Here is a 72,089-nt window from a genome sequence, read left to right as displayed (position 1 = left end):
AAGCATGTAACAAAGAAAAATTTCAAAATGTGTAGGAAGAAAAAGAATTGATGACACACTTTTTTAAAGCAAGAATGTGTACATGGAGTTTTATAAATGTTTATTTAATGAGCAATTACATGTGCTTGCTCTGTGACACTCTTTCCACGGACACATGAACACTGCAGATAAGAAAATGCTAACAAAACAATTAAGATACCACCCAAATTCAACTTGGTAAACCAATAAGTTTTACTGGGGTAACTTGCAGGGACAGGAGAGGCATGTTTGACGGGTTACTTTCAGGAACAGAAGTAAGACCAAGACAGCTGCGTCATCAAAAGCCTAGCCCAGCATAGGTGACAGTTCATGAAACCTTTATTGCAGGATAGAGTGTTCCACCCACCTCAAGACGAGCTACTCTGAATCATTTGTATCTTAGGAGAATTTGCTGCCAGATAACTAGTGCCATTCTTTCATAGTAACCTGGAAGGAAGCTAGAGAAAATACCATAAAAGAAAAATGACAAAAAATAGTGAACATTAGATGTTTTCTGTAGCAAAATGGAACTACAAAAACAAAAAAAAACATGCCATTTCTGTCTAATTCTAGTTTAAATATTGTACAAATTCATTCTAACTGTCCTGAAACTTTGGTTTGGCTTTATAGGCTCTTTAATATTAAACTACAAAGATTATTAATAACTAAAGCCGCAGCGTGAGTCACTAGAAATGCAATTTCATCAAAAATTGCTATATCTATGAACATGTTCAAGCAAAATTGATTAGGTCTTATACTAAAGACAGGCTCTATATTTATATTTACAAACACTGATTATGGATGGCCTACTTGGGACCCATAGGCCACATTTATCCCAGAATAGTTATGAATGTGGCCTGTGATAGTTTAAAAGAAAATGGCCCACATATACCTGTATGTAGATGGAATATTAGGAGGTATGACCTTGTTAGAGGAAGTGTGTCACTGGGGGTGATCTTTGAGGTTTTTAAATGCTCAAGCCAGGCCCAGTATCACTCTCTCTTCCTGCTGCCAGCTGATCCAGCATCATGTCTGCCTGTGCACCCTTATGCTTCCTGCCATGCTTTTCACCATTATGACAATGATCTAAACCTTCTAACTGTAAGCCAGCCACAATTAAATGCTTTCTTTATAAGAGTTGCCATGGTAATAGTCTCTTCAGAGCAACAGACACCCTAACTAAGACTATGTTTCAACACATTTGAGGATGACCATGTCATGTGTTGGGGTCCAGCCTCTATGTAGTTGGCATGTTCCAAGGTAGGGGCGCATAGAGTCAGGAGAGCAATCTAGTGAATAAATTTACCCATGTTTATTTTCCATGTGATTATATACCCCAATCCAAAATGGGGGTGGGGGGGAGAAGGCAAGAGACTGCTTCAATATGATACAAAGAACAAATGGGGAAATTGCCTCTTCATTACCTGAAGTATCAAACAACTATACCCAGAGTTAATTGTTCTGTTTGTTTAGGCAGGACAAGCAACCAACCATTCCTTAGGCCAAATATCCTGTAGGCAGTCACTCCCTGAGACAAATCTCCTGTCATATCCTTGAAGAAGCAGGAACAGGCCTGAACTTTGAGATTTTTGGTCAAGGTAGAATGGATCCATCTCTGTGGGCCATCTTAATACACCAAACACCAAATAACCATACCCTAGGTCAAGATGTCTTATGAGTAGATGAGTAGCCACACCTTAAATCAAACCTCTTGTTAAACCGGGCAGTGGTAGTGCATGCCTTTAATCCCAGCACTAGGGAGGCAGGTGGATCTATGTGAGTTCGAGTCCAGCTTGATCTACAAGAGTTAGTTCCAGGACAGACTCCAAAGTCACAGAGAAACTCTGTCTCAAAAAACCAAAAAAAAAAAAAAAAAAAAAAAAAATCAACCAAACAAACACACACAAAAAAACTCTTGTTAATAACCTTGAAGGAGCAGCAACAAGCCTGAACTCCCTGACCTTTAGTCAAGGAGGAACAGATCTACGTTTGTGGTATCCCACAGTTATGTCACACTGAGAGTTTTTTTTTTTAAGTAGTCACAGAGGAGAAAGTCTCTTGGTGTTGCTGAGGGCTTTCTACAGACAGGTTTTGAAGCAGGTCAGTTCTGAACTGCAACTGGTATAGAACAGATTTGAAATAGGATATTAACTAGTACAGGTCTACTTCTTCTTACAGTAATATTTTTTTAAAAAGTAAGTCCTTAGCCCCAAAACAGGTTCCTTAATTTCAATTTTGAGTGTTTGAATAAACGTAATGAGAATGTCCTGAGACCATATAACTATTACAATAAAATGTATACATCGGTACAAAATGTACTTTTGGAAAAGAAAAAAAGTCATGCATTAGTACCATCTTGGCAGTATCATAATTTGAATTCTAAGAACCAGCAACTGTGCAATGACTATTCCTATGTGTCAACTTTTCTGGACTCCAACACCCCAATTCTAGGACAGCAGTATTCTGCTTCTGTCTGTGATGGTGATCTTGGATGTGATTAACATCTAAATAAGTAGACTTTAAGTACAAATAGTTTGCTTTCCACAGGGTAGCTAGCATCATCTACACAGCTGAAATACAACTGTGCTGAGAACACTAAGAAGCGGACCTCTCCCAGGCTACAAAAAGTTCTCAGTAGGCTGTCTTTGCACTTTGTCAGCAACACCGACTCTGCTGGCTCGACAGCACACTGCCACTGCCTCCATCTTTGGACTCAGCCTCAGCTCTGGCCTGTCTCTGGTCTCTACACCGTCTCCTTGTTTTCCTAATTTGGCTTATGAACACCATATAATCATTTTTGCCAGTTCCTTAAAGTACCCCCCGCCAACATTGCTGGCTTCTTTTTTCTAGAGACCATGGATTCTGACTAGTGTTAGAGCAACATCATTCTATTATTTGAGGAATACTTTGTCATTGCTCTGAATCTACACATAAAAAAATCTGACTGAATGTTAAACCTATGTACCCTTACCTTCATATATTTTATGATGGTTTTGATCAATAAAAACATAGTATATACCAATACACTTAAAGGTTCCACTATTATAGACCATTTACATGCTTCGTGTTATTCTAATTAATGCTGAGAAATAGTACAGAGTGATTAATATATATTGACTATATGTTAAAATAGTACTAAGTGCTGAGATAAAACTTTCTTTTCTGATGTCTTTCGTGATTTCAGAGACACATTTATTAAAATTCTTTCAATAATGTGAAGTCACTTGAAACGTAAACTGCTTAAAGGCTGCAATAGCATTTACAAACCAATGTTTATTACTATGAAAATATTTTAAAGCTTAGACAAGTTAAATTATTTTGTCTGCTCCATAACTCATTATGCTTTATTTTAATTCTTTTAATTATGTTACAACTGAAAAAATACAGAGAATTTTTAGGAGTCAAGGTGAATGCAACCGCTTAAACATTTCCAACCTGTCAGTTTTCCTTGTGTTTTCAATACCACTAGTTTCTATGTATCACAATATGAAAAATGTTAGAACTGTGATAAAACTGGACTTTTTCCTATAAGCAGTAACAATCTCCAAATAAAAATCAAAAGGACATAGAGGTTTTATATAATTCTCACTGCTTGATATTTGAGTGACTATGGTGTTTCATGCCTGAAGGTACTATGTATGTGTTTAAGACTTACAAAATTTCTAGGTACAACCACTTAAGTACAATGAACAAGAAAATGCTAGATTAAGTATGAAGACCACTTTGAAGGTTGTGCCAATATTTAGTCTGAATCACAGTAGAGTCAGTACAATGGAAAGATGTGGAAAGGGTTGGGATTTTTATGACTTTGATTAACAAGATTTTTAATTGATGGGCCAGACATGAGAATACACAAAGGAGGAAGGAATAGAATTTTCTGTTGAGCAAACTATGTTGTCAACAGTCTTAATGAAGAGCTCTGTGTTGCCTGAGGCTCTGGGGTATAATGGCTTTCACCCTCGTTCTTGCCTCCATTCCCACCAAATGTGTAGAATGCAAGTACAAGAAAACAATATATATGAAACTATTTCTCCTTTCACTAAAAAAATAATGAGAAAACCTTTGTCTCCTTCAAAGGCTTTCCCATCTTCCAAAAATTCTGGAATGAGCAAGGGGGCCTTTCTTTTTTTTTTAAATTTATTTATTTATTAAAGATTTCTGTCTCTTCCCCGCCACTGCCTCCCATTTCCCTCCCCCTCCCCCAGTCAAGTCCCCCTCCCTCCTCAGCCCGAAGAGCAATCAGGGTTCCCTGCCCTGTGGGAAGTCCAAGGACCACCCACCTCCATCCAGGTCTAGTAAGTTGAGCATCCAATCTGCCTAGGCTCCTACAAAGCCAGTACGTGCAAACTGAGATATCCATTGGATTCTTGGAAGATGGATTTCCTCTTCAGAAGTGACAGCTTTATCAGCCAGTGAAAATGGAGAAAGAGAATAATTGAGATTGAGAGACTCAGGAAAAACTGAATTCATCCCTTATTTTACAGGCAGAACAATCACAGCCTACAGCTAACATTTGGGTTTCGGTTCAGATACAGGGAAACTGAAGGAAAGTTACCTGAAGCATAAATGTAAGCAAATGATTAAGTCAGGTCAGTATTTATTCGAACAACTATACTATTTCATCAAAATTAAACACCATAAATTTTAAGGCATAAAATATTCACAACCAACTAGATTATGACAAAGCACTTAGATCCACTACTGTAATTCGGTACATCCCTATCTCAGTCTAAACTGAGAAAATGTTTAAACATTTAAAATGTAGAGACATATAAATATGAATAAACTCTGATAATAGTTAATAATTAAAATTATAGCATTTTTACATTTCTTTAAAATTTAATCGCATTTACTTATTTATTTAGGTGGGTATATATGTGTGCTTGTATGAACCACTCCAAGTGTGTGGAGGTCAAAGGATAACTTGAGAAAGTTGCCTTTCTTGCCTTTTACCAAGTAGGTAATGGGGATCAAACTACATGCTGAATCATCTTGCCAGTCTCTACCCTTATTTTTGAAAGTCAAGAAAATTTGAAGCACTAGGATAGATGCTCCATCAGAAATGGTATGTAACTCAAGCCTCTAAATCTCCCATTTTCCCTGTATTGTTAAAGAGCAACATGGATTGCTCACAATTCGGGGCTAACTTGGGGTTTTGGTTACAAGAAAAACTTGCAATGATGCACAGTTAGTTCTTTGCATCCACTGACTATAAACTTTTACATTCTTTGGAAAGGGTCACAAACCACAGAACGTCTGCCGTCTGCTTTATTTCAAAGCTTCCAGCATTGGTTTTGACAAGTGTAAGTAACGCTTAGAAACACTTAGATGGCACAAAATGCTCACTTTTATTCTCTAAGCAACCCTTATATGTGAGTCAGTAGATGAGTCTCTTGTTCTAAGTAAATTTAATACACTATTATTAACTAATAAAATGTAAAGCCAAAGATGAATAAGGAGGGCACATGCTCTAAATTAGAAGGAAGAAATAAGATGATTTGCTATGTGGAAAACTGCATGAACATGTGACTGTTATGTTAGCCTTTCCTCTTCCCTCCACTCTCTGTCTTGCATGGGCATAAGTAGAAATGCAGTGTTAGAGTCTACCTTTTTACAGTGAGGTGTGTTGTCCTTCCAAGGAACAGTGGCATAGCAGAGTGGGCATATTGCTTGCCTTGTCAAGTTGCCTGGCATCTTCTCTCAATGCGATTCATATGGCTGAGCAAAGCCTATTTCAGATTTGTCCTAGGATACTTTCAAATGATTTGCTTAGTGCATCATACCTAAGGTGGCCTTTGGCATACAAGAATGGAACGGTCACAACACCTTCTGTTGGGAGAGCTTTGGGAAGCAGCAATCTCATTGCAATCTTGTGAAAAACAAGTAACACATGAACCCAGAAATCTGTGCATCCAATAAAGAATATATATATATATGTACATATATATAATTTTTTTCATTATACATACCAATTCAAGTTCCCACTCCTCCCCCTTTTCCCATTCCCTCCACATACCCTCCCATCCCACTCCCATCCACTCTTCAGAGAGGGTAAGGCACATTGCTTTGGGGAATGTCCAAGGCCATCTCTACTATACCTAGGCTGAGCAAGGTATCCATCCAAAGAAAGTAGGTTCCCAAAAAGCCAGTATAAGCAGTAGGAATAAATCCTAGTGCCACTGCCAGTGGCCCCTAAGTCTTCCCCAGCCGTGCAACTGCCAAGCACATTCAGAGGGACTAGTTTGGTTCTATGCTTGTTCTTTCCCAGTATAGCTGGTGTTGGTGTGCTTCCATTAGCTCAAGAAGACTGTTTCAGTGGATGTTCCCATCATGGTCTTGACCTTTTTGTTCATATTCTCATTCCCCTCCCCCCCACTCTTCAACTGGACTTGGGAGCTCAGTACAGTGCTCCGATAAAGGTCTCTGCCTCTGTTTCCATCAGTTGCTGGATGGAGGTTCTATGGTGATATTTAAGATAATCATCAGTCTGACTACAGGACAAGGCAAGTTCAGGGACCCTCTCCTCTATTGCTTAGGGTTTTTCAGCTGGGGTCATCCTTGTGGATTCCTGGGAATTTCTCTAGAGCCAGATTTCTTGGTAAGAAATAATATAATTTTAATAAAAGTGATCTAAGATGTTTTTGGAAGATTCCATGTTCATGGAAATCATTTTATATATGTAAATGATTATATAATATATAAATAATATTACACACAAACACACACACACACACATATATATATATATATATATATATATAGTATATTTTGAACAAAACAAAGCAAAAAAACTAGGATCTTCTGGAGAAATTCTTTTAGTGCCTAGTCTCATAAATTCTCTTCTATTCATAATTTCAAGGACCTTTAATTTAATAAAGATTAAATATTTAATGTCTATTACCACATCTCATTTGGTATTCTTTACTATGTTTTTGTAATTACAGATGAGATACTATTCAAGTTGATTGATCACAAATTTTCAGTAGTTTATGGAAATCTAGAAAACATCAAATGGTATCAGGCACATCATTTTTTCCATGATTATGATAAAAAACCTTTTTCCTTTCAGTTTCATGGGAAAGATAAATACCTTTTTCTTGGAGAAAGACCTATTAGACCAAAAAGAAGGGATCGTAGTGCTACAGTTTGATGATTGTCTTCTTGAAAGCCTTTTGCGCAGGCAAAGTACAGTGGGTATAAAGACTATCAAAGTGATTGATCACTGAAACAATAACAAAAAAAATATGCCAAGGGTGGCTGCTGTATCACAACACACACACATACACACACACACACACACACACACACAGAGAGAGAGAGAGAGAGAGAGAGAGAGAACAGAGACAGAGAAAGACACAGATCTAGAGACAGAGAGACACACAGAAACAGAGACAGAGACAAGGAGAGGCAGAGACAGAGGTGACAGCGAGCTATCAGTATCTATCAATAGCCCTGGGATGATCCTTACTGTTGAAGTACTTGATTCCCTTAACTTTAGAATAATCTGAAAGTACAGAAGTATCTTCAAAACAGTATATGCTCCCATATCATTATTTTATCTTTTCTTCCCCCTTGGTTTCTTCTGAGCATATGTACTTATGAAAAATAATTTTTGTAAGCCGTATTTACTTTTTGAGACCAGTTTCTAAGCTTCAGTGCCTTAATTTCAAAACATATTTTAGTTAAGTTTTTAATGTTGACTAATGAATCATATGCCTTATGAGTGTATCCTTAAAGAGCATGTGTACACTTACATGTGTCTCTGTCTGCAAACATGCGCCTATATTTCTTTTTTTTTAATTTAATTATTTATTAAGGATTTCTGCTTCGTCCCCGCAACCGCTTCCCATTTCCCTCCCCCTCCCCCGATCAAGTCCCCCTCCCTCATCTGCTCGAAGAGCAATCAGGGTTCCCTGACCTGTGGGAAGCCCAAGGACTGCCCACCTCTATCCAGGTCTCGTAAGGTGAGCATCCAAACTGCCTAGGCTCCCACAAAGCCAGTACGTGCAGTAGGATCAAAAACCCACTGCAATTGTTCTTGAATTCTCAGTATTCCTCATTGTCCGCTATGTTTAGCTAGTCCGGATTTATCCCATGCTTTTTCAGACCTAGGCCAGCTGGCCTTGGTAAGATCCCAATAGAACATCCCCATTGTCTTAGTGTGTGGGTGCACCCCTCGTGGTCCTGAGTTCCTTGCTCGTGCTCCGTCTCCTTCTGCTCCTGATTTGGACCTTGAGATTTCTGTCCGGTGCTCCCATGTGGGTCTCTGTCTCTGTCTCCTTTCATCGCCTGATGAAGGTTAATATTCATGAGGATGCCTATGTGTTTGTCTTTGGATTCACCTTCTTATTTGGCTTCTCTAGGAACATGAATTATAAGCTCAATGTCCTTTATTTATGGCTAGAAACCAAATATGAGTGAGTACATCCCATGCTCCTCTTTTTGGGTCTGGCTTACCTCACTCAGGATAGTGTTTTCTATTTCCATCCATTTGTATGCAAAATTCAAGAAGTCCTTGTTTTTTACTGCTGAGTAATACTCTAATATGTATATATTCCATACTTTCTTCATCCATTCTTCCGTTGAAGGGCATCTAGGTTGTTTCCAGGTTCTGGCTATTACAAACAATGCTGCCATGAACATAGTTGAGCATATACTTTTGTTGTATGATAGGGCCTCTCTTGGGTATATTCCCAAGAGTGGTATTGCTGGATCCAGGGGTAGGTTGATCCCGAATTTCCTGAGAAACCGAAACACTGCTTTCCAGAGTGGTTGCACAAGTTTGCATTCCCACCAGCAATGGATGAGTGTACCCCTTTCTCCACAACCTCTCCAGCAAAGGCTATCATTGGTGTTTTTTATTTTAGCCATTCTGACAGGTGTAAGGTGGTATCTTAAAGTTGTCTTGATTTGCATTTCCTTGATCGCTAAGGAAGTTGAGCATGACCTTAAGTGTCTTTTGGCCATTTGAACTTCTTCTGTTGAGAATTCTCTGTTCAGATCAGTGCCCCATTTTATAATTGGGTTGATTAGCCTTTTGCGGTCTAGTTTCTTGAGTTCTTTATATATTTTGGAGATCAAACCTTTGTCAGTTGCGGGGTTGGTGAAGATCTTCTCCCAGTCAGTAGGTTGCCTTTGTGTCTTAGTGACAGTGTCCTTTGCTTTACAGAAGCTTCTCAGTTTAAGTAGGTCCCATTTATTCAATGTTGCCCTTAATGTCTGTGCTTCTGGGGTTATACATAGGAAGCGATCTCCTGTGCCCATCTGTTGTAGGGTATTTCCCACTTTCTCTTCTATCAGGTTCAGTGTGTTCGGGCTGATATTGAGGTCTTTAATCCATTTGGACTTGAGTTTTGTGCATGGTGATAGATATGGGTCTATTTTCATTCTTCTGCGCCTATATTTCTGTATTTTCAGTCTATAAAGAATTTCAACAGCACCCTGTACTAGTTCCTCTGCAGTCCAGTCTTAAAAGTCCTCATCTTTTTGCTGTAAGTCTTTAAAATACGGACATATTTCTGCCTCGCTGGCTAACTGAATTTTCAACCTGGCATGGTGTCCTGAAGAGAGTGAGAAAATGTCAGTTTACTAATGTAGCCTATTTACTAAACTCAAAGACTGGAGCAGGCCACAAGGAATGCAGTTATGAAACCCTGTGGATGGTGGGGTGGCTTCTCCTGCTAGGGCAAGAGGAGGGCTCTGACTCTTGCTGTTTGGTGTAGAATATGGTGTAGTTTACTTAAACAGAAGTCATGTTGGCAACTAGAGTCATTCGTGTGTGTGTGTGTGTGTGTGTACATATATACCAAAATCAAGCTTCAACTCTCAAACAGAGTGAGTTGAGTAAACAAAGATCAAGCTAAATAGGGTGTGGCCACTGGAGGGCCCATGGGAAGAAGAAAAGTGTGTTGTGGAGTGATAGGGGAGTGTCTCAAAGTTCTCACCAGCAAGCTGATACGGAGTTTCACTGAATTTTTAGGTTCCTGGGTATTGGCAGTCTTTGTGGGCTACAGCCTTAACCCAGGAGTAGACCAGGAGAAAGCCGATTACAGACCGAACTAGTTAGATGCCTTTTAAAGAGATGGGATTCAAGTACCATCTGGTACATTTAATGGCCCTTGCACACTCATAAGTCAAACTCCCTTGACTCATTCTATATCTTTCTTGAAGCCCAGAGACCTTTGCTAAATAGCAGTATTTGCATATGATTCACTCTTGACATTTGAAGACATTCTGGAAAACACCAAAGAAACAGACTTCAAACTAACATTCCAATCTAATACCATGTATCTCTGGAACTAGCTATAGTTGGTTTTACGAAGATGTGAGCCAACTTCATGTAAACACACATGTGCATATGTGGATTAAAACATGGGCATTGAACAATTTTAAAATGTGTCTTCAGTAGGTTATTGAGGTGTGTGTGCATTTGCATGCATGAGTGTTTATACATTGTTTATTTGGCTGTTTCAATTAACCACTGAGAAAGGGATGATATTTTAGAAGCATATTGAAAGGAAACTTGAGCTACTAAGGAAAAAGACTCCTTTTCCATTTTACGTCAGCGGCGGCACAACAGCGTTCTAGTTTACAGAAGTAGCTGGCTGCTGAGAGCAGGTTGTTGCCATGTTTGGACATGTGGCAGTTCTAGTGAGGAAAACTGAAGTTCACATTGGAAGGTTGAGCCACGCACACCGTCTCTATTTTAGCTCGTCTTAGCCATCAGCAGAGGGTTGTTCTCTCATACCATATTACTTCTCTTTCTTTTGTTCTCAAGTTACTTAAATGATGCTTTGAATGCAGGATAGTTATAACCACTTTCCTCTCAGCTACCCAGCACACAGTCCACTTCATACTCAGGCTTGCAGACAGTACCCCTGAGCTCTCTACTCCAGGAGCATATTAAGGAGTATAGACTAGGGAAGAAATCAAGACAGAGGCATAGGGCAGTACCGTACCTTTAGCGCCATGTGAAATGTAATAGATCTGAAACTATAAAAAGAAATAGTTGCTAATTTTCTTAAAATAATTCTGCCAATTTTGTATAATACTGACTATACACATAGGTAATAAATGAGGGAAATAAAAGTGAAATTTCAACAACAAACTTTTAGACACAGAAATGAGCATTACATTTTGACTTATTGTTTTTGTTTTGTATTTGAGATAGATTCTTACAGTGTAGCTCCATTAGACTAGATTAAACTCATTATATAGACAATAATGGCCTCGAACCAATATAAGAACACCTGCCTCTGCCTCTCAAATGCTGAAATTAAAAACATGTGGCATCGTGCCTAGCAGACAATATTCTTAAAAAAGCAATTTATAAACAACTTCCTTAAGCCGCTTAATACATATGTATGGGAAAATATAAATTTTTTTTTTCAAGGAGAAGGACAGAATAAGCAACAATTAGAAGCACTTGCAGGGGACCTGGGTTCTATTCCTCCCATCCACATGGTGGCTACAACCATTTGTAACTCTAGTTCAAGGAAATCCAAAGCCCTCTTCTAAGCTCTGTAGATACCAAGGATACACTGGTACATGTGTTCAGGAAAACACTCATATGCATAAAATTTAAAAATGTAAAACATTTTAAAAATCTTTTCAAAAATATATTAATATAATATATAAATATGTAACAAGTTGAGAGCTCAAATAAATTTTACCTGGAGATTTCTTTAAAGTTTTTTCAAGTGCTTGGAAGAATGATTTTTGACAAGTGAGTAAGGGAACATTTTTGAGATTAATCACCGATTTGCTAAACAATTGATACTGGTGGCCAGTGTGATGTATCTGTGAGTGATTGAAAAATTGCTTACTTAGCTTTTATATTTTAAGATTCTACTGGCATTAGTTTAGAATAATGCTTTCAAAAACCCGTTAGTGGGAGAATTAAAAGTCACACTTTCTGCGTTCGGCTCAGAGTCACGGTAATTTAGTGCTGGAGACACTTGGTCTTATGTCAGGTTGCCTCTAGATGCATCTGCACAGCAAAAGAGAATTCGAAGCATTTGTCTGGAGAAGACATCATTCTATGTGCAAAAACTGCGGATATATTCCTCACTTCTCCACTTCCTGTCTTATTTAAGTACATTATAAGGAATGTGGGCAGACATTTTACTTTGGTAATTTCTCAGTTACTACAATAGCTCAAGATAATGATTTACATCCCCCCACAAAGGTAATTCCTTCAACTAGTAAGTAGTATATTATAAATGCTTAACTTACACCAGTGATTCTCAACCTGTGGGTCATGACCCCTTTGGGGATCAAATGACCCATTCACAGGGGTCACCTAAGACCTAAAAGCACATATATTTATATTACAATTCATATCAGTAGTAAAATTATAGTTATGAAGTAGCAATGAAGTATGATTATGGGGTCACCACAGCATGAAGAACTGTATGGGGTTCAGCATAAGAAAGTTTAAGAACCACTATCTTATACTGTCTTAATTCTACATAAGCAAGTCCCTTTTTCAGTCAACTTCAGTATGCTCTAAATTAATTATTCATATCAAGTAGAAAAGTTGCAAAAAATTTCTTCCATATAGTCTTCAGTGTACTATGTTAAAGGCAAAAAAAAAAAGATTGCTGTGAGAGTTTTATCTATTTAATATTAAAACAAGCCCACCAGAAGAAACAGCTGTGGTGTGTGGAATAATAGACTGTCTTGAAGAAACATTTAAATTCTAAGCTGCCTCTTTTAGAATTTAAACAAAGTTAGCAATAAACGACTCAAATATTCAGCCATCTTTAGAAATTATAGATTTGCAGGAAGGTGTGAAAGTCGTGTAGAAAAGCAAGATGTATTTTTCACCCACTTTCAACCCAGTCACATCTTAGACAACCATAGTACAGAAGCAAAATCAGAAATAACGACATGGACATTGGTAGATGTGCGTGGGGTGTGTGTGTGTATGTGTGTGTGTATGAGACATTCATCACCTGAGTAGATTCAAAGAGTAACCACGTCACTCAAGATATTCAACTATACTATTACCACTGAGATTTCCTTTCAACTTTTTTAGCTGTACATTTTCATATGCAAATTGTATATACATATACATATATGAGATGTATAGTGATTGCTTAAGGGATTCAGGGGTGTGTATGAAAAGTATCATGATTAAATCAGAGTGCATAGCATATGCAATGACTCAGACATACTATTTATTTTCATTATCAGGTACTTTTCATTGTGGAATAGAAACTAATAGCTGTGATTTATAATAGCCTGGAATAGAGAGTGGGAGACACTTCCCCTTCTATCCCATTGCATCTCTGTACCTATTCATGACTTTTTCCCCATCCACCATTCCACCATTCCCAGGCTTTCACAATTACCATTCTATTCTCTATTTTTAAATGATAACTTTAGTTAATGTATGAAGGTGTTAGCAGTCAATATTTGCCTTTCTTTTTTATTATTCTCTTCTCCATCTCTTCTTTTTTTTTTTTTTGTGGAACTGGGAACTGAACCCATTGCCTCAAGCACATGAAGCAAGTGTTCTACCACTGAGCTACATCCCCAGTCCAGTGTTTGTTTTTCTGTGCTTGAGTTATTTTTCTTAGTCTAATGTCCTCTAATTCTCTGCCCTCTTGTTACCCTTTCATATCAGTGCCTCATGACAATGCCCACCCCCACCACCATCTGTAACCTCTTACAGCCACTAATTCCTTCCCCACCTCTGTAATTTTGTCAACTCAAGAACGTTAAATGGAATCATACAGCAAGTGACCTTTGGAAATTGTTTCCTTTCCCCACACAGCATGACACTCTTCCAGGTTATTGGAGGCATCACATCACTTAGCAATGTCCGTGCTGGTCCGTATGCTAAGGGTACGTTAGTTTTCAAGATGCACTGACCTGCTGTCCAGAGTAGCGGCATTCTGAGTATGCACCAACTTTGTATGAGAGCTTCAGCAGTTCCACATCCTTGCCCTGGGTGTTCTACCTTGTTCTCTACCTGGACATCACATGTGCCTTTAAATTCCACTTCTTTAATTTAAATACTGTTTGCTGTATCCACTGTCATCTGTCTCATTCATTTTCAAAAGGGCAATTCCTGTTTGCTTTAAATATATTCACAGACTTGCAAGTGAGAACACAGAATACCAAGTGACTTCTTCAGTAAAAGGTTCGCTCAATCACATGTGAATGTTCTTACATGTAGGCTTTTGTGACAAAATTTTGCTATATATGAAAAAATATAATGTACTTGCTATTCTGTAATTGATAGCCAGTAGCAGAGCTGAAGAGGTGACTGAGTGGTTAAGAGTATTTGCTACTGTTGACAGGGATCCAGGTTCAATTCTCAGCCTCCATACCTGGCAGTTTGCAACTTTACAGCCACCTCTATCCCCAGATCCAGGGGATCCAATGCCTTTTTCTGGCTTCCGTCAGCACCTGCATGTAGGTCATAGACACACACACACACACACACACAGAGGCTAATGATATGACTCAGAAGTTTAGAATACATGTTGCTCTTCAGAGGACCCAGGTTCAATTCCCCATACACAAATGGTGGTTCACTACCATCTATAACTCTGATGTCCCTCTGACAGCTGCAGGGATGAAGTACATATGGTTACACATATATACATGCATGTGAGAAAAACACTCAACACAAATAAAACAAAAAAATTTAATTTTCATTATCAAATACGTACTGTAAAACTCTTGGGAGTCTTTGCCATGTTAAAAAAATTAAATGTTTTTTTTTTTTTTTACGAGACTTAAAATACAGTAGAGAAAAGCACCAGTTGTGGGGAGGGGGCACAGGGAGAAAGAACGGTATCTTACGGTCCAGAATAATCAGGTCTAAATTTATAAAGTTATTTTGAATGTTTGCTTGAAAATATTTTAAAATCTTACATAGAAAAATAAAAACCAAAAAAAAAAAGAAAAAAAGAAAAAAAGAAAAAGAAAAATAAAAACCAAATGAAAAGAGACAGTAAATAGTTGGAATTAACATTTTGCACTCTGTAGTTACAAATTGTTTTTTGTTCATTTTGATGCATCAATTTCTCTAGAAGATTGAATATTTTTGGGGCCAATAAAAATACTCTGTGTTTCCACTATATCCTGTAAACATTCCCATATCTTTATTACCTAATAACAAAATGTATGTGCAGATACTAAGCTGTACGGGGCCTGACTGAATGGCATATTAGAATTCAAGAAGGCTCAGACTTGATGTATTTCTCAGACTAAAGGGACCGTGGAAAGACAAAAGTCTTATGTAAGAAAATAGCTTTCTCTCCCTCAAGACCTGGATAGAGTTTTCAGGAAGGGCCCGAAAGACCTGCTCGGTATTCAACTCAGGACGGCACAAGGACACAGAGAAAAGATGTGATTTGGATACAAGATTTCTTGAGTGGTTCCAATTTGAAAGGAGTAAATGAAGTATGCTAAAAGTATCCACCTCTCTGAAAATATCTAAAATAGAACTTTCCTTTTGAAAAGCCAGTGAGACGTAGTGGAGTTGTTCTAAGGTCACTTTAACCTCTAAAAAATCTATGAGACATCTTCTGTGAGAACAGGATCTCCACCCTCCCACACTTACCCTGATCAGGTGATGTCACAGGTTTCAGTATTTCTCTTTTTAAATGTAACAAACAGTGCCATCTACTGACCAACTCATACTACTACTGCAGTAGCTATTCTGGGATGGTAAGTTGACCTGTGATAGACCATTTGTCATAGTTTATAGAAGATGCATTCTACATGTGTTTATTGAAGCTACAAGCAGGACAGGTGCTGTTTTGAGTGTCAGGATATTTTTGTAACAGAGGGTGATATTGAGGTCCAAGAAGATGGACATTTGCCCAAAAATTTAACACGGTGTTTTTCAGTGAGTACCATTACGAACTGAATCCCCTGAATGGAAGGACGTGTAACACTTTGGAGATGTAAATCACTCTTCAGAGCTGCCCAGCCTTGGAGGGGAAGCCTGGCAGAGATGATGAATGTAAAGATCTGAGGTCCAGTGTAGCAGAGCACATTGACAAACTACCAGCAGACGTTTGGGGGGAAGGAAAATGGTCACACGGACTGTCAAGTCAAAGAATGAAAGGGGAAATAAGCTAAGGCTATTTTGTTTCTCCCCTTGAACAACTCAAGTTTTAAAATATTTCTGGTGGCTGCCTAAGCCCCATTTGTCCTCACATAGGCATTATCTGTAGCTCCATTTACTGTGTTGAAAGCTGTATGGTGCCAACATTCTGTCATCTATAAATTTGTGGCAGTTAGGCCAAGGTAAGGGCGATGCGGAGGAAATGATCCTAACACTTTGATTAACAAGAATTACATCACATTCGGTTTCGATTTGAGCCCCAAACAGGAGCTGTCTTTGTTTTGTGTTTGTTGTTGTTACAATAAGCCATGCATAAATATCACATTGAACTGTTTAATTGTTGCAGCATTCATGGCATTTTGTATAAGGTCTATAAGAGGACATATCAAATATCAGCAAGATGAAATAAAGGTAAAAGAATATCTTACTTTGTCATTTCAGAGAGAGAACAAGAGAGCAAGTGGATTTGGGTGGAGAGGAAGGTAGGGAGGATCTGGAAGGAGCTGGGGGAAGGGAGAACCACAATTATGAAAAAAATTATTTTCAACAAAAAGAATATATTATTTTCATTATTTAAGATAGAAATCAGAAAGTTGGTTATTATATGTACAGATGTTTGTTTCTGTTCTTGTATTGACTCTTGACACTATATGAAATGCATTCCAACATTACAAGGTCTATATACAGTTTAAATTAACATCATCTATTAGCTAGATGTATCCTATTAGGGAGTATTTCTGAGAATATTACTCAAGTTGTACAATCTTCATTATCTGCGAGGCACAAAAGAAGGCAGAGAAAGCAAGCTTGATGACAGTGTTGCCATGGGAACATACAGGCTCTTTCAACACACCCCTGATACCTTCTATTTCTTAAACCAAAGGCTTCCAAAGAGCTGGCATCTACAGACGTAATGATGTCACCTCAATGATCAAAACAAACAATGAGAACACCAGAGAGGTTTGCTTTCACAGGGATCCTCCAACTTATGGGTTCTAAGTAACATTGGAACGTATTCTGGGACTGGACAAGGACCTATGCTGAAGGCAGATGGCAAGTCTTCACAGAGATACTTCTTGGTGACAGACCTGAGAGATGCTGCCAACAGCAGCTGGAGCAAGTCATGGACCCACACAGCATGTGGCACCGCACACACAGCCTGGCTCTGGCCCTGTGTGTTGGAGTTTGTGTGGGGTCTTAAAATAATTCACACACAGCATCTGCCTAGGCTCTTATTTGATGATCCCTTTGCTTTTTAAAACTGGATCAGAAGACTTGGAAAGCAAGGCACTTTCTTCTTCATTTTTCAAACACAGAATGGGTTCTGTGATCAGTTTGGGATCCATCCTGGTTTGTTTTATGGTTTGTACTTGTTCGGTTGTTGTTGCTGTTTTTAAATCATTATTGTGAAAAGTCTTAGACTCATTTTGATCATGCTCAAATACAGATGGCAGAAAATTAAGATAATCCAGTATGAACGTATTTCCTCTTCTCCCTGCTTTCTCTCTCTTTCTGTTGCATGAATGACATCAATACTCCAAACTTGTATTCACTATAGGACTAACTGATATTTGTAACATTATAAATTACTTCACTTAAATTTGGAATTTATTAAACTGACTTTGGATTTTGATCAGTTCTAAACTTAAGAGGATGTGTGTTTATGTGTGTCTGTATGCATAAAGGAATAAAGGAGAAGGAATCATACAGACACTTATGGAAATAATGGTAACAACTAGGGAAAAACATTTATTGCAACAAGGTACAAAGCCCAAGGTGCTTCTTATTGTTGTTGTTGTTTGTTTTTAAGCACAAATGGATTGTCAAGGAATTTTTAAAAATATGAAATTCACTGCAGCAAACCTCTGTTTAGCCATAGAGTTTCCCATGTAAGTCTTACTTTAAATTTAGCTAATAGCTCCCTTAATGTAGATAGACATGTTTTCCCACCATTACATTCTAAGGTACATGTTTTGTTCTGTGATAAATAAGTGCTTGGGAGCCCTGACCCTACAGCGAAATTCTTGTCGAAGAATGTGCCTATGCCATTTTAGAAAGGTAGTAACATCCGTTGTCCATTTCTGTAGGTCCCAATTGCTCATGCTTTTAAAATCACATCAATTCAAAGAAATCATATTTTTTCCTATTTTATTCTTGTTACTCCTAAAAGGTGAATTCAAAGTCAAAACTATTGAGAAGCCTGGCTTAACTTTAAGTGTATGAAAATTCTTTGAGAATGAGAGATGTGATTCTAAATATATTCATTTTTCCTTTATGAAATAACTTTCTTGCTAGACAAATTTTCTGTAATCATCCAAGGTCGTAGCTCAAGTTAATGACATTTCCAAAGGCAATTCAAAGTACAGTCATTTTTTTAAAAAATGATTATTTATTTTATATCCCAGCCACAGTTTCCCCACCCTCCTCTTCTTCCTGTCACTCCCCCACCTCACCTCTGGTCCCTCCCACCCAATCCACTCCTCCTTTATTTCTGTTTGGGAAAGGGCAGGTCTCAAATGAACATCAACAAATCACAGCATACCAAGTTGCAGTGAGAATGAGTATCTCCCATGTATTAAAGCTGGGCAAGTTGACCCCGTATAATGAGTAGTTTGCTGGTATAGTGGTGAGCATAGCAGCCTTCCAAAGTACAGTCATTCATATACATATATATATATATATATACATATATATATTTAATTTTTAAAAAAAAATTTCCATTCAATTATTTACACTTCCTTCCCTCCTCCCAATCCCCTCCCACTCCCACACACCCCCTTCTCCCTCTCCTACCCTGCTTGAGAGAGGGCAGGGAACCCTGCCCTGTGGGAAGTCCAAGGTCCTCCCCCCTACATGCAGGCCTAGGGAGCTGTGGGTCCATATAGACTAGGGTCCCAAAAAGCCAGAACATGCTGTAAAAACAAGTCCCAGTGCCTTTATCAATGGCTTCTCAGTAAGCCCCCATTGTCAGCTACAATCAGAGAGTCCGGTTTGATCACATGTTCATTCAGACCCAATCCAGCTACATTTGGTGAGCTCGCATTAGAACAGGTACACTGACTCAGTTGGTGGACCAACTCCTCGCGGTCCTGACTTCTTTGCTCGTCTTCTCTCTCCTTCTGCCTTTCAACTGGACCTTGGGAGCTCAGTCTGTTCCTCTGATGAGGATCTCTGTCTCCATCTCCATCCATGGCAGGACGAAGATTCTATGGTGATATTTGAGATAATCATCAGCGTGATAGTGGGGCAAAGACCATTCCGGTACCCTCTCCTCTGCTGTCCACGGACCTAGTGGGGGCCATCCCCGTGGACACCTGGGATCCCCTCGAGAGCCAAGTCTCGCCAACCTAACATGGATCCCTTAATGTAGGTATCTTCTTCCCTGCTCCTATATCTGCCCTTCCTCCATTTCCACCCTCCCACTCCCCCAAAAGATGAATATGGTATGTATTCACTCATTAGTGGACTCTAGCCATAAACCAGAGTCATTAAGCCTATAGTTCACAAGCCCAGAGAAGCCAAACAACAAGGTGAAGGCAAAGAAAAACATAGATCCTCCTGGAAATTGGAAGCAAACAAGATTGCAGGTGAAAGTACAGTCTTAACTGTACAACAATTTTTAACTACTTAGTTGTCAGATGGGTGGGCCAAACAACAGATTCTACCCAGTTAAGTTATATAACAGGTAGAAAAATTCTAAAAACTAAAAACTGTTGCCTATTCTTTGTTGGTATTTTGATTTCTTTAACAAGCACTTGTAGATGAAAGTTTCTGTTCCACATGGTCACTCAGCTTTTCAATCCCAAAGAAACACACAGAGGCTTGTACTAAGGATAAATCATTTGGCTTACTAGTTCAGGATAACTAGCTCTTACAACTTAAATTAACCCATAATTCTTATCTATGTTTAACCACATGACTTGGTTCCTTTTCCCAGTAAGGCATTCTCATCTTGCTTTCTCTATGTTTGGCAGGTGACTGATTCTCTCTTTCCTCTTCTTAGAATTCTCCTAGCCTAGTAGGAGAAGTGCCTACACTTCACTCATTTTTATTAAACCGATAAGAGTGATCAATCTTTATAGTGTACAAGAACATTATCCCACAGCATTCCTCCTTTTTTCTTTTCAAAACAATAAATTTTCCTACAGTAATCTCTGAAGTCTCCAGAAGACGATGGGGTCCCACAACAATGATTTCACCTGGTTCTTATGGATGCCATTCAGCTGATAACACCACTTAAAGATTGGCTTTGGACTACAAACCGCTCAGAATATTTTTGAGGTGGCTGGCTGAGATGATCCTTCTTAGCAGATTACTCTAGCCAGGACTTGAGAAAAGCCCTGCAGTTTCCAATTATGCATAGACTAGACAAAAAATGATACAGTTACCTCTCCCAGGACTTGGAAATTAACTCAAATTTTTCTTTTCAGGATCCCCTAAAGATATTGACAGCACCAGACATCAGAACGTATATTTAAGAATAGGATGCCCACATTCCCAAAAGGTGGGATAGATGGTTTTGCTTATTCAATGAATTATTAACATTTGTCATTGTTTAGGATGGTTAGTTAAAGTTATTATTGGTAATTGTCAGGAATAAAACTAAACAAAGGAAGTTAGATTCAGAGTTCTTGTTTTGAAAAAAAGAAAAAAGGGGGGATATAGATATGATAAGATAAAAAGATAGATTATTATGTCTACTTTTAAAAAGCAGCTACTAGTTATAAATGTTTTACATTGGTTTGGACTTCTGTATATTGTATATAAATTTTCTCTATTGATACAAATATGAGATTAATTTTGTTAGAACATACTGTATATACATTTCTACTCTTTTTCAAGGTATTTTACCTATATAGCTCATTTAATAATGTAATGCAAATTTCTTTTTTGTTGTGTAAATTAACCCATTTATTCAGAGGCTGTCTCAAATGCTAGCACTTCTACTGGTCTTTCAGTTACTTCAGTACTAATGACAAACTTCACTATGGTGGCAGAAGTAGTGTTGTAGGTTCAGGCTCTGCCAGCCACTGTTTTTGTGCAGGAACCACAGTGCCAGATGCCAATGGCTCATCTCTTCATCTTGATCTTGCCACAGAAGGAGCATGTGTACTTGGCAAGCTGGCTGATATCTATTTTCTTCACAATTTTCCACAGGGAGGCAACATCGTGAGTCCCATATTTCCCAACAATCCCGACCTTCTTGGTGCATTTAGCCATGTTGCTAGGAACCTAAGCCCAAGCACAGAGAGCACAATGTAAATATCTAGTACTTGAAAATTATTATTACCAACTGTTTCAGATAATAAGAAATACAGGGTTAGTAATTAGTCACCTATTATAATTGAACTTGTAGTCACACTAGGTATGCTTTCAAGGTCAAAGATATAGATAGGCAGGTCATCTTCAAACACTTTAGAGATCTACAGAAAAATGGCATTACGATGTTTTAATAACATAGGCTCTTTTTTTGGGACAATGAGACATGACTGCTCCTAGCAACACCAATCTACTTCAGAGAAGATAATTGCTGTCAAAGAAACTCCACATGGAATTCACTTTTTTTGTGGCAAAAGTAAGCTGCTGGGGAAGAATATGCACTTGCCTTAACTGCTGACAGTATGCTGTCCTAAGACAAGGAAGGACAACCCTGTAGAATACCCTCTTGCACAAAAAAAGTCTATTGGATATGCCAGGCCTGTAGGTCAAAGATAGATGCACCAATGTTGTAGAGAAACACTATGTGACTGCCCAGGAAGCCAGTTGTTTCTGTCATTTCTCACATTCTTTGGAAGTCGCTTACTTGCACTTCCTGCTTACTCAGTTAATATTTCCTTCTTCAGTCTCTGAGGGAGTTGAATATTAGACAGTTATTTTTATAATTTACAGATGTAGAAATCAGTTATGATAGAAAGTAAATTAGCTATAAGGCTTTGAATTCACCAAGAGAGGATATATATGGAGTATTTCCTCTAAATTTGTCAAATGAAAATGGACTAGACATTGTTAATATACTTATTGCTTGTACATGTGGTATACAGTTATTGTACTTATCATATGTTTTTTCTTCTTTTTTGTTTTTTATTGCTTTATAAATAATACCAATCAAAATTTCTACTTCCTCTCCTCCTTCCACTTCCCTCCCACTCCCCCCACATACCCTCCCACCTCCAGTCCTGAGAGAGGGTAAGGTACCCTGCCTTGTGGGAAGTTCAAGGCCCTTTCCCCTACATCCAGGCTTAGGAAGCTTTGCATCCAAAGAGAATAGGATGCCAAAAAGCCAGTACATGCAGTAGAGACAAATCCCAGTGCTTCTCAGAATCATTGTCTTCTCAGTCTGCCCCAATTGTCAGCCACATTCAGAGGGTCCAGTTTGTTATATTAGTTGTAGCCTTCCTTTTTATATATTAGACAAAAAGGGGAAATGAGGTGATGTTTCATTTGTATTTTAATAAATAAAGCTTGTCTGAAGGTCAGAGATTAAAACAGCCACATTGATCAGCCTTATAGACTAAGCAGTGATGGCACACACTTTTAATCCCAGTAGCTACACTAGTTTGCCTAGAAACCAGGCAGTAGTGATGCACACCTTTAAACTAATCCCATCCCTAGAGAGAAATATAAGACTAACGGAGACAGCTTTCAGACACAGTCTCATTCTTAGATTCCTGGAGGCAGGATCACCATTTCAGACAGAGGTAGAGATAAGAATCAGTGGTTGTTTTGTTTATCAGACCTACAGGTTAAACTCCAGTTTCTGTCTCTGAGTTTTTATTAGTCATGCTATATGTACCTTTATTGTTTTTAGGAAGTTGTGTTAAGAAAAAATGTAAATCAGAACAATAGTGAACTGTTACCCATTAAAATGTTAAAGTAAAAACTATCTTAAGTATTGGCCAGGATATGTAGAAATAGGAAACACTGTGCACTTTCAGAAACATGAAAAATAATGTACCACTTGGCAAAATAGCAAGTGTTCCTTCAAAAACCAAATATACATTAACTAAGGAATGGCTAAACAAAATATGGTCCAAATACAAAATATGGCACACAGAGAGAGAGATTGTTCAGAGTAAAAATAAATGAAATATCAAAATATTCTACATCATGTAAAGAACATGTGAAACTACACACATACACATACAATTATCATATTTATTTGAAATATTCAAAATAAGCAAATTATAAGACAAAAAATGATTCCTAACTGTTGATGGAGGTTTCTGTCATGCCCAGACCCACAATAGTTCAGTCCCAAAGAAATACACAGAGGTCTTCATTAATTATAAACTGATTGGCCTATTTGCTCAGGCATTTTATTAACTCTTATAACTAATATTAGCCCATAACTCTTGTCTGTGTTAGCCACGTAGCTTGGTACCTTTTTTGGCGAGGCAGTCACATCTTGCTTCCTCTGAGTCTGGGTGATGACTGCTTACTGAACTTTTCTCTTCCCAGAATTCTCCTATTCTTTTTGCTCTGTCTCTATTTCCAGCCTTGTTGCCCACCTCTACTTCCTTCCTGCCTGGCTACTGGCCAATTGGTGTTTTATTAAAATAATATTGACAGGGAACAGACCATTGTTCCACAGCACCCCCCCCCCTTTTTTAAACAACTCTGAGTCAAATCTCCTTATGTTAGCTTTACTCCTAACCATTATCCATAACAACTTGTAACCAACATTCTAAACAATGACAAACATCATAATCCAATTTTTGAAATGTGGGTTTAGTTTTCTAGGCTACTTCCTGCTGATTGGGGTCACTGATAATCTTATGGGGACCTAAACAAAATTTTGAATTATGGTCAAGTCCTGACTGGAATATTCTGTGAGGCTTGATCATATCAGCCAGAAGTCTTGAAACTGTTCTGAATGCAGAACTTATAGGAAACTTCAACAGAGGTCCTGTGAAATGTTGAATTATCTGGACCATCTGCTCCTATTGGAGATTCTTCAGGGGGTCTTCCTTGATCAAACCTGATTTTCATAACTCAGATTGAATCCACAGTTTCTCATTTCCTGCGGAAACAAAGCCAAAACCTCTTCTCCAAAGTAACATATCTTTTGAAGTATATTTTAAAGTCAAGGCATTCTCAAAATTTATATGTTGGATTAATTCAGCAGCATTTATGATCAAATATCTTTTAGCAGATATTGCTCCTTCCTCAGCATTGAAACAATTCAAAGACAGCACAATAATATACAATATTGAGACTCTCTGTGTATTTTCCATCTTTACGTGGCTTTATATTAATAATATCGACAAGGTACAGACCATTGTCCCACAGCACCTAACTACCAAAAACTAGAAAGATGTGGCACTTGGTACAGTCCAGAGAAGGAGCACAGGATTTCTTCTGAAATGATGAAGGTGTTTTAAAATTGATTGAATGGTGGATGCTCAACTCTGAACAAATGAAAGTGAAGAGGTGGGTAGCCAAATTTAAGTAGTGAGTTATATGGCATTTGAGATTTACTTCAATAAAACAATTTAAGCAAAAGTTGCTAGAATACTTTTTTCTTGAAGAAAAATAGGCGAAGAATATATTCAAAATTTAGAGTTGAACTTTCCTAAAATAACAAAATTAGAGAGCTGTAGCAATTATTTGTTAAATTATGAAACACAGCTCCATGGGAGCTGATTTCCAAGTAACATGTGTTCTAAAGAAGGGCTGAAATCCATAGATACTAAAATCCCATAACTTAGGAGAACCTACTGGTTTAGTCTCAACAGTAAATCTACCTATGAAACCAAGATATCAGTTAAAATTATGACTGTTGATAAAGATTCACATGTGGACTTAATTTTCTCTCAAGTTAAGACAGTGATTTTACAGAGCAATGACTCATTGAAATGAACAATTTCGGGTGGGGTTGATTGATCAAAAGAGTATGACACACTGCAGCTCCCAATGCCACTAGGAAAAATGAAGAGGTGTTGGAGAGGCAAGAAATCCAAAAGAGTGAAGTGGTTTTATGTCTGTTTGTTTTGTTTTGTTTTTAATTAATTCAGAGGAGATGCTGCAAAGGTGAAAGACAGATATGGAGGGACTGGGAGGTGAGCTCATGATGGGAAATTCCCAAAGAATCACTAAAGAATTATGTTTAAAATTAGATAGTGGTTTTGGAAATGCGATCTGTGTGCCAAAGCAGGATGGAATCCAATCTTCTGTAATTTCAGGGCCATGTGACCCTAGGTAGTATACTGTGTGCCCCTACATTTCTTCCTAAATATTTTTTAGTAATGAGCAATATATAAGTTGCATGCAATTTAATAAACAGAAATGCCTCGGCATCCAATATGCCTCCAATCTGCTGGGTTTCTTACTTTGTTTGTTTATTTATTTGAAATCAAGCTAGCACACATAGCTCAGAATAACTTTCCTCTGACCATAAATTATAGGCTAAAACAGAGAAGTTAGCACAACTGTCTTCTAATGGGATTAAAACCTTGTGGTGGATTGCCATATGACTCCACCAGTGATGAGTGATGCTGAAGCTCTGAAAAATAGCTGTCTTGTCTCAGAGTCTAGTATTTCATTTAATGGAAATCGCACCAGTTACTCCAACCCCATGGAGCTATGTGCCAATGCCAATGAGACTTTTCATTTCTATGTAGATCACTAAAATATTTGCACATAGCAACTATCACTGTTTGATGCATATTTTGACTTTTGAAGGGATTCATTTGATATTTTCTTGTTTGGGGGTATTTATCTGCGAGAATATTAGTTAAATTTATGCTTCTTTACCAAGTTTCTTTGTTGGAAGGAAGTCTGGGAAAATTTGCAGGATAGTCTTGTGGGAGTTGAACATGCTGCTTCTTGATGCACCTGGAGAAGTGGTATGCAAAGAACACGGTGCTGTTATTGAGTTATAAATCATTGTAACAAGGAGGAACATATTGCTTTGCATTTTGTAAAATCTTTGGACTAACTATTGGCAGGAAGAAATAACTATTCTTGTAGGATGAAAAGTTTACTTATTTTTTTTAACATGCAAACTTGTGGATTCCATTTGGAAAGGCATATCTACACACCCAGAAGATGTAACATACTATAAAGGTTAAGAGTATTAGAACAAGAGAAAGTACGTATGCAATGTCATAATGAAATCTTTTGCTTTTGCACTTTAATGTTTAAAAACCAATGAAAAACTACCAGAGAAATGTGATTTTGGAAAATTATCTACTTTGCTTCTGGTTTTATAAAATAATAAATAATACTAATATGATAACACTTGCCTTACGGAGACTCTATGGTACATATATAGCCTAAAGGAAGACCTTGCACACGGTAAGTGTTCTTTAATCACATGAAGGGGGTAATAAAACTTTTAGAGTTGTTCGCATTAAAAATATTGCAATATTCATGACTGTAAGAAAATAAGTTTCGTGGAAACAGGAGTTGTGTAATGTGTTTCTTATAATCCTATTGTTTACTCCAACACCCATGTTCGGATTGCACTTGATAATTGTACTTGGACCATGCTACCCAGGACTTAGGCATGCCTGCCTCCTCTCACCATTTAATTTCAACTTCAAAGTCTTTCCTCCAAAGGCCCCCTCAGGGACCACCCAACTAAAAACAGATGCTCACTTCCCATTTCAGCCATTATTTACATTGTTTGTCTCATATCGCTCATCCTTTCTACAAATTATGTTTTATTTATTTTCCTATTTATTGTTTATCCCTTTCTGCTAGAACACACAGTCCATGGAACACAGGAAACTTGGTGTTTTAATTTCCATCACATTGGTGCCCTGAACAGTGACAGATATCTAATAACTTTCAAATAAAGAATTTTATTTCGGGGTGAAGATTCAGCCTGCAAAGTAAGGCCCTAAGTCATAAATCTTTTGTGTTTTTTTAGGAAGCGAACTTTAGTCTGGGATGTTTCATGGATTGATAGGTGTGGAAAGAAAGAGGAAACAGAGGATGAGTCAAAGGAGAAACTATGTGAATGAGCATCAGAACTCAGTCAATCCTCCAGGAAGCTCTGGAACTGAGATGCCTTGTCTTTCCACCCCAGCCTCAGCCAGTCCTCCTCTAAGGACCACCCAGGAAAAGTTCTGATGGCGCTGACTACAGTTAAGTGTCAATATTTTTGGACTAAGACAAGAAGATGGTATTTTACCTAACTTTTGAAGAAAAGGGAGAAGATCCTAAACTATGTTTGTATATTGACAAACCACACACTAGTCAGTAGAACCAGCAATGAGAAGCCCCACCCCCACCTCCAGGAAGTAAGCCAATAGATGCCAGCTCCTATCTGAGGGTTAAGTTATGAGTATCCTTCTTAAGGGTCAAAAATTCAGAATCTTGGGATTGTTTTTTTCTATGTATTTCCCCAAATTTCTGTCCAAATGTTACTCTTATTCTGATTCCTCCTATTTATATACTATTCCACAGACTTATTTGGCTATTTACAAGTAAGGGGCAAGAAAAGTCTCTGTAACTAATGACTGTAATTTTACTCCACAGTTGAAATCTCCCAGATGTTTGCTCTGTTTCCTGCTATCCTGGGAGAGATTATAAATGAATTTGCTTGCTGAATTAATGTGTTACATCTCATTTTCCTTTCCACAAGAGTCTCTGTACTCAAGAGTTTTCCTATTTTAAATTGTTAAGCCTCCCTGTGGTGTTAGGACTGGTTGACATTGCTGTCCATCTATCTGGATGCAAAGTATGTCATTCCATTTGATCCAACAGCAGAATTTCTGTGGGCATAACCAGAACCAAATAGGTAGTGCCAGACACTCTAACCAAGGGGAAAGATGAATCATTCTTTCTAAAAATTATTTAGAAAGATCAGCTGGTTTTATCACAGTTTTTTCTTGTAAACATATGTAAGCCATTATGCAACAGAAAGGAGAGAGACAAATAAGATCAAAGTTCAAATCTTCAACTGGTATCAATCAAGAGAAACAAGGACAGAAGATGGGGTGAGACCAAGGAATCTCAGAACCCTGATGGAGCTAATGAACGGAACTGTAGACGAATACCTACTCCCCCTAAATTACTGCCACAAAACAAAGACCAAGTTCAATTTTGGAACTGTTCTTCCAGTTAAGTGTATTGCTTCATTCTTGGTTTATCCTCACTGTCTGAGAGCAACAGCAGTGGCTTCTTTCCATGCTTTTCATGGGGCCTCAGAGTTTGCACCTTTGCAAAAAAATTCATAGCATTCCCATTTAGCCAGAGATGAGGAAAACAGCAGAAAATGAGGAGAAATATTGTACAAGGTTGAATTGAAATAAAAAAGGGAAACAAAACAAGCAGCAGAACGGCTAAATTCTTAGAAGCCACATACATCTTCTCTTTGGAAATAGGTGTCTTATGTGCTGAGAGACTTGGTTGTGTCCTCTGTCTTTCATAGATGATAGAAAATGAAGATTCCTTTGGGGGCAGAATAAGCATTGTTTGATCCATACATCCAGGGCCCCAAAGAGAATAGATTATAGTCAGGAGACGGTAGAGACAACAAATTCTTAACCAAACAATCTTGAAACCAGTCCCTGGCTGCATGCAGACACATTATATCTCTGTTCTTTTTACCAAAAAGAACATAGGCTTGGAATGACCATCATGCACCCAGCAAGGAAATCAATGACTACCACAAAAGGCAGAATTAAGCCCTCAAATTAATCAGAAGTTAAAAGCATATAACCAAGACTACAGTGAAAAGGGATCTTATAAAACCCAAGCTTATATTTCTTCTCTCTTCCTGTTTTTCTCTATCCTTTTAGCCATCCACTTTGTACTGGCTAGTTTCATGTCAACTTGAAACAAGATTTAGTCATCATAGGGGAGGGGACCTTGTTTGAGAAAACACCTCCATAAGATCTGGTTGTACGTAATTTTTTTTTAAAATTAGTGATCAAGAGGATTCAGATAATTGGAGTGGTGTCAAACCTGGAAGATTCTATAAGAAAACAGGCTGAGCAAGCCACGAGCAGCAAACCAGTAAGCAGCAGTCTCTCATGGCCTCTGCAGCAGCTTTTGCCTTCAGATTCCTGCCCTGTGTAAGTTACTGCCCTTACTACTTTAACTGTTATATGGAACTGTGAGTAAAATAATCCCTTTGCTCCTCGAGTTGCCTTTGGTCATGGTGAATCATCACAGCAATAGAAAAAACCTAACTAAGACACACTTACATACAACTGCTAAATCTTTTCCATCTTTGATTTGATATGTGAGATGAAATGTTAATGATACGCCACAAAGAAACGAGCAGCTGATACAACTTGTAGAGTTACAGTCTTTGTGGAAAGGTGGGGCACAACACTGAAGTAAATATCATAGACCAAAGGCAGGAGGGTCTGGTGGCAGAAGGGAAAATAAGCGTACAACACGAAGCAGAAGTTTTGTTTGTGAACAGTGTATATGTGGCAAGTGGTAGAGAGTGGTGACAAGGATACAGTCCTGGGCAGATGCCAAGAACCTCAGAGCTGACAGATGTCTCCACATGTCCCTGCCTTCCTTCTCTATGTGTGTTTCCATTTTCGGCATGCAACGTAGCTGAACTCTAGTCCTCACTGATAGACCAAGCAATTGTCTCCTGCTCTGAGACACACTGAGTTTCCATGCTGAAGGTTTTAGATGGGAATTGAGAAGAAATAAGAAGATTGTCTTTTGTTTTTGGACAATAATGTATAAAATGTACCTATTACCAACATTCTTTGTATAAATGGAAATAGCCATATTGTACAATATGGAAAACAAAACAAGATAGTAGCACATGGATAAACTTTTAGAAAACAAGAATCTGGATCTTTGGCTCAAAAATCCCAGGATCCACTTCCTGCTTCTTCCTGGTGCTGCAAATGGAATGTCTACAGCCACACAAACCACCGTCCTGTTGTATTTGTCACCCTCTCAGCATGTAAATGTCTTCAAAGAAAGTGTGACCGACCTAACTTGGATCATACTCCAATGACTTTTAGGATAATGGAGGAGTCGGAAATGAGAAGCACTATGTGAAATGGGAGATGGTTAGATATGCATCCAAAGGAAAGGATGCCGCACTGACCAAAACCAGATGGAGCCATTAGAATTTGAAAACTGAGTGGATTTTTTGTTGTTGTTACTAATATGATAGCAAAATAAAATGTAGAGGAGAAAAGAAGGAAGAGATTTGAGAGGGAAGAAGAGGGACAGAAAGTGATTAAAACTCAAAAGATGTTAAAAGCCATCAGTTTGCAGCCCAGAAACCTATGATGAATCCACAGGGATGCAAGCACAGCAGAGGCAACAGACAACATCCCAGCTGCTCTCAGACACGAATGCTGAGGGCGTCCTTGTGTCATGGAAACTCTCTGGAAGCCTACTATTGTAATTGTGTCTAATCACAAGGGCATCTCCTCCTCACTCTGCATGTTTTACTATCCTAAATTGAATACTCTAACTGGATTAATGGCAAAAATAAAAACTAGGCCACTTAGCAAGGGTTATTTTTTCCATTCCTACAGAGCTCATTGGAAAGGGGGCCCATCTTCAGTTGTCCTCAGGCAGAAAACACATGGGACACATTTACAAGCTCCTCATTGAAAGCCACTATTGAATTCAAGGGCCCTCAGCCACTCCACCCTGGTCCAACACACTTAAAAGTTTTATTTTTATTAGCTTTGTAGCAATTAAAATAATGTACTTATATAACTTTAGTAGAAGACTTAGTTTATATTATTTTAAGAAAAATTATTTAATCTGGTTTTCTGTTTCATTTTACTTTTCTATTGTTCCTTTATTTTACATGCAAAATACACTAACCCTTGACCAGAATTGCTGTTTTTTATGGATAAGGATTTTAACTCATGGGAAGAAGAAACATTTCCACCAGTTGGAGTCTTTAAAGAAACTTTGATTTATGCATTTGTAAAATAGTGTGTACAATTAAAAATAATGAACCATCACCATCTGAACTGTTGTAGAAAAAGATACTTAAACCAAATTAAGAAATATATACTATATTACATCATTTATTATTTTAAAAAAAGTTGTATACATATGAAGAGAGTCTCAGAAAACCCAAAAAGATATATATCCAGTGAAAGGATCAGATGGAATTCTGTTGAAAAGTTATATGTGCTTTATTGTATTCCTTGACTTTAAATCAAATATAGTATTAATACAATTAAAAGATTAATATTTTTATAAAGACGTTATCTAAAAGAGGTTAAAGATATTGATAAATATGGACCTGAGACTTGGCTCAGTAGTCTAGCTTGTTGCTTCCAGGAGACCCAGACTTGATTACTAATGTCCAACTGATGGCTCATAACCATCCTAACTCTAGCTTCAGGTAATCTAATATCCATGGGCACCATATGTGCCTGTGATGCACATACATACATGCAGACAAAATATTCATACACATTGCATACATCTGGAAAGTTTAAAAACATTATTATGGACAAGGTGAATGGCTGCCCGATATCAACCATGTAATCAGAATATTCATGTCTGTCTTCGGATTTCAAAGTAGACTTTAGAGGCTGTCTACTGGTTTAGAGGCTGTCTACTGATTTAGAGGCTGTCTACTGGTTTAGAGGCTGTCTACTGATTTAGAGGCTGTCTACTGGTTTAGAGGCTGTCTACTGATTTAGAGGCTGTCTACTGGTTTAGAGGCTGTCTACTGGTTTAGAGATTAGATTAAGGCCTCGTTGCAAGGGTGACATGCCTAGCCCTGAGTATTTTGCCATGGTCAGGTGAAATCTAGACTCTGAGAAATCATGCTTATTTGAGTTCTACTTATTATCTACTAACTGTGTTTTATATACTGGAAGGAAGCTTAAGGTGTAAATTTTATGACAAGAAAGTAAATATTCCCAGTAACTATATTGTGAAACTACTATAGTGTTTTAAAGACGTAAGTTTCTTTTCATAGTCCTAACAATTCATCCAATTATGGAAGGTACTTCCAACCCTTCCATGTCATTTTCTTTGTCTTTCGCTACGTACCATACTGACCTCAAAGTCATGATTCTCCTACCTCCATCTGTGAAATGTTAAGATTACAGTTGTATACTACCATGCTCAGTTACTTGCCCAGATTGGTGCTCTATCACTGAGTTATAGCCTTACCCTCCTTTTAAACTTTATTTTGAGCAAAATCTCACCAAGTCATCCAGGCTAGCCTTAAATTTACTTTGTTTTTAGAGGAGGCTGCTTGTTCATCCCAGTCTCTCAGAGACAAAATAATCACACAGAAACTGTATTAATTAAATCACTGCTTGGCCCATTAGCTCTAGCTTTTTATTGGATAACTCTTACATCTTAATTTAAACCATTGCTATTAAGTTGTATATCACCATAAGGTTGTGGCCTACCAGCAAAGTTTCAGCACAGTCTATCTCTGGTGGCAGATTCATGGCATCTCCTCACTCTGCCCTTCTTTCTCCCAGCATTCAGTCTAGTACTCTCCTCCTACCTAAGTTCTGCCCTATCAACATTCCAAGACTGTTTCTTTAATCATTAATGGTAGTCACAGGACACAGAGGGGACTCCCACATCATTATGTAGCCCAGACTGACATTCTACCTACTGTCCTGCCACCTCAGGCCCTAAGAAGCTGTGATCACAAGCCTCTGCAAACTGGTCTAGCTCTGGGGAGCTTGGTAACAATAGAATCTTAGCTAGTACAGAGTCGTGCTGTAGAGCAACATTGTTTTGGTTTAAATATCTTCAATGGATTTTAATTCTCAAGGGAGTTAATAACCAATGAGTTCCTATTACCAACTCCATTTTGTAAGAGACAATCTAACTCAAAGGGTTATGTACTCACATAAATGCAAGAGAGGCAACATGGCTTTGGAGCTTCAATTCTCTCTATACAATGTAAAAACATACATTGGCTTCAACACAGCTATATTCAAAACTCTACTCTCTCTACTCAGTGTTTTACTTTGAATGAATCATTAAGATTTTTGATTTTCTGTTTAATTAGATTTTAAATTGACACAACAGCAAGAATCACACTGTTTTAGTCAAAATGAAAGAAAACACGAGCATCGCATGTTGTGTTCAAAGTGTGGTAGTGGTTTCTATAACCAACACTGAGATGCGAGTATTGTAAGCAAGCTCTTGTAGATACATGGATCACACCTTCACCTTTCCAGGATTTTGCTTAATCCCTCCTTGTTCATAGTTCCTGCTTTTCTTCTCTAATGGAAACATTTCATCAGCTGAAGTTATGTTATCAAAGTACAGATGTTAGTTATTGTGTCCTAGCACCTCAAATTCATTGTATTTAAGTCTGAATTTGAAAGCATTGTGTCAGAATACAATCTAAACACCTGTTTTGAGAAGGGAGACCCATTGCTTACTCTTTGGAATGTCTTCTGAACCACTTGAATGTCCCTTGACATATGAAGTATAGCATTCACTGATGTACTTGATATGTCATTTCTTTTATTCTTTTGTTCCTGGTCCTTCATAAAACTGGTGAGTTTTGTTCCCATTAATTAGTTAGAAAAAAGCATGGTTGGAGTGCTAGACTTGAAGCCAAAAAATGCAGTTTGGTTGAATCTGACTGTGGTCCTTAGAGATCAAAAATCAAGATTTGTACCTATAAATTGCATGATGTTTCATAGAAATATCAGTAACATCCTGAGAAAGAAAATATCAGACTATGAAGAAATGGACTGTTGATATTTATATCCCATGTCATACTTTCAGAAGAGCAATATTGGAGAAAACTGGTGAATTTTCCTGTTAATAAAGAAGTTAAATGAAAAAAAACCCAATAGGCTTATTTAGAAGACATATTTCATTCTAGATGCATATGGGAATAGAGATTCAGAATGCATATGACTTAAAATTCACAGCAAGAGGGCAAAGAAAATGTCCCAGTTATTAAGAGCACTTCTTGTACAAGCATAAGAACTTGATAGCTTGAGTTTGAATCTCTAGCACCACTGTAAAAAGTCTAGTGTGACATGTGTACCTGTAACCCCATTATTAATACAGTCACATAGATCCTGGAAACTGCCTGGCCAGCCTAGCCAAAATGACAGGCTTCCAGTGAGAGTTTCTCTCTCAAGATAGGAAGTTGTCACGTGACAGAGGAAAACAAAGAAACACACATGTGCAGGAGCACATGTGCACACTCATACACAGACACATGTAGATGCAACAGGAGCAGCCATGAAACAAAGCACAGCACATACTGATGTTTCAATCAATCTTAATTTAATCAAAGTGTTGATTAATTGGCTATTTGAGGAGCTTTTGACTACTTTGTCATGTTTAGTTTCAATAAAGATAGGGATATTTGAATGGTGAGGATGATGTTTTGGACTATGAAGCTCTCTTAAAGGAATAGAACCATGTATCTTAGCTACTGTTAAATTGCTGTGAGTAGACACCATGACCAAGGCAATTTCTAAGAGAAAGCAGTTAATTGGGAACTTGTATAGACTTTCAGACGTTGAGTCCATGACCATGCAAGCAGACATGGCACTAGAGCAGTACCTAAGGGCTTACATCTGGATCCCCAGGCAGCAGGCAAAGAGAAAGACACTTACTTGGCCAGGGGTGGGCTTTTAAAGCCTCAATATCTACCCCTAGTGACATACATCCATCAACAAGGCCACATCTCCTGTCTTAGTTAGGGTTTCTATTGTCGTAACATAATACCATGACAAAGAAGTAAGTTAGGGAGGAAAGGATCTAGTTGGCTTATACTGTCACATTGCTCTTCATCACTGAAGGGAGTCAGGACAGGAGCTCAAATGGCAGGATATGATACAGAGACCATGGAGAAGTGCTGTTTACTTGCTTGCCTCCCCTGGCTTGCTAAACCTGCTAGGACCACCAGGCTGGGAGTGGCATCACTCACCATGGACTGGGTCCTCCCAACTGATCACTAATTGAGGAAGTGCTGGATCTCATGGAGGCATTTCTTCAACTGAGATTCCTTTGTCTCTGATGTCTCTAGCTTGTGTCAAGTTGACATAACACCAGCCAGTACACCTCCTAATTGACTTACGTGTTGCTTAAGAAATGCAAGTATACCAATTCTCCAAATGTATTCCTTATCCTTAGTTTACCATTAGAAAAATAAGGTGCAAATATATAAAAATTATGAATGAATGGAAATATTTATTTCCAACGTCATGCTTTAAGTGGCCCTCCTCCAATAAAGAAAAAAACAACATTAGAGAGTTTCAGGGAGTCATACTGCCAATAAAGATGCTCAGGGGGGAAAAAAAACAATCTGCTTATTTAGAAATATTGGATTAAACTAAACAGTATATCGAAAATATTTGGTTTAATTTTCCCTATGATCTTTTTACAAAAATATAGTTTTTAATTATAAGAAAATTTTTTATCAAAATAATTTTCAGGTAGCAGAATTATATTTCCCACTTTTAAGCACTGCTAAATTAATACAAAACACATAGAGCATATCAGTTTTAAAGCTAAAACTAAATAAACTTTGAATATCCTCAAACTTCTGTAGTTTCTTCATGAAAGGCTCAACAGTGTCCACCAACTTGGAAACAAATATTAAAATATATAAGCCTAAAGGAGCAATTCATATTCAAATCCTCACACCATGCCCGTTGCTGTTACGGTATTAGTTATATTTCTGCATTTGTGACATACATATCACTGTATCACAAATGCACCAAAAATTGAAATTTATCATTTCCAGTGAAGATGGCTCCATCAAAGATTTGAGACATACAATTGGATTTCTTATATTATTCTAGGTATTTAGCACTTTATCAACAATTTAAAAGAGAAAAATTTTCAAAGTTTTACCTAAATAAGAAAAATCATACTTTGGAAAGATAGTGTGAGAGATAGCTATTATTGCTTCTATTTATTTACTAAGTGCATTATATTAATGAATAGACTTTATTGAATAGATTTTATTATTAATGAATAAATCTTTATTGTTACCAGTGTTCATTTTTTTAATGTGTTTTAAAGTTAAGAATGAAGTCTTTTTCACATTTTTCTTTCCTCTACTACTGCACAAATTCCTTTAAGGACATAGCTTCTATCTATAAAATATTGTTCTATTGAAGCAAAAGAAAATAATTAAAACAGAGATTAAATTTCACTTATTAATTTTAAGAACTTTGTAAAACAGAAAATTATTTGGAAAGTTAGAGTTAGATATTTATGGAACCTTGACTTTTCAGAAGGAACCTTTGAACTCTTTTCTCTCGTAAACATCTCAGCAATAAATAAATAAATTCAATAATATTAAAAACCCAGAATTGCAATCCTGCCCTTACTGTCCAGAGAGTTTTATTTTTGCCAGATCATCCCATCCAAAACTCCACAGTGTCTTTCATCTTAAAGATCATTCTCTGTTATATTTTTTTCTTGAGACTATATTAAAAACTGTTTTTTCATATATTTTCTGCCACACATCTATTTTGCTACTTGGAAAACCGAATAAATATTATCAAAGACAATTTCAGTATTTCCTGATTAATCATGAGAAAATAAAAGCCAATAAAACCAGAGAAGTCTCTAAGCTGTGGCATACGAGTAATGGCAGTATGACTTATACCTCTTTCTGTTTGCCTTTTAACCAACTGTCAATGGTGTCATTGGTTTTCTTCTTAACTGGAGCCACTCATGACAATGTTCTCTTAATTTCCACTTCAGAGATGTCTCTCACAGCCTGACAGTAATACCCAGGAGCACAAACAATACACCCGAAGGGCACCACAGAGCAAGCACCGACTGAACCTGTGTGTTTCTTTGTTCTTCTTACTCTTGAATCATTTGTAGGAAAAAAAAAACTGATTGAGATAGAAAATTGGAATATATTTTTATTCTCTTTCATCTCTTTTGCTTTCTGATATTTGGTTATTTTCATGAGCAGTTAATTAAGTAATATCTTACTCTACCTGTAGGGTAAAAGGGACAACTCAAGTGGGAAACCAACCAATCACTGAGCACCCTGACTCTCAACTCAGGGAAAAAAACACACCCTGGATCTGAGACCTGAGCCAGGGAAAGAAACATCTTTATCCCTGACCCAGGACTAAAGATACATGCCCTGACTCTGAAACCAGTGCCAAAAAACCACATTTTGTTCCTAGAATCAGAGACCATGAAAGAAATATGCTCTGGTCCTAAGAAGGATGGGGCGGGGGGGGGGGGGGGGGGGGGGGGGGGGGGTTCGGGAGACACAGTTTGGCCATGAAATCAGAGCCATCACTGCTCCAGACCAACTAAACTAACCAATCCCTGAACAGGGAAAACTAACCACTCCCTCTTCTCCCTGGGAAAACTCTGCCCCTAAGAAGCCCTATATAAGCCCCTCTGCCTATTCAGTTAGAGGCTTTGTTTTTCCCTGGCACAGACAGTTACTCTCCCAGACTCCTCCCTCCCAAATAAATATCAAAAGAGTCTTGGGTGATGATCTTCATTCACCAGTGCAAAATAGAACAACTTGGCTGGGATGTGCCTTACAGGATTGAACTGAAAAACCTTGCTGAGATGCTCCTTTAGGGGGCTGAGCAAGGCAGAGCAGAACAGAAGAACCTTGCTGGAACACTCTCTAAAACCGATCTGAGCAAAGATGATCAGAAAAAGTAACAATTTTTCACTAGAGACTGAAGAGATTGCTACATTTCTGCAGGGGCTTCCCCTTCAGCAGAGTGTTAGCAAAAGAAGTAACATCTTGTGTGGGAGAAGAAGCTGGTGGACATTCCCTTAAGGAAACAGAATAGAACTCAGCGACAGCTGTAGCTGCTCTCCAGGAGAAGAGCAGGATTACTATATCCTGCGAGGAGACCAACCCCCACCGCACCCCAGCTTCAGGTAGCCTGGCTTCCCCACAAACACCTGAAGGACTGAGCTGTCCCATTGAAGCTCTATGCCTCCAGAGCTGTCCTGTTGGTGCTCTAAGTATAGCCCTGGCTTCCTGATAAGTCAGGCTATCTCTGCAACTCTACAGCTGTAACACATTCCCCTACACTACCTCCATCAAGTTTTGGGGCTCCTTTTTGATAGTTTTGATGAATTTATAATTATTTTTTATAAATTTTATTCACAACTTACTAATAGCAAAGTGACTACAATTTGATTATTCTGCCAAAAACAGGAATCAGAATCAGAAATTTTCTCTATAAAAAGCAGGTTAGGCTTCTCATCAGCCCTTATTGTTCGCCATGTTCAGAGAGTTTTGAACCTACTTCATGTTCTGGCTTTGTGGGAGCCTAGCCAGTTTGGATGTTCACCTTCCTAGACATGGACGGAGCGGGGAGGACCTTGGACTTTCCACAGGGCAGGGAACCCTGACTGCTTTTTGGACTGGAGAGGGAGGGGGAGAGGAGTGGAGGGAGGGGGAAAAGGGTGGGAGGAAGGGGAGGGAAATGGGAGGCTGGGGGGAGGCGGAAACTTTTTTTTTTTCTTTTTCTCAATAAAAAAATTTAAAAAAAAAGAAAAAAAAAGGAGGTTAGGGTTAAGGTTAGGGGCAGGAATAAAAGTCTCCTGGATAAGATAAAGATAAAAAAACAGGATTGGAGACTTGGTATATTTTTATTTTTCAAGCAATGCCTGAGTCAATTAAGCCATAAGAAAGACTGTCAAAGTGAGAACTACTCACTAATAACGAATAATGAAAATCCCTTTCATGTGACTGCACACAGCTCCTTAACTCGGTTTAATGGAGCATTCCATGTCTTTGCTTCACCCCGATTTTCACTGTTTTATACCTTCTTAGCATCAAACATCTTATTTTCTATCCATGTAATGATTTAAGGTATAAATCATCTGGGAAAGTAATGTTTTAACAAGCCATTCTGTGTCATATGTGACGTGAATAAGCATGGCTCTCTGTGTTCTAGCAAAAATTTTACTCATTTAGAAGGACAAATTTCTGAGAATTTCATAGACATTCTCTCAACTCAGAAATTTTAAAAAGATTATTCATTCTTTATCATCATCTTTGTGTCAAGTAAGCATCAGAGTAGCTGTATACTTTATTAACATTTTATGGATTTCATATTTCTCATGTAAAGGTCAATCTGTCTTCCTGAATCTATATCTGTGCTTCTACTTAGGGGACAGCAAAAGTTTTTTTTTTATTTGCTATATTTATTACCAGTGACTTAAATATATTTTGTAAAATTATAAAATGAATACTAAGGATATATTTTACCATGTGTGGGCCCATATTTTGATATGGCACAAAAGCCATTTCCCGGTCCGAGCTGACCATGTAGCTCTACAGACAAGCTGTCTCTGCCCTTAACAAAGGCCAGGATGCCTGCTCCTAGCTTCTTTTGTTAAATGTGGATTACCTGAGAAGAGATGTTTGACTGAAGCTGATGACTTAGGAGTTCAGATATTTGGTGCTTCCTTCCTTTTGTAATTTGGAAGGTGTCTTATAGAGATGCTAATTCAGGGCCTACCTGACTGCTAGTTGCAGACATGACTTGAGCCCAGGCACCTGGTTGCCTAGGTGATGGCATAATGTGTTTTTCCCCCTCCCCGCTCAATTTGGTGTGGGTATTAAAATGTTTGGACAATAAACGTTCTCCCACTGGCCTTTTCCATGATGACAGTGTAAGCCGTGTCGGTTCTTTTCCTCACGACTCTGTTCCAGCTGGGTTAGGGAATCAGAGAATTTATGTTGGACCCTCATGGGCCCCAACAACCTTGCCTATTACATTCCTATACTCAATGGAATGTCCGTAGAGCCTCCCTATAATTTTTTTTGCTTGATTTATACATGATATAAAAGTACATATACTGACACTTTCTTGATGTCTTAACTAACATCCAAAAAATAGACTTCATTGTGGCATTCCACTTTAATGCATTTTATGTAATAATATATTTTGCTCTTTTCATTTTTAAGACTTCATACGAGTATACACTGCATTTTGATCATATCAATACATGTGATTTGTCTACCTCCTCCCAGGAACTCCCACCCCACCTCCTCCCAACTTCATGTTCTCTTTCCACAGCATATAGTCTGAGTCCAACACCAGAATATTAAATCCCAAGTGATACATGTTTGTGCAAGCTTCTTTTTAGACACCCTTAGTGTTGTTTGTTAGTCATCGCTCTCTCACCCCATCCTCTTCCTTATTCTCCCAAACCTTTCCTAACTTCATCTACTTTCTAGCCACCTCATTATCTTCTCTTCCTCTTTATAGCACTGAGCCAGAGTAGATTTATCATTTTTGTAAAAATCAATATTATAGTTTAAGCATGTATATTACTTATGAGAAAATTGATTATAACCAAGGCAAAATAATTTGTTCAGAAGCCAATAAACAGCATAACCATTATCCAGCTATCAAGCTGTTAAACTCATAACACATATTCTTTCTATTATGTCTTTCTGAAAGGAACCAGACCATAGGTATAGCTTTACATATCAAATTACTGTACTCTATTTAGATAGATAAAGATAAAATTGTTTCTAGTATTCATTTACTATTTGTGCTTTGTCTATTTTTTCTAGCTGGGCATAAAAGTAGAATTTTAAGACCTCAAGCTGCTATTGACCGTTTCATGGAGGAAACACAGCAATTAATGGATACTCACATTTTAGCTAGTTTTAGTTTTGAAACTGATATGCACAACATATTTCATATAAATTTAGCAGTGTTTAGAACTGGAACATCTGACTTTCCCTTGAATCTGAAAATCATTTTAATAGAGAATTTTTCCATAATTTGAAAAACTATGTTCTTTCAAAAATATCAGAGAAGAATTTAATCCAAATATTTCTAGTTCATATAGACTCAAATGCATAAAACATGGTATGGGCAGTGGTGGGTGGATAGTCCTAGGGGACCCTTTTCCCATTAATACAATGTTTGATGGAGTACAGTGTAGATTAATTACTTGGAATACTCAGTATTAATTTAAAATTTAGGAGCCTTGACCAGAAGTCATACAGGAAATCTGAGGAGGAAGAAAAAATAGAATGAAAAAGTTGAAAAAGAAAGAGTGGAAATGAGGAAAGAAATGACATAGGGATATTGTGCTGGTTTTTGAGGATAATTGATCTTTTCTTAGGGAGCTAGGTTACCAAATACTGATCCATCAAAGTCACTCAGAGACAGAGGGTGAGTTTTAGAGAGAAGTTTATTATCAATTCACATGTGAAAGATTAATAGAGAAGGAAAGAGAGAGAGACAGAGAGGAAGAGAGAACTCCCACAGCAAGGGGATCCCAGGAAATAGGTAACACTGAGATGGCTACTGAGGAGGTAATAAGGCTGTACTTGATGGAGGAGAGGGATGGGGAACAATAAAGTCCTTAGTATGGTATCTAGACAAAGGACAATTCTTTAGGGGGAAAGAGAATTTTTTCTTCAAACAAAAGCAAAGACAAACAAAAGCACAGATCTTCCTTCTGGGTTTGTTGACCTTTGACCATGAAGGAACCAGAAATATTTTGACTCATACATTTCTGGGTATCTCTGGCCTCTAGCAAAGATGAGACTACAAGGACTTTTCAACTATTAGCCAAGAAATAACCTAGTCACTTCCCATTGGGGTCCTTTGCTCACATGGCTAATGTCTACCTTCTGTTTCAGTCAGTGTGGATGAGGAAACTATTACTGATCTTGAGCTAATAGTTTTATGCTATTTTTAAGTTTTGAATATACATCAGCATGTCTTAAACTTTTTAATCATGTTACTTTACATTTCTTCCTAGCTCTGAACTCAGCGTCAGGAATCCTATTTGTAAATGGTTTATCTAGAGTGCCTAAGGTGATGCAGGTATTTGGAAGCCTTTGAAGCAGTTTGGATCATCATAAATGGTGGCAGAACTGCCATTCCCTTGCCTACTGCAGTGTTGCTTCTCTCATTCTATGGTTTTCAGACGCTCCATGCCAGACTAACTCTAGGATTTTCTCTAAAACACAATATGGCCAGGTCCCATGCCCAGAGAATCTAATTCACTGAGGTATAAAATGGAAGCAAATAATTTGTATCTCTCTCAAGTCCCCTGGTGATGTTGATTCCACAGGTCTGATGATCACTTTTGATAGCTTTTTTGGTTGAACCCATCATCTAGGAGTTAAGCCTTGTGTAGGAGGCCTGTTTCAGCCACTGCTCATGTCTTGTGTATGAGGTCTCAAATTTGGTGCTTAAGGGGGGACATTTAAGCAGGATGCCTTTTTGAAAAAGATATTTTTATCAGGGGAGTTAACACCACAGATTAAACGTAGACAACAGCATGGTGTGTGCTCTGGGGAGAATTCAAGTGGGATTTGATTCCCTTCCATAGAGGGAGATCAGAGTCTGTCCATATAACTGATGAATGGTACACACTTCTAGTCAGGTCAAATCCCCGAGGGAACACACAGGAAGGAGATAAAAATTTGGCCTTTTAGTTCATGTGTGTTCATCATGGTAAACTTCCTTTGAGGAAGAGAGAGAATTGCAGGTTCACAGGAACTATCAGTAGCAGGCCTTACCATGTCCCTGTAGTGGTAAAAATAACAAAATTAACTACGAGGATGGAAAAAAATGCTGAAGGTGAGTTTGGTCTGAGTATCCTCTGGCCCAAACCTAATATTCCATGTATTAGAACTAAGAAGAGGAGCCATCATTTGGAATACAAGTCTAATTCTTCTTTACTTTCGTTGGCTTTTCCACACCAGAAGAATGAATTCCCCTTTCTCCTGTCTCTTTCCTGTCACCACTCTACTCCTTCCCACTTTGATCCTGGGTCTGGATTCCCTAGACAATGGTACCCACGCTTCTTCCCATGTGTTTATGCTTCCACACTCACGACACTAAACAGAGAACAATACCTTGGCCTTTTACAAATGGACGAGGGAATTGTAATTTATCCTTTCATTTCCGGAAGAGTTTCAGGAAATTCAACTGAGAGTAAGAAAGATAAGAATTTTAGCCCTGAAATGACTCTGCTTTTTGATTACAGAAATACAAGGAGGCCTACTGGGACCTAGAGATAATCTGTGTTGGTTATTGAACCGCACCTGCTCTGGCTTGTGCCACGCAAGAAAACGTTAAAGGGACTTTGTTCCTGTAAACCTGCAATTCTCTCTTTTCCTCAAAGGAAGTTCACCAGTCCCAGGGAAGGTGTGATCCTAAGTAACCTAGGGCTGAAAGTAGCACATCCTTCTTGATGGGCACACATTAACTAAAAGGCATTTTTTTTTTTACCTCCTTCCTGCTTGTTCCCTCCAGGATTTAACCTGGCTATAATTGTGTACTGTTCATTAGCTGTGTGAACAGGACCTGCAGGTGCTTTCTCAGAGTCTAACACATCTTCAGTACAAAATAATTCTTTAAATGGGTTGGGTCTTCAGGTGATTTCATGAGGGATGTTACCCTAGTGGGAGAACTGAATTTTAAACTCTATTTTTTATTGAATATTCCTATAGGATGAAGTTCTGTAGACTTCTGAAGAACTTAACTTACTGAAAAACTTGACTGCTAATCTTAGTTTATATTATCCTTTAAACAACAATTTTATTTATTCAAATTATAGAGTATAAAACTGTTAGAAATATGTTTGAAATTCCCTAAAGTTGAAAACTCTGAGAGTACTCACATACTACCTTATTGTCCCCGAATCTCAGTCTGTAACATAAAGGAACAAAACTCTGTGAGTCAGGAAGTTATGACCATGGATATCATAGTCATTTATTTCTCTTCAGTATCTCTCAATAAAGAAATATTTGGATGAATGACAGGAAGTATTGTGAACTGTGTGCCTGCAAGACATATTTCACACATTTCTTTTTGGAGTTTGTTATTTTATCGCTAAGTCAACATCCTTTCTATTTTATTAAGGAAAGATCATTAAGCATTTCAAAATCATAAACATTTCACATTAAAAACTCCTGGTATGTTAGTGGTAAAGTAGTTATGATTGGACATAAATCTAACATTAGACTGAGTTTCTTGCCATGTCTATCATCTGCAATTTAGGATACATGCCTTTGCTTTTCTTCCCTATAGGCCCATCAGCTAGAGAGGAGAATTCTTCTTTGTCTTATGCAATGCTCCTTCGTCTCCCAGGTCACAAATCATAGAAAAGCAATATTTTTTTATTCTGATGGGGATTCAGCAGAAATATCCTCAAGGTACTTTTGCCAAATGCATTAAACTGATCTCCTGAAGCCTTCCAAAAAATATAACATGGATATGTAGTCAATGTCTTCTAGATTCTGAGTGTATTTTTTATGAGTAATATGGTATTTGATCAACTCAGCAGTTTCCCCGTTTTTAAAATATAAAAACTGTAACTTAGGAACATGAAGAAACTCAGAAGAATGAGGTTGGGAGAACTAAAGGGCTCTATGCCCCAAAGATGGACCACTGCACTACAATGCAGTTGGGTCTTCTGATAGAGCTTAGCTCTGAGATGCTGATGGACCAGCACGGAGAGCAAGGATGTTATCCCAAGAAGCACAGAGTCAGCTCTGGTGCATAGCACTGATTTTCAGATCTTCTGCCTCGTTCCTCCTCCTTTCCCTCTTTCTTTTCTTAAGTAAGGTCTCCACTGGGAAGCTTAGCTGCTAATTATGGACAAATTTCTTCAGCTTCCACGCTGCAAGGATATTATTAAGGTAGAGTGTCACCTGTCACTTACTGAGCCAATTATGTGTCATGTACAGTACAATTTCAACATATTGAGAGGGCAGTTTGTCATTGACAATCAAAAAGAGAGAGCTATGGTCTTCTCTAAGCCCAGATAGAGGGAACCTAGATTTCCTCATTTGTTAACAATAAAATGGGCTGTGCTCTAAACAAAACTGCTGAAACACATATTAAGTCCCACCCCAAAAAAGAGGGTGCTGTGGGTTATTATGTCAATACCTTGTTTTCCAGGTGGTATCAGGGACAAGCAGTGAGCACTCCTTTCAGTTGGCATCCTGGAGAATAATTAATAAATAGATAATTAAGAGATAGACAGACAGACAGACAGACAGATATTTAGATGATAGAGCGCAACTACTATTAAGGTGACCACATCTGCCCCAGAAGCAATTTTTTCATCTATTAGGCTGGATTTGGGGATTAACTGTCATGTAAAAGCATTCATCTCTTCTATAGTTTATAAATAAGAGGCTAGATTTAGATTCTTTCTGATTTTTTTTTGAGTTAGATTTTGTATGAAAAATCCTGAACAAACTTAAACAAATCATAATGTCTCCCTTCTGAACTTTCACCTCACTTCTCTAATCTTCAAGGACGCCTGATATTGGTGTAGAGATGAATTGGCTTGTCATGAACCACCTGCACTCAGTCTGAGTTGAGTGAGTGGGTCAGAGATATCCTTGAACTTCACTGAGCCCAGGTTGGCCCTTGCACCACTGGGCCTTCTTCCATACCACTGTACTTCTTTACACTTCATGGTCGTGGTCAGGTGCCTCTCTTTCTTCTGTACCTTTATCCCACTTGGAGCGGTGTGAAGGCCAGCTACTAGGACTGGTTTTCAGTCACCCAGTGGTTAGGTGAGTGTCTGCAGACTCCTTCGCTGTCACTTACCATTCCTTTGTGTGTATCCTGCTGTAGGACAGCCCCTCCAACTTAAACGGACCTCACTGTGTGAAGAAAGGGAACTTTCTGGGAGTGTGGAAAGTTGCTGATCTGGAGACATTGCCTTGTAACATAATATGAGAATATAACAGGTTCTTTATCATTAATAAAAAAGACTTACTATACACAGTGGCAGTTAGGGATTGTGGCCAGGAAGAGAGGGTGGGTGCAGCAAGTAAGAAAAGCAGCAAAGGTGAACTCCGGAGTTAGCATGCAGGGTTGTCTGGAAAGTCAACCAAACACCACCGGAGTCTAGGTTTGCGCCATCCTGAATGCACTGGATCTCCTCTGATAAAAGCTGCTAGGCAAGAACAATGTGAATCCTCTTTCCCAAGCACCCGTTATGATCATACAGCTCCTAGCAGTGGAAAATAGCTGATATTTGCACTTACCTCTCAATTTGCTTTCTCTTGGTTGACTGTTTCGTCATTTTTGACTTTTTTAGTTCTTCATTCTTATTGTGTTCATTATTAATGTGTGTGCCTTTCTGTGTGTCTGCCTGCATGTGTATGTGCATTTGTGTATGTGTGTGTGTCTTGTGCACTGAAAAACACATGCCTTTGGAGGTCAGAGGATAACTTCTGTGTGCATTTGTGTGTGTGTGTGTGTGTGTGTGTGTGTGTGTGTCTATGCGCACTGACAAATGCATGCTTTTGGAGGGCCGAGGTTAACTTCTGAAAGTCAGTTCTCTTTCTTCACCTGGGATCTCTAAGACTGTACTCAGGTTGGCAGATTTACAAAGCAAAACAGTTTTACCCATTAAGCTGTATCACTGACCCTCTTTTGTTTTGTTTATTTGGTTTGGTTGGGTGAATATTTTTTGTGTCTTAGTTTTGTTTGAGATGTGGTCTCACACTGTATACTGAGCTGTCCTAGAGCTCACTACATGACTCATACAATCCTTTGGTCTCAGCTTTCCAAGTGCTGCCACTACAGGCATGAGCCACCACAAACCACAGCTGGGTCAATAGTCCCTCCCCTTTCCAGTTGCCCAGGTGAAAACATGGGTCTCTTTGCTAGCACCTGTACAGGTAAAATGGAAACAACTAGCGATGTGGGGCCAAGATAACAAGCAGATGCCTGCCCCAGATATAGCACCAGAACTGAGGTCATTGTTGTGGCATCCTGGTGGTCAGTCAACACTTGACAAGATAAATTAGGAGGTCATGCAATTTGCATGTCAGCCAGTCATCAAGACCAATTCCTAATGTGTGCAGATGGTATTTCATACTGGCTGTCCTTGCTGGGTGTGGAAGGTGAGAGTTTTGAAAATTGTAATTGGCAATCCAATCCTTTGTTGGCCACATGATGCCGGGATGGCTTTGGAAAAATGCGGTACAGGTAAAGAGATCTAGGTTTCTGGGATAACTAGGAAAAGCATGGAGATAAACAGTTTAGATTTCTCCATAGATTGAATCGTTGAAGATTCTAAAGGAAGTGAGGATACAACTAAAACAACATTAACCAAGGTGGTAAAATGTTGGAGCCATGTGGGTCCAACACAGATAATTATTTTCCCTAACTGGGACTGCTATGGAGTCGCGAGGTCATCATGGAAGGGCATCTCAGGGTCTTTTCTCCTGACCATCTCCCAAAGATCTCCCATGTTTATTATTCAAACAGTTTATATACCATCACCTCAATTGAGTGGGAAAATACATTAGGCTGTCTGCTAGGTAACCAGGTGAATGGCTTTTAGTCACGTCCACATTCTACCTGTATGCTAGCTGTCACGTAGGCCTGAATTAGCATCGCTATAAGATAGCCTCCAAATATCTTGACCATTATTAGGCAGAGACAGCTTGTCTGCAGAGCTACGTGACCCCCTCAGATGGGGCCTATGGCTTTATCACCTGGCTGCCACACCGTACAGAAATGTGGGCCTACAGTAAAGCAAAGACATGATTAACAGTTAAGAGGTCACCATACTTGCCTTGAGTAGTTGATTTGGGGATTTCTGATTTTGAAAAATTCTTACTGAATTTTTTGTAAACGCTAATAAGATGCAGGCTTAAAGACAGTTTTGTCACCCCTTGACCTGTTGGACATTATCATTTAAAGAATATGTTTGGGGGACTGTGGAGACATTGTGTTGACTGAGGTTTTTGTCCTGCCTGGTTCCTGCAGTCGTTAAGTCCCAAAGAAATCACACAGAGGTCTACATTAGTTATAAACAGATTGGCCCATTAGCTTAGGCTTCTTATTTACTAATTCTTATAATTTACATTAGCAATTCTGGTCTGAGTTAGCCATGTCATTTGGTACTTTTTTTGGCGAGGCAGTCACATTTTGCTTCTTTTGTGGCTGGGTTCCAACTCCCTTTAGTGCTTCCCTCTTCCCAGAATTCTCATTGCCCTGCCTCTACTTCCTGCCTGGTCACCCTGCCTATACTTCCTGCCTGGCCAATCACCATTTATTTAAAATATAAGTGACAGGGTACAGGCTGTTGTCCCACAGCAACATGGCAAGGGTAGAGTGCTGCTCCCCAAGCAAGAAGACCTGAGCTCTCAGCCTAATATTCACTATGTAGAAACAATGTAGGTTTTCAACCCTAGCTCTGGGTTACAGTCAGAAAGATTTCCAAGGCTTGCTAGTCAACCAGTGTAGCTGAAACAGGGAACTCCAAGGTCAACAAGAAACCTTGTCTCAAGGTAATAGTGAACACAAGGAAGTTTAGGCTATTGGGTATAGGCATTAACACACACACACCATATGTTAGAAAATATATTTGGTTTGGGGCAATAAAAAAATCAGGTGGCTAAACATGCATATATGAGAAGAGGGAAAGTAACAGATTTGATGACCCACATAAGCATGCAGACATGACTGTAATATATCCAATGTTTGTTCAAGCGAGGAACACATATTTTTAGATATAAGCATGTATCTACCGTGTGTCACAACTACTTAGCACCAAATCCTATGTTCTTGCAAAGGAACACAGTAAGATAAATGAACAATATATTTTCTTCAACAGTTTACATAGATGTTACAAATTCCTTTTTTCCATGGGATTTCTTCATTCATAATTTATATATTTTCCAGATCATGACACCAGTAGGATCCATGAAAGGAGTCCTGTGAGAACCACAAGATCATTTCAGCTCCTACAAAATGCAGAAGCAGCCTGCTTGCTGAAGGATCTCAGGCAGATGGATCATATTAACATCTGTGTACTACGTCTTGCACTGGCTACCAGGGTGTTTCTGGATGCTGTTCAAAGGACTGACTTTGATCTATGGTGCTGTGTACATTTTAAGTCAGAAACTATTTATCCAAAAAAATCACCCACGGTGGGCAAGATGAAACAGGGCCATTGTTGAAGCTGCTCACACCATAATTTTAAGTTAGTGTCTTTATCATTCGTATCTACTAATTCACTATCACTTAGGAAATTCAGTCCCACTTTCTCTCCACTCCTGACTGGAAGGCCTCATAGAGAAGAAAAAGAACTCTTCTATAGCATGGTATGTAAACACTATAGGAGAAAGCTAAACACATTAGTATATTCAATTCTTAATTAGCACCTTCTACATCTCACTTAAAATACATAACTTTAAAAAATTAAAAGAACATCTTTCTTAATCTCAGTTATTTTGTATGTGTAAAGATTTATTATTTTTACCTTAGATTCTAAAGTTTAGAAGTAATCAAAGTAATTAATTCATGGTAGGCTCTTCTCTCCCCCCCCCCAAGAAAAACAGGAATATTCTAAGCAAATAAAGTCAAAAGGACAAAAAGACTTGAAATTACCTCTCATTCTTCCATCCAAGTTTTCTCTGATTTTATACTGAATTTAATTTCAATGGAAGGATATGTGCCTTTTATTAACTAAATAAATGTGTGCTCATTTATCTCTGCATTCATTAAGTAAAACACAATGCTAGGGGATAAAGCATTTTTTAATACTTAGCACATAGTTCAAATGCAAGGAAGATGTATAAATGATTAAAAGCAGTGAGTACAATAGTTCAGTATCATAATTCTAAAATTTGAAGAATAGTTTTCTATTTTGTTTATTTTTTCTTCCCTTACCTCCCTCCAAGCCCTTACACATTCCCCTCCTTGCTCACTTTCAAATGCACGGCCTCTTTTTTCATCATTTTTTATTGCATACATCTACGTATATACAGATATATTCATAACTATATCCCATTGAGTCCACATAATGTTACTTTTACATATGATTTCAGGGCTACATAAAGGACTTAAAAGCTAATGGGTATTGAGTGCATCAAGATAGAACTCATTACTTAAGATAGCTACTTAAGCTTGATGTTGAAGAATAACTCAGCTGTGCTAGACAGGTGGGTGACAGCAAGAGGAAATTATCAGCCACTGGATCAAATAACCAGGGCTTGACACACGAATTCTATCTACATGATGCACACAACCAATACCACCTTTTAAGTTTCTTTGTGACTATGCACCACAGTGTTCTCACTTCTATAAAATGAGGATAATAATATTTACTTCAAAGAACAGCTGACATCCAAATGAGCTGTGTACATAAAGTACTTCACAATGGTAACTATTATTACAAAACTCTGAAATGCCAGGATATAGGAGGAGATGCTTGTTTGTCCCAGCCACCCAGAACCAAACCAAATAGTAGGAGGAGGGCCCACTTGTTCATCCTGGCTGCCAGGCTAGCTTAGCCCCGAAATAACCACACAGAAACTGTATTAATTAAATTACCACACAGAAACTGTGTTAATTAAATCACTGCTTGGCCTATTAGCTCTAGCTTACTATTGGATAACTCTTTTTTTTTTTTTTTTTTTTTTGGTTTTTCGAGACAGGGTTTCTCTGTGGCTTTGGAGCCTGTCCTGGAACTAGCTCTTGTAGACCAGGCTGGTCTCGAACTCCCAGAGACCCACCTGCCTCTGCCTCCCAAGTGCTGGGATTAAAGGCGTGCGCCACCACCACCCGGCTTGGATAACTCTTATATTAATTCAACCCATTTATATTAATTTGTATATCACCACGTGGCAGTGGCTTACCGGCAAAGATTCTAACTGGCATCTATCTCAGGCAGTGGATCCATGGTGTTTTTCCGACTCCACCCTTCTTTCTCCCAGCATTCAGTTCTGTCTTCCCCACCTACCTAAGTTCTGTCCTATCAACAGGCCAAGGCAGTCTCTTTATTCATTAATGCTAATCACAGCACACAGAGGGGAATTCCACATCACCAGGATGTATTTGAGAATGGTTAACACCTGGGCCTGAAATGCAGATTAAAAAGAGTACAGAAAATGAAATTGTAGATAGTGTAGGAAAGTCCAATAAAGAATACACTAAATTACTTGTTGGGTCATGCAGTTTGGCCTTTGTGCTTGAAATAAAGGAGAGCCAATTGCAATCTGTAAAGTAGAGGATTGAGATAGGACCATGAACATCATGGCCTGGGTACTGGTGAGTATTAGGGAATGGCGTTCAAAGGGAAAGAGACTGGAGCCTGGGAGGAGAGTTCAGTTAGTTCAGATCACTGGACCACTGGAAACTCCTGGCACTGCCAGGATCTTATTCTAATTCTCCACATTTTTAACAAAGGGCTTAAAAACTTTATTTTGATGTGAGCAACACAACACACACACACACACACACACACAAGAGAGAGAGAGAGAAAGAGAACAAACGACATAAAAATTGACACATTGGCACATTGTTTTATATTTCCATTCCACCAAACTTGTTAAGACCTTTGAAGAGTTGTACACATCCCATCTCCATAAGACTGAGTCTCCCTGCACCCAGACGTGGCAGCTCTTAAGGAGGTTCAGAGCCACACTGCATTCAAACCCACAGAGGAGTGAGCGGAAGGACAGATTTAAACTTACTTAGAAACTGAAGAAACAGCATTTGATAAACTCATATTAGGAAATACATTTCAGGACAGGTTAGGCTGAAAGGTGCAGCTTTGGGAAAGAAGAAACCAGAGGAGAAAAAGAGCCCTGTATTTGAACCAGCTTCTCCAATAGGTACACAGCTTGTTAGAGGTTTGGTGAATGAGAACACGTACAAGTATAATTTGTATATCAACAATGACATCACTAATGAAATATGCTCTTCTTCAGCTCACACATGAGCAAATTACTTGTTTTAATTGGTTTTTATTTATGCATATTTTACACTGACTATTATAGCTCATTTAAATTATTGTTTACAATATGTATAGGGAGGAAGGAATGGAAAGTATTTTACTTCACAGTTTCTTAGAATTTGAGAGTTGGAACTAAGGAAAGGAGCCCACATTTTTCTAATACTTCTCCGCTTTCACAATTGGCTGAGATAAGAGATATTTTATAAGTTGTATTTTAAGACAGGGTCTCATTGTGCGGCTCAGACAGGCCTGCAACTTACTATATAACTCTTTTGGCTGGTCTCTACCTTAGGGTCTCCCTGTACTGGTCCGCCAAGTTACAGACTTGGGATCACTGTCTGCACAGGTACACCTGGTTTGTAGGTGAAACATATGCAACGTTTTCCTGTAAAATATGAAATTGCCCTTTCCAATTTATTGAACATAAGTGTTGACTCAAGTGTGCTAGCACTCCTAAACTCCAGTGAAGCTTCCTGGTATATATTTTAAAGTACTTTTAAATTTGGGGGGGGGGATTCTATACCACAGAATTGCACAAAGGAAAATCTATGGTGTGTAACAAGGGGTAGGAATAACCAAGTGATGATATGTCTGTAAATTCGACGTTATAATAAAGCAGCTGCCAGGTCTGGTGTGGGGTTTTTCATGCTAAGACTGGGCAGTGGAAAATGTTGAGAAATTTTCCATTCATCTTGCATTCTTTGCTGCTTAGAAATCTGAACCACCTGTAAAGGGAGCCTCAGGGGATTAACCAAACCAGCGCACATTACCCACTAATGGTTCCGACCCCCTCCTGTTTGAAACATAGCTCTCTTTTCCCTCTGAACATTTCATGATCTCTTTCACTAATTATGTGGAATTTGCTTGTAATAAATGCCTCATGTTTCCTCTGTTGAGGCTGGCTTGTTCCCTCGCATCTCACTTCTGTGTGATGTGAGCACCAAAATAGAATTCCAGAAGAAGAAAAGATAAACTCTGAGTTAAGTCGTGTTTGTTTTAGAAAAGGAAAGGAAATAGAAGTGTTTATTTGGGCTGGGCTGAACTCTGGGGTCATTGCATTTTCTCTGGCCATTCTTTCTTTTCCTACTGCACCACAGACAGGAAATACAGTTTCTTAGTGTGGAAGAGAATCAACTGGCCATTGGATGGAATCTGCAAAGAGGTTAAGAACTTTTCAAAAATATTATTCCAATGTTACTTAGCCAGTTGGGCTTCAGAACTGCAAAGTTCCTGAGTGTGAGTATTCTGAATCTAGTCTCTACATCTGCTATGGACTTATAAATTTATTTCATGATATAATAAAACTGCTTTAGAAGGCATGTTTCAGTTCTTATTAATAGAGGAGCTTAGAGGTCATTTTGGTCAAGGCTTTATAAGCTTTCAAACCGTGGCTCTCAAGTCAGGTCAATGTGTCCGCTCTCCTCCTGTATTACTGACATATATACGTAGGGCTGTGAGACAGTTTCTCATCAAGGATTCCTCCTCCGACTGCCAATAGCATGGACGAGGAGAGCACATGGATCTGGCAAGTGGTTACCTACACACTTCAGTTTATCAACTTGGAAATTCCAGGATCTTGTGTGCTCTGCAACCATAGCTACTTCCTTTACATTTTTCAATGAACACAGCCATGGACATTCAAGATGCCTTATGAACATCAGGCTATCACAGAGCAGTCCAACCCCTTCTCAGTGTGGATACAGGAGAGCATCAAAAGGTATCAACAGAAATTATGACCTACCGTGGGCCTTACAATGGATATCCATCTAATCCTGGCTCAGTTATCTAGGAGCCATGGCCTTGAAGGGATGACTACCGTATTTACTAAAATGATCTGCAGTATATTAAGGATAGCACTGGGGTGAGTCACTGGGTCATTTAGAGAAGAAGCACAGGAGCTCAAAATCAAATTCCAGTCTGGACATTAGATGGCAGCAATAATGAGGGACAATGAGAATTACAATAGTAATTAAGGTTCCATGGTCCTACTCATTGCAATCGTAGTTTGCAACTATTTCAAGGATTGAACAGACTCCCCCTATGCCCAGTTCTTCTCTGTGTTGAATTGAACAAAGGCTCTTCCATTTTATTATCAGTCCACCTTTCTAAAGAGGGAAAGGGACTCCAGATTCCTCTTTCAGTTCAGTTCCATTTTTCACTGGAATCACAACAGGTTTATGTTTCTGTTTACTTTTTGTCTAAGTCCTTTGGAAACCCTTTAGCTGATTTATACCTGGACATAGTCTTTACTCAAAATCTACATTAATAATATTGGTAGAGTCCTTCTGATTTTCAAGTTTATTTTTCTTGAGAGTTTTAGTTGACTGTTCTTTCCATCTGAAGTAGTCTTCCAGGAGGTGGATATGATTGGTTTCTTTTTGCCTTTATGTTTAAGACCAAATTATAGCTTCTCCAATACATTTTCCTGTTGTCTGTACTCTGAAACCTATAGCAGAATTCCTTACCACTCTTTCTCCTTTATTTCCTTTGGAATATTCTATTTTCTTACTTATTTTATCTAAAATTTTCATTCTTTTCTTCACTAGCATATAGGAGAGTTTGTCTTAGTGATACTTGTGTCCTCACATATAAAATATCGTCAAACTAGCACTTTATTGTTAGTGGTTGAATGCATAGGTTGAATTTGTTGAATATACAGGTTAAGTACATAGAAATAAATGTACAGGGGCAATGGGAAATGTACTGTGTGCTGGTCAAGGTTCTAAAGAGAGGAATAGAGTTCAGAAAGCTGTGTATTTGCTACCCCCACCAGGCTGCCAAAAGTTGGAGAACAGAAATTAATGATGTGGATTCACCTCTGTATGCTGTGAATATTTTTTATTACCATTGGTTAATACAGAAGCTGCTTTGGCTTATGACAAAGCAGAATACAGGTAGGCAGGAAAACTAAACTAAATGTAAGGAAAAATAAGTTTGAGTTAGACAGACATCATTTAGCTGCCAAAGGAGAAAGACACCAGAACCTTACCGATAAGCCATAGTCTCATAACAATACATAGATTAATAGAAATGGGTTAATTTAAGATATAAGAGTTAGCTAGGCCAAACAGTGTTTTAATTTCTGTGTGCTTCTTTGGGATTGAATGGCTGTGGAACCAGGCAGGACAGGAACTTCCATCTACAAATTAAGGACAGGACTCTAACAGAGGCATAGGGAATAATTTGGCTGTCAGAGAACAATTAACTCTGACTTCACATGTTGGCCGGGAGAGGGTTCAGAGAAATCATCACAAAGAAGGTGACAACTAAATTGGAGCTTGGGTTATTCAAACAATTTTGCCAAAAGAGGAAAAACCCTGCCAGGAACAAAAGCCAGAGCAAATGTTCAGAAGCAAATATACATTTAGTGTATTTTTGAGTAATGGTTTGGTTAAAAAGTGTTCCCTCTTTCCTGCTTAATACTTTCTAATGGAAGCCAAATTTTTACTTCATCAACTAAGCCCTAGCTGTAAATCTTATTTAGTAATATGTGGAAGTTTCATGGCTATAAAATTATGTCTAATAGTTATGAATATTTGGAAATATTTAAGCCTCTAAGGTATTTTCTTCTTAATTCCTGGACTTATGGTGAACAATTTTGCTATTTCCTTAAGTCAGTATAATAGAAAGTCATTTGAGAGCCATTGCCATTGATAGTAATGCCTGTCATCACACAACCTCTGCTTTACTGGTGAATTTTCATAGTCTACTGGAGGAGGTGTATAGTGATGTTTTATGGGAAACTGATCAAACTGGATTTGTGAGCCCAGTTCTAACTAATACATCTACATTACAAAGTTCAAGGACCACTAAACATGACTTTATAAACACCCAGATACCAATAGATATTCTAACATGGAAGGTAAAAGCTCAGGAGGCCTCAACCCTAGACATAGAACTACAGGCAGCCATAGAATTCTAAAAACAGAAGAGAGCACCAATTAGTCATATAATACCAAATGGTCACCTCTGAAAACATGTCATAGAAGTAACATTATATGGACAAAAAATATAATTTATTTTATAGCATATTCTGTGACTTTTGTAAAACATTTGTAAAGTTTTGTGAAATTTGGCAGAAAAATGAACCTGGTTATAGTTTTTATGTGTCACCATATTTATTTTACTGACTGTCCAACAAACATTTGATACCTAAAAGTCTTCCCTTTGATAGAGAATACCTCGCTGCTTCAATTCTATGGCACTATCTTTGGTCAAGAACATACTTAACTTTTGGCTAACACTTGAATGAAGAAAGAGAGTACATAAATAATGAACATTTAGATGACACAGAAACAGAAGGAGAACTCATTAGAGATATGTTGGAATCTGGACTGAAAATATTCTCAGTAGGCTGAGAGCATGAGCCAGAAAAAGCCAAGGAGGAATTCAAGAACTATAACATAAAGTTCCATATTTTCGTTCAAAACAAATTAACCTCACACGTGCAGGATTAGCAGCAACCCACGTGAAAAGGTTTGACAGTTAGAGTTGATTACAAGGTCAGTATGCACTTGCAGAATGACTTAGCTGATAAAATATGAAGAGAAACTTTTGGCAGCTTCAAAAGAAATCAAGAGTCAAAGGCACTGGGCCAGTAAGGCAGTTTAGTGGGTAAAAGCAATTTTCTGCCAGTTGTCCTTTGAAGGACACACATGTATCTACCTTGGTACATGAATATTTCGCCCTCATTGCTAAGAAATTTAGAGATGGTTCAATTTTGTTCTATTCTGTTTTGTTCACCCAGAGCATGTCCACTTTTGATGGTGAAATTTATTGTTTTATTATTAAGTAATATGGCATATCATGTAAGATTGAAAATGCAGTATCAAAATTATCACTAAGTTGCACCCTCAAAGGTATCCATGCATAATATGAGCAAACTGACATATCAGTAAATAAAATTCAATAGAAAATAGACAATGCCTCTGGAAGATAGCAATAAAAATTAATGTGAATATTTTTGCTTAATATTGATGAGTTTCAATTAAATCAGATCAATTGAATTTCATTTTGAAGGCAAAGGAGCATTGTTGGGAATAACTGAATTGGGAATGATGAAAACAATGCTGTGTTTTAAGAAAGATGAGAAAAAGAAATAATACTTAGTCATTTACAGATTATCCACATGACCTGAGCCTGGTGGAAGAGCCATCACTACAGCTACTTGGGAACCTGAGGTAGGAGAAGGCCCAAAAATGTGAGCCTACTGCCACCTTGACCAAAGGTCAGAGAGTTGGAACTTATTTCTCTTCCTTCAAGGTTATTGCCTGTTTCTACCTCAAACAAAGGTCCCACCTAGAGTTAGAACAAAGAGTTCTCCTCTCTCAAGGTTATTGTCAATAGGTGTGGTTAATATCCAGACCTTGTATTTCAGGAATAGAGAAGTAAATCTGTTTCTAAACGCTAAGCAAAAGTCTAAGGATTCAACTAAGTTCCTACTCCCTTAAGGAGATAACGTTGTGTACCACCCAGGGAGTAGTTTGCCTACAGAATGTTTTGTTTTAGGGTGTGAGTGTGACTTGTTATTTTTTAGCAACAGACTGTTTAACTATGAATATAGCCGGCAACCTTCAATTGGTCTGTTGATTTCCTTGTATCATGTTAATGTAGCTTTTACCTTACTCCTACCTTTTGAGTTCATGGTATTTTAAGCAATTGGAAATTATATGCAGAGATTTCAGTATTCACTGGAACTCCCTCCCAGTACTACCCTATGTTTTCTGTTTTATTATTTTCACTGGTGCCTTTGTCCTCTTTATTAATTTTCTGAATCCCATACTCCTACCCTGGTAAGTAGTATTTTTGTTGAAGCTAGTCTCCAACACCCAGATACCTGAGAGCCTGAGGTAGGAGGATTGCACGTAAAAGGCCTGTTGGGGCTACAGATCAAGGGCAACCTAAAAAGCTTATTTATATTCTGGTTCAAAAGAAGAAGAAGAAAAACTGACTAGTTTATATGAGCCTCAAACACAGTGTTTCATGCTTCAAGGCATAATTACTGGGGTTGGAAGAAAATGATCAATTATAAGGGGACAGATGATTTAACATAATGAAGGAACCTGTGTCTGTCATGTTGTCTCATTACAGGATACTATTTAGATACTATGCTGCCCAACGTTTCACCTGGAAGAGTTCCAATTGGAGCAGGAAGGTCCTGCTCAGGCATGTGTGAAGTGAAGCAGGAGCTGACTTCCAAGTTTCCTGTCCTTCCTGACACTTAAAACTTTGTTTAAATTTAAATTTAATTAACAAGATAAATATACTTAAGGGTATTTCAGGACTTTGTGGTTGTCTTTTCTGATGCCTGGAAAATGGAACTATGGATACTTACTATTAAAGTAATGGTAAGTAGTATTTATGCTTTTATTACAATGTTTCAGTTCAATTTAAAATTATTCATCACATGTTTTGAGTGAGCTGATCAATAGCAGGAATTGGTTTCTAGTGTGCCAATCAGGGATCTTTTCAAATATAAATTTAAGATCTGAAATGTAAAGCTTGTGTGATTGAAAATTATTAGCCATAGGTCTATACATATTGGAGTTATGAATATAATCAAGAAATATTTGGCTCTTAATGTCCTTTTACATTAAACATAATAAGAGAACTCTGTGATAGTAATTTAGTCTTTTAGTCAATGAATTCAATTTCAAAGACAGTGATGGAAAGAGTCATAAATATACATTATTGTTCAGGTTTTTTAAAAAACATTTTTAACAAGCTGGCAAGCACAGTTTCAAGTTTTAGTTAACATTATCTTTATTCACAATATCATCCAGAGATAGTAGTAGAGTATAAACAACAAAAACCTCCATCCTCCTATTTTGTACTAGAGAAAGTGAAAATCAATTACTGAGCTGTCATAAGCAAGGAACCATCCAGGAAATGAGTGAGAAAGGGGCCATGGCAGAAACTTGTAATGATAAATGATCCTGCAGCCAGTGCACACAACTAAATCAGCAGTGGCCTGATTAATGGCTCTTTCATACATCCCCATAGTACTGCAGGTTAAAAAAGAAAACCGCAGCTCTTCAGTATGGAATGTGTTTAATATGGCCTGGGGAACAGTGAGAGGAACACCTGCAGCAAGTTACTTATTAGAAAAAATGTTGACAAAACTTGGGGTACTATTTGTTTAGAGAAAGCTTACCTTCAGGGCTTTGTGCTTGGTTGTGGATCTCTGCATCTGGTTCTGCCAGTTGCTGGATGAAGACTCAATGATGATAGAGTGGGTAGTCACCAATCTGATTTCAGGGGAAGGGCAGTTCAAACTCCCTTTCCACTATTGCTAGGAGTCTTGGTGGGGGCCATTGTGAATTTTTTGGGAATTCCCTTAGCATAGGTTTCTCCCTAACCGCACAGGGGCTCTCTCTATAAAGATGTCTATTTCATTTCTCTCCTATTTTGTTCCTCTCCCGCCTCAATCATCCTGTTCTTTTGTGTTCTCATCTTCTATTCCCCTCTCTCCTTCCCAGTATCCTCAGGAGGTCTCATCTAATTCCCCTTCTATTGGCCATCAATGTGACCCTATAAGGGTCTTCCTTTTTCCCTAGCCTCTCTGGAGCCGTGGATTGTAGTCTAATTATCCTTTGCTTTACATCTAGTATTAATTTGAGTGAGCACATACCATCTAAGAGAGGGAGGAGAAAATATACGAGTAAGGGAAGTAAAGATCATGACTGAGAAATCTAGAGGTAGCTGAACTAAGCTCCGGGAAACTCAGGAACTCTAGACCAACCGCTATGGAGCCTCCTATGGGCCTGAACTAGGCCCTCCATATGTGGGAAACATTGGTGAATCCTGGACTATCTGTGAGGCACCTGGCAGTAGGACAAGGATCTGTTCTGGCGCATAAGCTAACTTACTGGAGCCTATTCCCTGTGGTGGGATGCCATGCTCAGCCTTAATGAAGGAGGAGAGGCTTGGTCCTGCCCCAACTGAATGTGCCAGACTTTGATGACATCCCATGGGAGAGCTTACCCATCAAGAGGATTGGATGGGAGTGGAGTGGGGGGCAAAAGAGGAGTGGTGGGGGGAGAATTGTGGATGGAATGTAAAATAAAAGATTAAAAAAAAATCAATACAGGAAAAAGCTTACGCTGATCATAAAAACAAAACAAAACAGCAACAACCTCCTAAACAAAAACAAAAAACCTTCTACTTCTGTATTATTATTATTTTTAGTTACCAGTTTAGAGTGCAAAGTAGAAAATAAAAAGTAATCGCGTTTCCCCCATAACCCTGTTGACATGAGTTCTGATCCCCAGAACCCATGAAAAACTCTGAGCTGGAGCTCCAGTGTCTGTAATTCCAGAGACCCCGACACAAGAGTCCCCAGTGCTCTTGGGCTAGCTAACTTGTCTTAGATAGCTGCAAAGAGCCTTATCTTAACCAAGATAAAACCAACCCAGACCCTGACCTCCACATACGCGCCATAATATGCATCTCTTTCTCTCACACACAGAATATTATTTTAGGTAAAATTTGAGTCATCTTCCAGAATTGTATAATACCAATTTCAATAGATCTGACTATACATAATGCTTTTCACAAGGCTGGGAGCTAAATGGGTGGGCCTTGTACATTTCTTTACACTGTCTCTTTTCTTACCTGTGATGGCCAGAATCTAAGTATTTTTATTTCTGATACTCCAGGCTTTCTTACTGTTCTCCTGTGAACCCTAAGACCGTTGGAAAGCACAGATATTTACATTATAGCCCATAACTGTAGCAAAATTGCAGTTATGAAGTATCAATGAAAATAATTATGTGGTTGGGTTCATGACAACACAAGAAACTGTTTTAGGGGGGTCACAGCATTAGGAAGGCTGAGAACAGCTACTCTGACACTCTCATGGGAAACCTCTCTGCTGGTAACTGGTTTTCAAATGGCGTGCCTGTTCTATTTCCTCCATTTCCCTTCTCCAGGGAGCTCCTGATATCAACAGTTTTTTGGTTTTTTTTTTTTTTTTTGGTCTTTTGTTTTGTTTTGTTTTGTTTTTGGCTTGTGGGCTTTTTCTTTTCTTTTAAAGGCTAATGAAATTGCCCTTGATCTTACTACAATTAAGCCTGGTCTTAGGTCATCTTAATAAAAAGACTAAGAACCCTAGGCAGGAACCCTAGTTTTCTCACTATCATCTTCTAGCGCAGGTGAAAACCTCAAAATTCTAGTAACAATACGATCAAATAGGCCCCTTTGGTGAGATATGCATAATGGTTTTTCAAGAGAATAAGCAAAGAATAAATGTTTTATCACCATGTGCTGAGTGCATGTACGCGACGTGACTGACTATGATTGTTAACCTTGGTTGGATATAAGGTAGAATTGGTCAATGTTTTCTACTATATAGCTGCTTTTTGGTTTGCATTTTTATCACTGAAGAAAGTCATTGAGCTCAGCCCAGATGTAAATAATTGAGCCTTGGGCTTTGTTTTCCAGAACACTCGAAATTGATTCCCCAGTTCCGGGGCAAGCCACAGCAGCACAGCAATAGCATTCTAACACAAAGGGAAGGCCGAGTCAGCCAGCCCGTGCTGTCATATTTTGGGTGCTCTCCCAGCTCCCACCCTCACGGATACTAGGAACAGCTGTGACCCCAAGATTCAAGGTCCCCAGAAACATGAAATTGCTAAGTGAGCCCTTAAAACAGAATGGATACATTAATCCTGCATTTCATTCATTATTGACTCGTGTTTATTTTTCTTTTCACTTAGTTTGCTAAAATATTCTACAATCTTAATTTTTGACAATTTTCTATCTTTTTACTCCACTGGAAAGAAAGAAATTTTTGTTTTTGTTTTTTTTTTTTCAAGACAGGGTTTCTCTGTGTAACACAGCCATGGCTGTCCTGGAACTTTCCCTGTAGACCAGGTTGGCTTTGAACTCACTTAGATTCACCTGCCTCTGCCTCCCAAGTGCTGGGATTAAAGGTGTGTGCCACCACTGCCCAAAACAAAGTTCTAAGTGCCTTCTTAAATGTTGTATCGTAAATTTACAGAAAATCTAGTCATATAAATTTCAAGCAGCATTGTGACCTGCTTCTGGAGATGGCCTCCTATCTCATGTGCTACGGCCGAAATACAAACTTCTCTAACAACAACTCTTCCCATGGAGACAATGTCACTAATTCATTTTGTGCACTCTTTAGTTAATACAATGCAAGGAAAAAGAAAAAAAACTTCAAAAATTGACAAATTTCCATTTTTCTTTCAGACGTATATGCTGGATCCATGCTGTTCCTACTCTGTGAATTAAATACCAAAACCAATATAGACATGTCCCTGAGAGAAGTTGGCAGCTGCCAACTGTCCACATGGTGTAATCGACATGGTGTCACCAGAAATAATTTGTTTGCATTTATTATATAGTTACAATCATAAGTAGTTCATTTGTAAAGTCTCTATTATAATGTCCTCTATATTATAAAGACAGGATGACAAAATAAACACTATATAATCCCTTTCACATTTAGCTTATTTATAATACTTTAGCTTAGAGGGACTATACTATGTACTTAGGATTTGATTTCATTATTAACTGACTTTTCATATCCCTTGCTAGTTTCTAATTGTTACTCTTTCCCCTTATTTGTAAGGGGTTTTTAGTCTATTCAGATTACAAACCCTTTTCCTATTATAGATTTAAGATGCTTTCTGATATTATCCCTTTTATTTATGACATTTTGCCATTCATAGAATTTTAATATTATATAATCACAGCTACCAGTATTTTTATAGGATTTATACTTTCCTATTCTTTTACTAGTATCACAAAAATTGTCTACAAATATTACAGTTTAATGCCATAAAAATATAATACCTTTTCTTATATAAAAATAAACAAAAATTAAAGGGGAAAGGAATTTCCCTTATGAAACTTTTTCTAATTTTCTTTAGTGAATTATTCTGAATAATCAGGTTAAGTTATAAATTACTGCTTCGGACTTATTGAAATGATATAAATTAAGTTTCAAGTAAATTATTTATGAAACTGTAAATGAGAGGTAATTTCTACAATACCCATCTCAGAACCAAAAACTTTTTCTTCAGAGATTTCATAAAGTTACTGACTGCTTCATAGCTAAGAATAAGATTTAGCCCACAACCAAATAACCTCATGTTAATTTCCTGCACAATAATGTGTCCTAGGTTTTTGTTTGTTGTCAAACAATGTATTTTTGATGAGAAACTCCCTTAAAGTGCATACTCTTTATCAGTATTTCATTCTTTTGAAGCACTTTATTTTATTTTACAGTTGTGTAATGGGGTATGTGTGTGTGTGTTGAGGTAAGTACACATGAGGTGTCCAGAGACACCAGAAGGTATCACATTCCCAGATCTGGAGCAAAGGGCAGTTGTGAACCACCTATTCTGAGTTCAGAAGTCCGATCCTGGCTCTGTCCCAAGGGCATAAGCAATCTTAAGTGCTGAGCCATCTATCCAGACTTTTTTTTTTTCTCACAAGTTTCACGTTCGGACACATTAAAATAATAATTTGAAAATAGTTTTGCTTATATTTTATAGCTTCTAGCCCCACAAAATAGAAATCTGCTTAGAAAGGGGCACGGGGGTTCTACGGGCCTTCGGGTGGGCAGAACACACCTGGATTGAAAGGAGAACCTGGTGGGGAGAGATGAAGGCAGCCAGAACTTCTGAGACTCAAGATACAGTGTTTGTGAGGTGTCCAGCGGTTCAAGACAAAAGAGAGGAAACCTCTGAAGGGTGTGTGTAGGGACCATGCAGGGGTCCCTACAGAACAGACAGGTGAGGCAACTGTAGGAAAAGCCAGAGTTTTAAACAAGAAGCAGATTCACACTTGAATAAATTGAAAACCTGTGCCTTTTAAATAATGGAGATTTGCTTCAAAGCGCAGACATAGCCTTCCCCTCTCTATATGCAGTAAATTCATATCAGAGCCCTCAGAGTCTGACCGTTAAAATTTACCAAAAGCAACAACATCGATACCAGTATTAGTCGTGGTTCTTTATTGAGAGAAGGTTGTGGGCCAAGGCTGTGCTTCTTCCTCACTCTGGATACCCAGAACTTGCTGTTATCCCCGCTGAGCTGAGAGGGAAAGGAGAAGTCAGGTGACTTGTCCCACTTCCAGATCCCTGATGAGCACGTCTTCTGGGAAGATTGTAGAGTCTGCGCTGTCTGCTATTCCCCACATCCTGCCACTCCCTGAGACAGTCCATAACATTTTGTCTCTTCACTTACCCAACTCTGTAAAGGATTTTACTCCCTGGCATATTTCTAAATTAACACCTGTATTTTTTTTTCAATGTCTAAACACTCACAAATACTGTGATTTTTTTTTTTTTTTATTTTGTTGTTGTTGGCGGTGGTGGTTTTTGTGGCAGGGTTTCTCTGTATAACAGTCCTGGTTGTCCTGGACCTAGCTTTGTAGACCAGGCTGGCCTTGAACTCACAGAGATCCACCTACCTCTGCCTCCAGGGTGCTGGAATTAAAGGTGTTCACTACTGACAGAGATTTCTGTCCCACCAAGTCCCATAGTCATTTAGTCCCAAATGTACAAACAGAGGTTTACATTAATTATAAACTGGTTGGTCTAGTAGCTCAGGCTTCTTATTAACTCTCATAACTTATATTAGCCCATAATTTTTGTCTGTGTTAGCCATGTGGCTTGGTACCTTTTTCAGTGAGGCAGTCACATCTTTCTTGCTCTGTGTCTGGCTTCCTCTGTTTCTGGGTGATGACTGCAATCTAAAACGTACCTCTTCACAGAATTCTCCTTGCCATGCCTCTAATTCCTGCCTGGTTACCGGGCCTATCCTTCCTGCCTGACTACTGGCCAATCAGTGTTTATTTAAAATACAAGTGACAGGGTGCAGAACACGGTCCCATAGCAGTGCACCACTGCACCACAACTTGGCTAATACTGTTTTTTGTTGTTGTTGTTGTTGTTGTTGTTGTTGTTGTTTTTTAGGATAGGGTCTCTCTGTGTAGGTCTAATTTTTAATGTAGTTTAAATGTAAGTAGTGAAACATAATATGTTTTCATTATTTTAATGTATTCAGTGAACTTTACACTTTACTGTTTTACTACTGATCACTTTCATTTTCAGAAAAAATGAGCACTTCTGAAAAGTTACTATTTGACTTTTTCCCTTTCCTTTCTTTCTTTCAGTCATATTTTCATTCCATTCTCACCATAATTATTTTCTTCAAAACCAACATCTTTCTATGTTTCATAGCATTCTTGTATACTTGTTATAATAAAAATACTTTTGAAAATTTAAACTATTTTGAATGTTTTAAAACATTGAATGTTTTAAATGTTGAATGTTTGAATTTCTGGTACTTCAGGCTCTTCAAATTAAAATGTTTTCTTTGGATTTCTGTCTTAGTCCATGTTCTACTGTGAAGAGACACAATGATCAAGGCAACTCATAAAGGAAAACATTTAATTAGGACTTTGTTTATAGCTTCAGCGGTTTAGTTCATTTTCATGATGGGGAGTATGGCAACATGCAGGAAGGCATGACACTGGAGAACTAAGTAGCCAAGAATTCTACATCCAGATCTGCAGACAACAGGAAGAGAGAGACTCTGAGTTTACTTGAGTTTTTGAAACTTCAAAGCCCACCCCCAGTGACATACTTCCTCCAACCAGGCTACACTTACTTCAACAAGATTAAACTTACTCCACAAGGCCATCCCTCCTAATCTCTCTCAAGTACAGCCATTTCCTGATGACCAAGAATTAAAATAGATGAGTCCATAGGGGCATTTCTAATTCAAACAACCACAGACTTATTATTTTAAATATTACTTATATATATTTGATCAAACATCCTAATTGAAAATAAAATGTTTATTATTAAAAATAAAAGTACAGTTTTATAAGGGACATATTTTTAAGAATATGGGTGCAGCTTTTTCTCCATGTGGTTGATAAACTCATAAAAAATATTACTTTTTGCTAAAATGACTCAGAATTAGTAAAATATAATAGTGAAAGCAAGAGAAAAGGTCACCTTGGGACATGATTTATCAAAGTATGCTGGTCATTCTTGTCAAGTCCTGTAACTACATGAGAGAAAGCTAATAAGAAATGACAAATGTGGAGACTTGGTCTCATATTTAAACAATTATGGTTTAAAAATACAGTTTCTTCTATAAGAGAAAAGATATAATGATATAAAACACCTTTTTACATTATAAATTTTAACCTTTATAAATAATTAATTAAAATTATTTTTTCTTGTAATAATAGTTTGACCACAATTCATGACTATCTAATGTGTACCTTTTTAGCTTTTCCATCAAATCCTCCAGAAACAACACTCTATGATAAATTTATGAGTTTGGATCTTTTTATATTAAAATGATAATGCTACTACATTTTAAATGGTAATGCTGTGATATAAGAAACATGTTTGATCTGTGTCCTTTTGTGGCTTTGCAGGTGCTAATACTTGTAGAATTTAGGATTGGATAATTGCCCTTTTTATGCTGAGATGGTTGGTGTCCATGACTCTTGGATAGCCTCAGACTGAGGCCTTTTTACCAGCAGAACCAAGAACAAATAAGAGGGTTACAGTTGTGAAGTATCAATGAAAATAATTTTATGTTTGGGGGTTACTACAACATGAGGAAATTTATTATAGTGGCAGATTAGGAGGGTTGAGAACCACTGTACTAAAGGTAAATTTGATCACCAATGGCCAACGGTTTAATCAATCATGCCTACATCATGAAAGCTGCCATCAAATCTAAAAGGGCAAGCTTCAAAAGGCTTCTGGATTACTGAGCATGTAGAGGCTCTGGAAGAATGAATTGTTCTGAGAGGGCACTGAGGCCTCCTGCTCTTTTCCCTGTGCAATAGGACCCTCTGACCATCTCCCCTTTGCATGCTCATCTCTACCCTCCTCCATGCCCTTTATAGTGAATAGTAACTCAAGCAAAGTGTTCCCCTACATCCGATGACTTGCTTCCACTAATAAACTGACACCCAAGACCATGTCCTGATAACCAGGATTTATTGTCAGCCACAGTTTCTAACATAGGACCTGGGATGTGCTTTATACCTAGGAAGTGTGTGGCATTTGATTCTTTTTCCAGGTAATACTCCTAGTTAGTATCTGGGACAATTACTTGACAAAAACAAACAAACAAACAAATGAAAGAATGTCACAGTTATGTCTTGAGTGGTGTGTGAGGGTAAGGGGATGAACTTTCTGGTGAGAGGATTTTGATACTTGTGAGCAGAAAAGAGTACTGAACATTGTCCACGCTAGCAAATTCCTCAGGAAATCATCATGTCTGCCATCTTTCCCTGAAGCACAAATTCTAATAGGTTTCAATAATGAAAACCCCGAGTCAGATATCAGGGTAAATGCTGAAAGATCAGAGGAGCAGAGCAGTCTGTCACTAGTTCTTACCTCTACTGATTGAATCCTCAAATAGAATGGGCTATCCTATTTCTAGGAATCCTCAGATTGAGTGCTGTGGGCACCTGTCTCCTCCCACCTTACATTCCTCTCTGCCCAGTCATATCCCTTCCTGTCTCCACCTCTTTAGTGCTAGAATTAAAGGCATGTGATTCCCAAGTACTGACATTAAAGGTGTGAGCCACCACTGACTGGCTATGTTTCTCTTTTAGACTGGGTCAGTCTCCTGTCTAGCCCAGGGGGGGCCTTGAACTCACAGAGATCTGTCTGTCTTTGCCTCCTGAGTACTGCGATTAAAGGTGTGTGCCACTGCTACCTGACTTCTATGATTAACTAGTGACTGTCTCCACACTCTGATCTTCAGGCAAGCTTTATTCGTTTATTTTATTTATTTATTTAATTTAAATATCACCATATTTCCCCTCTGTTTCATCCTGAGTTTGAGGGTCACTATTATGTAATACCAGACATTTAGAAAAGAAAATAGAAGAAACACCAGTTTTAAAAACCAGCCAGGCATGGGTTTAAATCCTTCTGTTGCAGTATAGCCCATGTGAACTTGACCATGTAGGTTAATTCAGTTCAGGGTTACATATTTCTAATCAGTAAATCTAAAAACCAATACTGGAAACAATGCAGGGCTGTTGAGTAGATAAATGAGGTAAGAAAATGAGGTCTTAAAATCTCATACTTTAGTGCTTAAACAAACAGATCAATTAATACTAATTTTCTCTTTAGAAATTTCTTTACTTCCTGGTAGATAAAACTATGCATTCCTCAGTAGTGAACTGTTTTTTTCCTCCCCACCAGAACTTATTATCCAATTTTTTTTATTAAAATGTTTGAATGTGTGATTCGTAAATAATTATTAAGTGACTGTTTGGCATCAGAAATCATTCTTATTACCAGGAATGTAAAAGGAAGACACAGTTCCTGGTCCTCAATATGCCCTAATCTGGCCACAGACATGAATGTAGCCACTAAGCATATTGTAATGAGTTAACTACTTACCACATTCAAGCTATTTGATCAAATTCTGAGAGAACAAGTTCAGTGAGAAGATGGCCCCAATTATTAAGTTCTAATAATGGCACAAAATAAGACATGGGAAGGAGACAGTGTAGACAAGCTACTTCAGCAGGAAACTCATATCAGTATAGAAGAGAATAAAGGAAGGAGCTGAAAGGAAGGCAGAGCCCAGAGATGCCAGAGATACAAGTTGTGTACAGACCCATGCAGACAGGGAAATAAGATGTAAAAAATAAGCTTTTTGTCAACAAAAAAAAAAAATCCTAGCATGTGACAATGGGTTTATAGCTTAGTGACAGAGAAATTTTGTAACAAGATCCCAAACAACAAATCCCTGATGTGGTATAAGCATGGTTTAAATTGCTCCCACAAGTATGAAACTCAGCAAAAGAAACAGTTTTGGTTGCTAGTTCTGGATTCTGGGTCTCAGGTCAGAGCTAGTATCTGTCTTCCTGTGAAGATGCTTCCCGCCTTAGCCACTCTTGTGTCAGCCCACCTGCAGCAACCTCACTTACACGCGCTGAGCTTGAAAGAGAAGCAGACATACATGGATAGATTCTGAAACCAAGCCAAGAAGGAAGCTCTGAAAGGTCTCTTCATGATTGTTTTATTTAGATTTTCATATAAATATTTCAGAGATGGCAAGGAGAAACAAAACTGAAGTATATGGAACTATTGCAAAAAGGGCTGAGCAGGCATTATCCACGATCCATGTGTCACATGGACACATTTCATGTTCACAACATCAGCAATTTTCTGGAACATGTATGTTGTTAGACACAGCCACTAACTTCCAGTGATGGTGGTGAACACTCCCTCCTCCCCCTCCAGATCAGAGTTATCAAGTGAATTTCCCACAAACTAGATGCCTAACAGTTTGCTCCATTCCAAAAAATTCAATCATACAGGAGAGTTTAGGCTATGAGAGATTTTTTGAGTCAGTCCCATTCTTCATCTGAGGGTATAACAGTCATCTCCATTGGGACCCACATCAATATAACCCAGAGACCACAGCCTTAGAGATTCCAGGGCTGGGATAGCTACAGTATAAGCACCTCTTTAGATGATATGATCCGCATTCATGACCAGTTACATTATTCCTAAATCTTTAACCAATATCTTCATGCTTTTCTGTTTGGGGCTGGGGTTATAAAAGAAATACTTGGGTTACAAATATGTTATGTGTGACCACTAATATTTCAGTTCTTATTGTAATGGATTTAAAGAAAAATACCTATTGGGGGAAGGTGCCACTTGTTTGTCCCGGTCGCCTGGCTAGCTTACATCCGAAATAACCACATAGAAACTGTATTAATTAAATCACTGCTTGGCCTATTAGTTCTGGTTTCTTATTGGCTAACTCTTACTTATTAATTTAACCCATTTTTATTAATCTGTGTATCACCACAAGGTTGTGGCCTACCGGCAAAGTTTCAGAATGTCCATCTCCGATGGCAGATCCATGGCGTCTCTCTGGCTCTGCCTTTTTTCTCCCAGCATTCAGTTCCATATTCCCCCAGCTACCTAAGTTCTGCCCTGCTATAGGTCCCAAGAAGTTTCTTTATTCATTAAAAGCAACACATAGACAGCAGGACCTCTCACACCAAATACCATGTGTTTTACATGGGAAACAAGGAAAGGAAGATTCTGTAAGGTTTATTTTTTGCCAATTTTACAGTTCCTCATACAAAAATGTTTAAAATATTTTGCACTTCCTTCATGAGTAATACTCTGGGAAAACTCAACAAGTGTAACCTTGATCTAACTGTTCTCCATTAATATTAAGATATATTTATTGATTTTAATTTGTATGTGAGTATTTCGACTGCATGTATTTGTGTGTAACACATGTGTGCTCGGTGCCCGACCAAGTGGAAAGAGGATATTGGATCTCCCGAATGGTCGTGAATCACCATGTGAGTGCCGGGAATTGAATACAGGTCCTCTGCAAGAGTAACCAGTGCTCTTAACAACTGATCCATCCCTCCAGCCTCTCTAATTGTTCTCATTAGCTGAAAGACATGTGCTTTTGGAAGATAGAGGAATTAAATGTGTCTCTAAGGGAAGCTGAATAGTTTTTATGTTCCAAAGTATTAACAACATTCTGTTTAAAAATACTAGCGAAAGTAATCTTCATTAAGATGTTTGTATTTGTATTTTCACAAAAATAGAAGCTAGTTTACTAATTTGGGATATCCTTTTATTGTGTGTTGCTTTTATTGGTTGATGAATAAAGTTGTTTCAGCAAATGGAAAGGAAAAATAGAGTTAGCAAGGAAGTTCAAACAAAGATACGACAGAGAGAGAGAGAGAGAGAGAGAGAGAGAGAGAGAGAGAAGGCAGAGACAGAAGACAGTATGTATCCACCAGGGAAGCAAGATGTGAGAATGTGAGAATAGAAATGGGTTAATTTATAGTTAGAGTTTGCTGGTAAGAGACCTAAGCCATTAGCCAAACAATTGTATTTAATATATTAGCCTCTGAGTGATTATTTTATAAGTGGCTGCAGGAGCCCTGGTGGGTAGAAGAGAAACCAGAGACCGAATGGGATCAAGAATACTTGTAGTCACTATTTACCATTCAGGTATTGATTACAATGCTATATATTAGTTAAGAAGTGCATTAGCTAAGACTATAAAGGTAAATAAAATAAGTTAATGCTTAGTTTTAATAGAAAGAAACCATTTGAAGTTAATTGTTACCTCTCTTGCACTAGATTAAATACTTACAGTGAGACATATTTTATAATGTTCTCAAGTATCCTGTTTTTATCTCTACTTCACATATGAGAAAATAGATTTTTAGACATTAAAAATATCTTGATTAAGATTGAAAAAAATCTTAGTATGTAAGGATAGATTTATAGCTTGATGACAGAGAATTCATGTAACCAGATTCAAAACAGAACAAATAGCAATAACAAAACAAAACAAGCAGCACCAACAAACAAAAAACAAGTAAACAGCAAGCTGAACTTGAATCTGCACACAGTATAGACCTGAAGCACCCAAACAAACACTGAACTGATCATTTCAAAAGTATTAAAGAGTTGCAGAATTGTACCTTATATTTCCATCTCATACTCAACGTACTCAGAAACATAAGAAAATAATGGCATTAAGGTACCAGAATGGCTTGCTGAGCTCCTAGGATCTATTATATATTTCATGCTGGACAGGAACTCAGTAACAGCATTCTCAATGTGAGCTATAAAAATACTTTAAATCGTGCTCTCAAGCCAAATGGACTAAAAGCAGTCAGTTTACAAAGAGCAGCCTCAGATGTGATGTAGCCCTATTACATTTCAGTAAATAAAGAGTTTAGGGGAGATAGTTTCCATATGAGCAAAGAGTGCTTGGTTTCTAGATCATGCTGCTAAAGCTTTTCAGATGAGCCTTAGGGGTTTCCCATGAACTGCTGAAGAAGAGAAAAAGGTGAAATGGAGGCACAAAATTGAACAAGCAAATTTCTACATTCACAAAGAAACTCCTTAGTTCACATAGTTGCTGTCAGAGTTCCTGATACTTGTTAAACACTGTATTTACCTAGAGTTCTATATTAAACAACTAGGTTCATGTCATACAGATTAGAAAACATCAGCAGTAGGGAGGGTATTTTATCCTAAACTGTGCTCATTTCTTACAGTAGCCCAAGCTTGTGAGGATTCAAAGTCTAGCAAAGAAAATGTAACTAGATCCAGCCAGGAAGGGTTCATACACTGACAACTCACTCTGAGACTTAGAGAAAAGATGTACAGGCAAAACAGTCACTGTGTAGCGTGGATGGAAGGGAAAGGCAGGGAGCTGATCTTGAAGGGCCATTTGAGGTGTCCTATGTAGGTGAGTATTGAGCAATGGGAAGTCACTGAAAGAGTTTAAGGCAGGTATTGTATTCCGATTTACAGTGTGGAAAG

The 72,089-nt window shown here is 38.1% G+C and overlaps 1 long non-coding RNA gene across 1 annotated transcript; it reads right to left on the bottom strand.

Annotated features, from left to right (window-relative positions):
- Positions 1 to 20,963: 20,963 nt before the first annotated feature.
- LOC121450044 lies at positions 20,964 to 58,921 on the bottom strand. The gene is made up of 4 exons (XR_005974547.1): positions 58,887 to 58,921; positions 44,908 to 44,963; positions 25,862 to 25,942; positions 20,964 to 21,340 (listed from the first exon to the last, which is right to left on the bottom strand). It is a non-coding gene; the product is annotated as an uncharacterized LOC121450044 (long non-coding RNA).
- Positions 58,922 to 72,089: the final 13,168 nt, after the last annotated feature.

The sequence above is a fragment of the Microtus oregoni genome, unplaced genomic scaffold (assembly GCF_018167655.1).
Source record: "Microtus oregoni isolate MIOR12 unplaced genomic scaffold, Mior012 000006F_ref0000085, whole genome shotgun sequence".
In the NCBI taxonomy this organism is placed as follows: Eukaryota; Metazoa; Chordata; class Mammalia; order Rodentia; family Cricetidae; genus Microtus; species Microtus oregoni.
The sequence above is the reverse complement of the archived record's forward strand: the minus strand, read 5'-3'. Positions and strand labels throughout refer to the sequence as shown.